This window comes from Nicotiana tabacum, chromosome 21, assembly GCF_000715075.1.
Source record: "Nicotiana tabacum cultivar K326 chromosome 21, ASM71507v2, whole genome shotgun sequence".
NCBI classification, from domain to species: Eukaryota; Viridiplantae; Streptophyta; class Magnoliopsida; order Solanales; family Solanaceae; genus Nicotiana; species Nicotiana tabacum.
In genome coordinates, this window is record NC_134100.1 from 49203527 (window position 1) to 49275615 (window position 72089).

At 38.8% G+C, this 72089-nt stretch overlaps 1 protein-coding gene across 1 annotated transcript; it reads left to right on the forward strand.

The window, feature by feature from the left end:
- The first annotated feature begins 21221 nt into the window (after nucleotides 1–21221).
- LOC107782721 (acyl-coenzyme A thioesterase 2, chloroplastic) lies at nucleotides 21222–34195 on the forward strand. Its single transcript, XM_016603652.2, has 5 exons — nucleotides 21222–21993; nucleotides 22255–22432; nucleotides 25990–26459; nucleotides 31893–32021; nucleotides 33744–34195. The coding sequence occupies exons 1-5, from the start codon at nucleotides 21502–21504 to the stop codon at nucleotides 33879–33881; spliced, it is 1407 nt and encodes a 468-aa protein (XP_016459138.1). The 5' UTR covers nucleotides 21222–21501; the 3' UTR covers nucleotides 33882–34195.
- Nucleotides 34196–72089: the final 37894 nt, after the last annotated feature.

Sequence of the window (72089 nt, forward strand, 5' to 3'; positions counted from 1 at the left end):
CCTCTCATATAGGATCAACTATTGTGAAGGGTTAAGCTGTCAGAATGATAATAATCTCACAAGTGTTCAACTTCTTTTTCATCCTCATGGGCTTGTGGCATAGATTCCTTGTGCTAGTTACTGTTAAGAGCGTAATACAACTACATGTATTTTGAAACCCATATCACATTCAGGGTGCTAGAATATTCTCATTTCGAGTTAAATTGATTTTTCCTACATTCCAAGAGGCGACTGGTGTTACGTACTTGGCTATTTCTCTTTGAGGCCTATTATTTCTGAACAAGGCACATATGGAATGAAACAATTGTTGCTGTCCTTTTCATGACTCATAGTCTTCCAAGAATAACTGACGCTAATGTCTTTATCCTCCCGACCATGCCTCCCATATGTCACATGTCTAAAAAAACCCATTTCTTTTAAATCTCAAAATCATGAACATGGTCCCTACATTATCAATGCCTACTAGGCAACTCTATGCCTCATTTGTCGAATTAATGATGTCATCAAAATGATTAACCATGTCAGCACTATTCTACCTTCATGTCTCTTAGGATATAACATCCGAAAATGCCCTGCTCAGCACATTGATGGAATCTTAAATAATTCCAGCCCAATCTCGGACCTCGTTGTTCCTATTTATAGTAACCTATGGGGGTTAAAGGTTCAAACATGTCAAAGAAGAAGCATCATACCGTGATCAAATATATTGGATAGGAAGTTATATGGTAATATTCAAGCTAGCACATCTTAGAGTAATTGTTGGAGGTCACCAAAGGTTTAGTTTGGGTGTTCGGTGTAAGGATTTAGAGTTAAAGAAATTGAACGGGTTATTCTCAAGATTTTCTCTATGAATATGTTATGTGAATTGCTAATAAAGGTAAAGTATGTGTGGTCACATTAGACCTTATGAAATCTTGAAGGAAATAGGCCAAACTATGAGTATGATATTTCCCCATCGTTGTCCTCCATGTATCTGGTGTTTCATGTGTCTATGTTTAAGAAGGTAGTTGGAAATCCTTTGTTTATCATTCCGGTGGAAGCTAGAGAAGGTGAAGTTAATAAATAATCGGCTTATGAGGGGTATCTATTTGTCATCCTTATTAGATAAGTTTGGGAGTTGAGATTGCCTCCGTTAATGTGCTATGGCGAATTCTGTGAGTCGAGAAGGTCAACTTGAAGGCCGAAAGTGTTGTGGAAAGAAAATATTTTCGCTTGATTGTATAGCAAATGGTTGTGATTTGAAAGGTACTTTCTATGTGTTATGATTTAAATATGTGCAACTCATGTCCAGATATCTCTTTTGATAATATAATGCCTGTAATATTAAGATTAGTGTCGTTGATATACATTTTGATGCTTTGTCGAGTTGTGGATGCATTGATCGGGTGGTTTTGGTGATTCTCTGGCAGGTGGTTAGGCCCAATTGCAGAGGAGACTATACCGAAATTTCTAAAAAATTTGGGAGTTAGTCAAATTTGGGAGCTTAAGATGTGAGGAAGAAGAAACAGGTTATGTTAAGTGTTTGGGGGCGGACTCTACTCCTCATTCGAGGACGAATGATCCTAAGCGGGGGAGAATGTAAGGCCCCGTTAAAATATTTTAATGATTTAAGATTTTAAAGTGCGCCAGCGGTATTTGAGGATAATGTATTCGAGTATTAAAGGAGACCTATGGGAGAGGACCACATCATTTTGAAATGAAAATATATGTTTAAGGTGTATTGGAACATACTAAGGAGTTTTGTGAATGGCAAGAGTTTGTGTGGAACAAGTTGGATACATTAAATGGAAAGGATATCTCAATTCGCACAACATCCTACTTCAAACGCACGCAAATACCAAACTATAAAGACTTAAGAGGTGATCTACATATCAAATTAAATCCCTTTGAGTCTAGTTTCCAACGCATTAAACCGTTTGTCATTTGGATATTTCTACAGAACGTTATGACCATTTTTCCGGACCTATGCCATATGCGTGCCCAGATGCGCGGCCGCACATATTAGAGGGTATTCTGCCTCAGGTGCACGACCAAATGCGCGGTCACTTGCCCAAGTGCGAGATCGCACACGTAGGAGCACATTAAATACCCCCAAGGCCGGGTAGAGAGAGGGTCTAAGTCATTTCTTCAAGACTAGGGCTTTCTCTCCAACACCCATCCGGCCAAGGCTTCCAATACACACATAAGGTGAGTTTTTATGTGTGTTTTTATGATGATTTCACTTCTCAATCACTAGTTACAACAAGGTTTTGATTGGATTCCATAGAATTTCTTCAAAATCTCAAGAACATCCCAAAAGTTATCTTTCAAGATTTGGTCTACAAGAGGTATGTCTACCATCTCTAACTAATCTATGGTGATTATTTATGTATGAAATATATGTTATTACTTATGGGATGGTGGTTGGAAGCTACAATGCCTAACCTAGGTTGTGTTGGTATTGTAGAGATTGTAAAATGAATTAATTGATAAGATTTATGGGTTGGGAGTGAATTGTTAGGCATGCATGTGCTAATAGAAGTTGTGGATGGCCTAGAGACGATTGTGAGGTGAATCATTGGTGTGGAAGGTGGTTGTTAGGTGAAGAAATTCCATTGGAGGAGGTTGTAGAAAGATATGCACACTAGATGTTTGATAAAAAGCCTAAATGACTTAGTATATAAATCTTGCTAATATTGGTGCAATTGTGTTGCATTGTTGTAGATTGAAGTTACTAAGAATTCAGGAATATTTTAGAGTTTAAATAAGCTCAATTGAGGTATGTTGGCTAAACTACTCTTTTAGAAATGAATTACATGATCTTCCCGTAAGTTTCAAGTATTGTTGGCTCAAGTTCCTAATTCCCATGCTCCGAGTTATTCCTAATAAATTCGATTATCCCGAGTAAGAAAAGTGTCGAAAGATGTATGTATTCAAAATGTGTTCCGAATGTTCCTATCACATTATGTTATCCTTTGGGAATGTGTTCAAGAATGATATGTGTATTATAATGTTATGGCTTTGAATCGTGTTTCAAATAAAAGCTAGTATGCCAACTTGTGTGAGAAAAACACGATGTGCTTAAGACTCTTAATTGCTCATATGTGTACCTAAAGTCTTAATTGGAAATGCCTTATTATTGATAATCTATAAAGATGCTCAAAAGTGAAAGAAGTGATTTGAAGATGTAAAGGGTGGCCACTGTGCCAGGAATGAAAGCTATACTTGTGGCTAGAGATGCCAATGAAATGAGATGCTATGAGAAAGATTATAAAATGAGCCTTGATTCAACTATTCCAAAATTACTTCAAAAGTAGATTTTCCTAAAAGCTTATGTCCTCAAGTCATGCCCCAATGTGGCTGTTTTTACTAATACTATGCTTTATGAGTATTTTCAATGTGTTTTGCATTCATACATATTCGTGAGTGGAAATTATGTATTGTCCTTTCTGGGGAAAAGTATTTTAAAAATAAATGGTGTATTACTTGTTTATGATTTTCACTTGTGTTTTAATTGCCAATCATTTTACTCCATTTGTTTTGGAAAGAAATCAATTGTGTTTAAAGTCTTCATTACTAATGAACCTAAAGTTGTGATTTCCGGAATATTCTATTTGTTGATATTTATGATGATGATACATGAAAGGAAAGAAAGGAAAGTGTGAAATATGAAATACGACCATTGTGTCATGAATGAAGAATCATATGTATGGCCAAGAGAGCCTGTGAAATAATGATATTGTAAGTGGCTGAAAGTGCCAACGAGGCTATATACGGTATGAAAGGTTATGAGGTAAAAGTCAATTTGTACTTTTGTTTCTTTTTTATGCAAATCAAAAATGTATTTGGGAGTATCGATAGTCACCGAGGAAGGGTAGGTTGAAATAACCTAACCCCGAAACTATACGTGCCGGTGTTGGAGTGGATTGTGATATTTCCTCTTATTTGGGATGAGATTGAGGTGATAAAATTATTCCCCTTATTTGGGATGAGATTTATGTGATAACATTATTCTCCTTAATTGGAATGAGATGATTGATAGAAAAGGATGATGTCGATCCACACGACATTGTGATGAGATGGCCTAGCCGATCGGACCGTGGTCGGATGCCATGCCGCACACATGGTGGTGATTATGCTGGAAATTATAATTGAAATTATGATTATGGTTTATGTCTTGAATGAGACGGCCTACGATCGAGTCATGATCGGACTCCGTGCTAAACGTACAGTGGTATTGGTATTGTGAACCGTGGTATATCGGTGCTAAAGATCTCCCAACCAAAAAAATATATTATCTTCGTACTTTGGAAATTATTATGTTTTAACTTGCCATTTGGATATCATTGATTGTGACTTGTTGTTTCTATGGTTTTCACTCTCTTATATTGGCATTCTATTTTGAAAGTGGATAGTTAACTTTACATACTAGTACTATTCCATATGTACTAACGTCCCTTTTGTCGGGGGCGTTGCATCTTCAATAGATGCAGGTGGTTCATCAACGGGCAGCTTTGGTCCTCGTTAGCAGTCACTCTCTATTCAGCAGGTTTTGGTGAGCCCTACTCTATTTCGGGGCCTGATATCATTTGAGTTGTACATTGTGTTTTAAGGTATAGCCGGGGCCTTGTTGTCGGCACTTCCATACTACTCTTCTATTGTACTTAGAGGCTCCGTACACAAGTTGTGGGTGGTGTTTGATATGGGGAAATGAACTAGAAATGTTGGTATTTGGCAAACATGATTTTCATTATGTCTATAAACTTATAATATTTTGGAAATTTTGAATGAAGCTGCTAATGGAAATGAAATGGGAGTTGTTAATGAAATCTTTTCAGTGTTTTATTAATGGAGTGCATCTCCTCTTTATTCATGGATGAGTTTAGGTAGAAGAAAATCTAACAGGCTAGCTCGGCCAGGTTCACTCGGTTGAGCGCCGGTCGCGCTCCCCAAGGTTGGGGCGTGACAGACATGGTGCAGCACGGTGATGCCAAGGAGGTTTCTATTGGAGATGATGGGGTCTTGAGGATGCAGGGCCGAATTTGTGTGCCCAATGTGGATTGGTTGCATGATTTGAGTCTTGAGGAGACCCACAATTTGCGGTATTCCATTCGTCCAGGTGCCACAAATATGTACCAGGATTTGAGGCACCACTACTGGTGGAAAAGAATGAAGAAAGATATAGTGGAGTATGTGGCTCGGTGTTTGAACGGTTAGCAGGTGAAGTACGAGCATCAGAGACCGGGTGGTTTGCTTCAGGGACTTGACATTCCAGAGTGGAAGTGGGAGCGTATCACCATGGATTTTGTAGTTTGACTTCCACGGACCTTGAGGATATTTGACGTTGTGTGGGTTATTGTGGACAGACTGACTAAGTCTACATACTTCATTCCGGTTGTTAGTACCTACTCTTTAGAGCAGTTGGCTCAGATCTATATTCGTGAGATTGTTCGTCTTCGTGGTGTGCATGTGTCTATTATCTTTGATTGAGGCACGCAGTTGACATTGCATTTCTGGAGAGCTGTGCAGTGTGAGTTAGGCACACAGGTCGAGCTGAGCATATCATTTCATCCCAGACGAACGGGTAGTCCAAGCGCACCATTCAAATCTTGGAGGACGGGCTACGTGTCTGTGTTATAAATTTTAGGGGTTCATGGGATCAGTTCCTACCGCTAGCAGAATGAACCTATAACAACAACTACTAATCGAGTATTCAGATGGCTCCTTATGAGTCCTTATATGGGACACGGTGACGTTTTCTAGTTGGTTGGTTTGAGATGGGGGAGGCTAGGTTGTTGGGCACTGATTTGGTTCGGGATGCCTTGGAGAAAGTCAATTTGATTAAGGATTGGCTTCATATAACATAGTACAGGTAGAAGAGTTATGCTGATTGGAGGGCTCGTGATGTAGCATTTATGGTGGAAGAGAGGGTTTTGCTTAGAGTTTCATCCATGAAGGGTGTGATCAGGTTCGGGAAGAAGGGCAAGTTGATCCCTAGGTATATTGGTCCTTTTGATATCCTTGAGAGAGTGCGTGAGGTAGACTAAAGACTTGCACTACCACCCATCTTATCGGGAGCTCACCTAGTGTTCCATGTTTCTATGCTCCGAAAGTATTTTGGTGATCTGTCTCATGTAATAGATTTCAACTCAGTCTAATTGGACAAGGATTTGACTTATGTTGAGGAGTCGGTGGCCATCTTGGACAGGCAGGTTCGAAAGTTGAGGTCAAAGAATATTGCTTCAGTGAAGGTTCAATGGAGAGGTCAACAGATCGAGGAGACGACTTAGGAGACCGAGCATGATATGCATAGTCGTTATCCTCACATTTTAGGCACTTCAGGTATGTCTCTATACTCATTCGAGGGCGAACATTTGTTTAAGAAGGGGAGAATGTAACAACCCGGCTGATCATTTTGTATATTGTAGCCTTGTTCCCCTATTTATTGCCTCTTCTATGTTTATTTATGGTTATGTGACTTGCTAGGGTGGTTGGATTGGTTTCGGAAAAGTTTCAGAGTGAATTAGGACACTTAGTCCCAAGGTTGAAAATTTAAGTTGAAAGAGTTGACCGGAGTTTGACTTGTGTGTAGACGACCTCGCAATGGAGTTTTGATGGTTCCAATAGTTTTGTATGGTGATTTTGAGAGGTTTGACCGAGAGTTGACTTTATTGATATCGGGCTCGGATTGTGATTTCGAGAGTTGGTATATGTCAGTTGTGTCATTTGAGACTTTCATGCAAAATTTGAGGTCATTCGGAGTTGTTTAGGCTTGTTCGGCTCAAGTTTTGAATTTGAAAATGTCCATTAGTTCATTAGGCTTGAATTGAGGTGTGATTCATAGTTTTGATATTTTTTGTGTGATTTAAGGCCTCGAATAGGTTTGTGTTATGATTTGGGATTGGTTAGTGTGTTTGGACGGGGTCCTAGAGGCCTCGGGTGTGTTTCGGATGGGCTACGGACCATTCCACCTTGTTTTTGGACTACTGATGTTCTCAGGTCTGATTTCCTTCTTCGCGTTCACGATCAAGCTCCGCGTGCGTGAAGCAGCCAAGTGCTGGAAGGAGCTTAGCCTATGCATTCACGAGGTCTAGGCCGCGTCCGCAAAGGCTTGGATGTTTGCTTCATCGCATTGGCGATATGGGAACGTGAACACGAAGGCCTTTCTCTGGGCAGATTATTTTTGATCTTCGCGAATGCAATGAGGGTCCCGCGTTCGCGATGTATAACACATGTGCAGACTATATAGTACTTTATTTTAAGGGTTTGAGTTATTATATCATATTTTGAGTTAGAGAGCTCAAATTTGGGCGATTTTGGAGGGGATTTTCACGAATTAGATCGGGGTAAGTGTTTTTGACTCGGATTTGTGCATTTTCAATGATTCCATCTTTGTTTTTATCATTTAAATGGTGATTTGAATTGGAGAGTTTTGTAAAAACTTTTCTAAAACATAAATTGAGAATTTGAAGGTTGATTTGATATCGGAATTGGATGGTTTTGATATGATTGGACTCGTATCAAAATGGGTGTTCGGAATTTGTGATTTTGGTTGGGTTCTGAGGTGCGAGGTCGGGGTTGACTTTTTAAGTTGACTTTTTAATTTTCATTAAAGATTGAATCTTTATTATCCGAAATTGCTTCCTATGGCTTTTATTTATGATATTAAGTTACTTTGGCTAGATTCGAGCCGTTCAGAGTTGGATTTGCGCGGGAAAGGCTTGTTAGTGGACAGATTTAGCTTGTTTGAGATAAGTGTCTTGTCTAACTTTGTGCGGGGGAACTACCCCTTAGGATTGTATTGATTATACTATTTGAATTATGTGGAAGACGCATACATGAGGTGGCGTGTGTACACGAGCTTATATATAAAAATTGACCAGTTTGAACTACCCCTTAAGATTCTTGCACACATTGTGGTTGAATCATGGACTATATGTTGTGGTGACATTGGTATTGTTTATTTTTGGCAATGTTGTGGCATATGGGCACGTGTGGTACGAGTTAATTAGTCTGTTGTGATATTGATGCGCATGTGGCGGCATAAGGGTGGTGTATTGATGCGCATGAGGCGAGATAAGGTGAGATTTATACGCGTATTTGTAGTAAGTGAATTACTTGAAGCCACGTAGTGAAATAAGGGGGCTAATGTGCGTGAAGCCATTTCGGAAAAAATGTTTTTAAAAAAATATGCAAGGCTCACGCGGCGATATAAGGAAGATTGTGATTGTGATTTGTGAAATGTGAATATGAGGTGTGGTACCTCGGTGTGATTCTTGTTGTACATTCTACATTGGAAAGGCTTGTTGATTTGAACGGTTATTGTTTTGTTTCCTTACCTCATTCCATTCGTATTTTTGATTGTAATTGGTTACTTGTTATCTTTATCATATGTACCCTCTTTGTTGTCACTTGTTGCTTTTATTTTCGTTGTTAGCCAGGTATTGATAAATTGCTTTATTGTCATCTAATTGCATTTATTTCCCCATTGTTAGATTATATTAACATTTTGCATAGGTTTCTAAGTCTAGTAGGTGTCTTGACCTGACCTCGTCACTACATTACCGAGGTTAGGCTTGATACTTGTTACATCTGGCATTTTCATACGTTAAAGTTTCGTCGTAAGTTAATTGACATAAGTTCGTGAAGGAAATTATTTTGAAATTACAAGTATTATGCTATTTCAAACAAGGGATAAGTAAATTCGTGAAGGTGAGAGGGTAAGCGAATCGAAAAAAATAAGTTTCGTCAAAGTTTGGCAATTTGGGATAAAATACGGACCGAGCTATAATACCCCGTATTTATGGACTAGTGCCATACAAGGTACCCTATGACCACGATAGTAGGATACGTAAAATGTGTTAAAAGTAAGTAGTATTTTAAGTAATTTGAGATAATTCTTAATTATGTGGGTAATTAGTTAATTATTGGGTATACCTAAATTAACTAATGAATTATAGGATAAAGATTAAACCCCCCACCCCCATGTGGCAGCAAGCCACTACCTAAACATATGACTCTTAGACATTATGGGTTATGTGGCAAACTAATGTATTAGATACAAAACACTACATGTGTTATACGTGTAAAGACATAGAAGATTAGCATTTTGACTTCATTTGGATGTGTTAAATACAAAACACTGCAAAACACTTCATTTCTAATATGTTAAATACAAAACAGACGTTAAGAATTTATATAAAGAAGAATTCATAACACCTTCAACCAATTCCTACAAGGATTCCAACGTTAGCAACTTCAATCCAACGAGATTTCTTAGCACCTTAGCAACGTGAGATTTTGTGATTCTAAGGGAGTACGGTGCGATTTTGTGATTCTAAGGGAGTACGGTGCAATCTTTCTCAAGAATATCATACAGATTTTCCCTACTCCAGGTATGTTAAGGCTAAGCCTTTTCTTCGTTTTGGCACGATCTCGTAATTACATATGTTTGACAACGAGGCATAAAGAGAAGTTCATACTCCCGAATTTATATATATTATCCTAGTCTCATAAATTACAGTATTCTTCTTATCGGAACTTCATATTTAATTGAGTATTGTCTTCATCCATTCAAGAGAGCAGAGAGACTATATATACAGTATTACAGTATTTTCATTACCATCGAGCTATAATTTTTGGGGACGCCCCTATTGGGAAACCTCTGATCAGATAGTAAGTTATATACTGATCCTTTTGTGGCCGAGCACCTATGAGCGAGCCCAGTTGGCCAAGATACAGAGCCTAGTATGGCCAAGCACCTATGAGTGAGCCTACTACGGTAGAGAAGATATATACATATTCCGAGCCTTATAGGGTCGGACAGCTATTTTACTTACTATATTGAGAGAGTTGAGTCAGTATCAGCAGGTAAGAATATCTTCAGATTATCTTGACTCCCAGATACTTCAGTTATTATATTATTAGTTCAGTTTCAGTATTTTATTGCCTTGCATACTCGGTACATCATTTCGTACTGACGTCCCTTTTTCTGGGGACTCTGCATTTCATGCGTGAATGTTTAGATAGACAGACGGGTAGACCTCCTCAGTAGATGTTGCCCGAGTTCAGCTTTATCGGTAAGCTCCATGTCCTTCGGAGTTGCCGGGTCTAGAAGTTTTGTGTACATCTTGTGTATATATATATATATATATATATAGGTTATGGGTAGTTCGGGGCCCTGTTCCGATCACAGTATATCCATCAGTAGAGGCTTGTAGACATATCCTATCAGTTAGTGCAGTATGTTGGGCTTGTAGGCCTTGTATGTATATTTTATTGGTTTGTCAGCTGTAGTAGTTATGACGGCCCTGCCGGTCCAACTTTATATGGATGTTTAGTCAGCGTTGGGTTCCATTCAGTTTTATATTTTGCTTTGCAAATTCTCTTGCAATGTGGCCCATGGCCAAAGTATGACATTATTTATTCAGATTCCCCTAGTCGCAAGTTAGTATGCAAGGATAGGTGAGGCACCGGGTGCCGGTCTCGCCTCCTAGGTTTGGGGCGTGATACTTACTGGGTACCGTTGTGGCATACTCATGCTATGCTTTTACACATTTTGTGTAGATCCAGGTACTTTCTCTCGTGTCGGACGCCAGTGAGTTGACTTAGACGCTTTGGAGACTTCAAGGTATACCTGCTTGACGCTCGCAAGCCTCAGAGTGACCTTCTAGTGATCTTATGCTACTGTTTCTTATATTTCTGAACAGTATTGTATTAGAGATTCTTAGAATATATCAGTAGAGCTTATGACTCAGTTCCACCGGTTTTGGGGATTACTTGACTGTTGTTCCGTTTTGGCTTATTATGACATTTTATTAGTTTAATTTAATATCTTAGATGTAATTTCTGCTAAGTTTTCAATGTGTGTTAGGATTACCAAGTCTTAAAGACTAGGTGCCCTCACGATATTCTTAGGTGGGAATTTGGGTTCGTGAAAACCCCATAGGAGTTGACCTAATTTTATTATTTGAATTATGTGAAAGACACGTACATGAGGTGACGAATGTGTACACGGACTTATATATAAATATTGACCGGTTTAGACTCTTAGGTTACTTATAAGCATTTAATTAAAGTTGTTATTATTTGTTCTATCTTTCGTTGACAAGTTTATTCTTACGTGCTTTAATTGAAGTTGTTATTACATGTTCTAGTTTTCATTGTTCAGGTTACTCTTATGTGCATTTATTTGTAGTTGTTATTACATGCTATTCTTTCCATTGTTGAGTTATTCTCATGCATTTACTCGTAGTTGTTATTTCATGCTATATCTTTCATTATTAAGATTATGTTATGCATTAGAATTTGAAGTTGCCATTTCATGGAAATACCTTCATTGTTAAGTTATTGAAGTTGCAGTTGATGAGAGCTATTAACACGTTTGTGGTTGAAATTGTTGGTTATTGGAATACCTTTCCTTGTTGAGTTATTTTTCGTTCATTTTATTGTTAATGAGATTCTTGTACACATTGTGGTTGAGCCATGGACTATGTGTTGTGGTGACATTGGTATTGTTTATTTTTGGCAATGTTGTGGCATATGGGCACGTGTGGTACGAGTTAATTAGTCTGTTGTGATATTGATGCGCATGTGGTGGCATAAGGGTGGTGTATTGATGTTCATGAGGCGAGATAAGGTGAGATTTATACGCGTGTTTCTAGTAAGGGAATTACTTGAAGCCACGCGGTGAAATAAGGGAGCTAATGTGCGTGAAGCCATTTCGGGAAAAATATTTTTAAAAATATATGCAAGGCTCACGCGACGATATAAGGAAGATTGTGATTGTGATTTGTAAAATGTGAATATGAGGTGTGGTACCTCGCTGTGATTCTTGTTGTATATTCTACATTGGAAAGGCTTGTTGATTTGAACGGTTATTGTTTTGTTTCCTTACCTCATTCCATGCGTATTTTTGATTGTAATTGGTTACTTGTTGTCTTTATCATATGTACCCTCTTTGTTGTCACTTGTTGCTTTTGTTTCCGTTGTTAGCCAGGTATTGATAAATTGCTTTATTGTCATCTAATTGTATTTATTTCACCATTGTTAGATTATATTAACATTTTGCACAGGTTTCTATGTCTAGTAGGTGTCTTGACCTGACCTCATGACTACTCTACTGAGGTTAGGTTTGATACTTATTAGGTACCGTTGTGGCGTACTTATGCTATGCTTTTACACATTTTTGTGTAGATCCAGGTACTTCTTCTCGTGTCGGATGCCAGTGAGTTGACTCAGACGCTTTGAAGACTTCAAGGTATACCTGCTTGACGCTCGCAGGCCTCGGAGTGACCTTCTAGTGATCTTATGCTACTGTTTCTTATATTTCTGAACAGTATTGTATTAGAGATTCTTAGAATATATCAGTAGAGCTTATGACTCAGTTCCACCGGTTTTGGGGATTACTTGACTGTTGTTCCGTTTTCGCTTATTATGACATTTTATCAGTTTAATTTAATATCTTAGATGTTATTTCTTCTATGTTTTTAATGTGTGTTAGGCCTTACCTAGTCTTAAAGACTAGGTGCCATCACGATATTCTTAGGTGGGAATTTGGGTTTGTGACAACCCCGTAAGAGTTGACCTAATTGTATTATTTAAATTATGTGGAAGACACGTACATGAGGTGACGAGTGTGTACACAGACGTATATATAAAAATTGACCGGTTAAACTCTTAGGTTACTTATAAGCATTTAATTAAAGTTGCTATTATTTGTTCTATCCTTCGTTGTCAAGTTTATTCTTACGTGCTTTAATTGAAGTTGTTATTACATGTTCTAGTTTTCATTATTGAGGTTACTCTTATGTGCATTTATTTGTAGTTGTTATTACATGCTATTCTTTCCATTGTTGAGTTATTCTCATGCATTTACTCGTAGTTGTTATTTCATGCTATATCTTTCATTATTAAGATTATGTTATGCATTAGAATTTGAAGTTGCCATTTCATGGAAATACCTTCATTGTTGAGTTATTGAAGTTGTAGTTGATGAGAGCTATTAACACGTTTGTGGTTGAAATTGTTAGTTATTGGAATACCTTTATTTGTTGAGTTATTTCTCATTCATTTTGTTGTTAATGAGATTCTTGTACACATTGTGGTTGAGCCATGGACTATGTATTGTGGTGACATTGGTATTGTTTATTTTTGGCAGTGTTGTGGCATATGGGCATGCGTGGTACGAGTTAATTAGTATGTTGTGATATTGATGCGCATGTGGCGGCATAAGGGTGGTGTATTGATGCGCATGAGGCGAGAAAAGGTGAGATTTATACGCGTGTTTCTTGTAAGGGAATTACTTGAAGCCACGCGGTGAAATAAGGGGGCTAATGTGCGTGAAGCCATTTCGGAAAAAATGTTTTTAAAAATATATGCAAGGCTCACGCGGCGATATAAGGAAGATTGTGATTGTGATTTGTGAAATGTGAATATGAGGTGTGGTACCTTGGTGTGATTCTTGTTGTACATTCTACATTGGAAAGGCTTGTTAATTTGAACGGTTATTGTTTTGTTTCCTTACCTCATTTCATTCGTATTTTTGATTGTAATTGGTTACTTGTTTTCTTTATCATATGTACCCTCTTTGTTGTCACTTGTTGCTTTTATTTCCGTTGTTAGCGAGGTATTGATAAATTTCTTTATTGTCATCTAATTGCCTTTATTTCCCCATTGTTAGATTATATTAACATTTTGCACAGTTTCTATTCTAGTAGGTGTCTTGACCTGACCTCGTCACTACTCTACCGAGGTTAGGCTTGATACTTACTGGGTACCGTTGTGGCATACTCATGCTATGCTTTTACACATTTTGTGTAGATCCAGGTACTTTCTCTCGTGTCGGACGCCAGTGAGTTGACTTAGACGCTTTGGAGACTTCAAGGTATACCTGCTTGACGCTCGCAAGCCTCAGAGTGACCTTCTACTGATCTTATGCTACTGTTTCTTATATTTCTGAACAATATTGTATTAGAGCTTCTTAGAATATATCAGTAGAGCTTATGACTCAGTTCCACCGGTTTTGGGGATTACTTGACTGTTGTTCTGTTTTGGCTTATTATGACATTTTATCAGTTTAATTTAATATCTTAGATGTTATTTCTGCTAAGTTTTCAATGTGTGTTAGGCTTACCTAGTCTTAAAGACTAGGTGCCATCACGATATTTTTAGGTGGGAATTTGGGTTCGTGACAACCCCGTAGGAGTTGACCTAATTGTATTATTTGAATTATGTAAAAGAGGTGTACATGAGGTGACGAGTGTGTACACGAACTTATATGTGGTAATTGACTCGTTTATGCTCTTAGGCTATTAACATGCTTTTAATTGAAGTTTTAGTTCTATTGAATATCTTTCATTGTTGAGTTATTTTCCGTTTCATTTTTGTAGTTATTGATGGCTATTAACATGTTTTTAATTGAAGTTCTAGTTATATGGAATATCTTTCATTGTTGAGTTATTTCGTGTTTTGTTTTTGTAGTTATTGATGGCTATTAACATGTTTTTAATTTAAGACGTTGTTATATGGAATATCTTTTATTGTTGAGTTATTTTTCCGTTCCATTGTGTTGTTGTTGAGATTCTTGTACACATGGTTATAGAGCCGTGAGGTATGTATTATTGTGATATTGGTATTATTGTTTTGGCAATGTTGTGGAATTGGTATTGTTGTTTGAGAAATATTATGGCACATGGGCACGTGGTGTGCGATTGATTGTATGGTGTGATTGGGGTGCGCATGCAGCGGCATAAGGGTGGTGTGTATATTGATGTGCATGCGGTGAGATAAGGGGGTACTTATGCGCGTGTTGTTAGTAAGGGGAATTACTTCATTTTGAAGCACACGCGGCGAGATAAGGATGCTAAAGCGCGTGAAGCTATTTCGGGAAAAAATATTTTAAATGTGAAGCTCACGTGGAATCATACAGATAATATGTGATTATGATATGTGGGACATCAAGGTGACTCTTGTTGTTATTTTTGTATTGGAATGGTTTGTGACTTTTTGTGTGTGTCATGCATTTTACGTGATTTGTTGCGTTATTTTAATGTGCTAATTTGTATCTCCGTGCTACTTGATGATTTAGTTATCAAGATGGATTTACTTACGTGGAGTTATTATCTCATATTCTACTAAGTTGTTGGTAACATAACTGATTAAAATAAAGAAATCTTTATCATGCTTTACTTTATTTAATTCTTAAATTAAACTCATTATCGCATTTGATATTTTACTTTATTTGAATTTTCATCATACTTTACTTCATTTAATTCTTAAATTAAACTCATTATCTCATTTGGCGCTTTACTTTATTTAGATTGTTATCATGCTTTACTTTATTTAATTCATAATTAAACTCATTATCTCATTCGATGCTTTACTTTATTTAAATTGATATCATGCTTTACTTTATTTAAATAAACTTTTTTGAACACTTTATTTGTAATTGACATGGATACGATATACGTGATGGTACGTGGTCTTGCTATGCAAAGGTGATTGACAATGTGGGCACGAAGTGCCATGTGTGTGAGAGTTGTGATTTGAGACTTGTGATTTGTTGTTATGAGGTGTGGTACCTCAAAATGGTTCTTGTTGTAAATTCGGTGTTGGAACGACTTGATTATTTTAACTGTTATTGCTTTCCTTAATTTATTTTACTTGTATTTAACTGTATTTTGATTATTTTGCTATTCTATCTCGTGTTTACTGTTGTTTCCATTTATTTATTTTGTTTTCTGTTGTTAGTTTTATACTTATATTATGCACATGTTTCTATGTCTAGTGAGTGTCTTAACTTAAACCTCGTCACTACTCCACCGAGGTTACTCTTGATACTTACTGGGTGCCGTTGTGGTGTACTCACACTATGCTTCTGCATATTTTTGTGTAGATCTAGGTATTTCAGATCGTGTTGGTTTGGGAGTGGTGCATGTGTGGTTGGAGACTTCAAAGTATACTTGTTGTTCCGTTCACAGGCCTTACAGTCACCCTCTTACTTCATTATAATCCAAGACAATATTGTATTTTGGAAAATCTTGTGTACTCTCCGTAGAACTTATGACTCTGTATTACAGGATTTTGGGATTGTGAAAGTTGTATTATGATATTGGCTATGTTTTGGGCCATTGTTCTTAGTTTTAAATATTGAATTGTTATATCCTGTCTGAGGTTGTTGTGTGATAGTCTTACCTAGTCGCAGAGATTAGGTGCCATCACGATTCTTAAGGTGAGATTTTGGGGTCGTGACACAAGTCCACATTAACCATCTCTGTAATCTATAAAATAAATAATGGAAAAGGGTTAAACTTTTTCCTAATCAGAAACTAGGAGAAAGCAATAAGGGCATATACATGAGTTCGACAAATTATAAAAAATGAATTTAATAATAAAAATATTAGTGAAGTCCCACACATTGAAAAAGATAGTTGAGTCTAGACCTTTGTAATGATTCGGCCGGTCATTTTGTATATTATAGCTATGTTTCCCTATTTATTGCTTCTTCTATGCTCGTTTGTGGTTATGTGACTTGCGGGGGTGGTTGGTTTGATTTCGGAGAAGTTTCACAGTGAATTGGGACACTTAGTCCCAATGTTGGAAGTTTAAGTTGAAAGAGTTAATCGAAGTTTGACTTTTGTATAGACGACTCTGGAATGAAGTTTTGATAATTTCAATAGCTTTGTATGGTAATTTTGGACTTAGGCGTATGTCTGGATATTGATTTGGAGGCCTGTAGGTTGGTTTGATGCTTTTTGGCGAAACTCGGAAAGTTGAACGTTTGGAAGGTTAAAAGGTTTAACCGAAAGTTGAATTTGTTGATACAGGGTTTGAATTTTTATTCCGGAAGTTAGAATAGGTCCGTTGTATCATTTGGGGCTAGTGTGAAAAATTTGGGGTCATTCAGAGTTGATTTGATATGGTTCGACATCGGTTTTAGAAGTGGGAAATTCTTTAGTTCATTAGACTTGAATTGATGTGTGATTCATGATTTTGATGTGATTTGAGGCTTCGAGTAAGTTCTTATCATATTTTAGGACCTGTTGGTATGTTCGAATGGGATTCCCGGGGCCTCAGGTATGATTTGGATCAAGTTCGGCTTCATTTTGGACTTGGTAGGACTGTTGAACCTATGTATCTTGTTTCCTTATTCGCGTTCGCGTGGAGAGGATCGCGAATGCGTAGAGTTATTTGGTGGCTGGTGGAAATTGTTCATCATGTTCGCGAGTTCAGGGACATGTTTGCGAAGGTTGAGGCAGGTTGTTCAACACGGACGCGAGCAAGGTCACGCATTCGCGTAGAAGGGAGGTAAGGCCCAGGGCCGGTAGGTGTTTGCTCTTTGCGGTCGCCAGACCAGGACCGCGATCGCGTAGCTGTAGGGTGTTGAACATCGCGTTCGCGACTAAACTATCGCATTTGCGTAAAAGGTTTTAGCAGCTGGTGTGATTTGTGCTTCGCGAACGCGAGACATCTTTCGCGTTCGCGAATAGGAATGACTGGGTAGACTCTTTTAAATCCCATTTCGAGGGTTAGAGTTATTATATCACATTTTGAGGTAGAGAGCTCGATTTTGGGCGATTTTGAAGGAGATTTTTAAGATTTGGATCAGGATAAGTATTTTTGACTCGCATTTGTTATTATTTCATGATTCCATATTTGTTTTTAGCATGTAATTAGTGAATTAAAGTGAAGAAACGAGGGACTTTTGTAAATCCTTTCTAAAGTAAAAATTGAGGATCTGAAGACCGAATTGAGGTCGAAATTAGATAAAATTGGTATGGTTGAACTCATTATTGAATGGGTGTTTAGAATTTATGAGTTTGACCGGGTTCCGGGGTGCGGGCTTGGGGTTGACTTTTTCGATTGACTTTTTAATTTTGATAAAGATTGAAACTTTATTGTTTGACGTTGTTTTCTACGATATTATTTGTTGATATTATGTTGTTTGTGACTAAATTCGAGTTGTTTGGGGGCCGATACGCGTGGGAAGGGCATGTTGGAGTATTGATTTGTGCGTTTTGAGGTAAGTAACACATCTAAACTTGGATTTGAGGGTATTTAACTCTGAGAATTGCGTTATATGAAAGATAGTGGAGTGACGTACGCGCTAGGTGACGGGCGTGTGTGCGTGCACCGACGTGTTCATGGTTTGGGGGACCTTTAGGCTATTACCGGGCTTGTTTTGCTATCATATCTTCGTATCTCCACGTTTACTTACTTGTTTAATCATTTGAACTATGATTCATGTTAAACATCATGTCTAGGCTAAGTGTTATTTGTTTGAGACTTGATAAGGCTATTCTTGTTGTCTCAGAGCTATATGCTTTATTTGTACACATGTTCTGAGTCATGATGCTATATCCGTGTATGATATCTCTGTCTCTACACTTCTTATTTGATTCCTCATATGTTGTTGATCCCTCTTATGTGTAACACTGTTAAACTAAGCATTTGAGATGTGTTTATCTGAGACATGAACGGTAAATGACTGAGTTTGGGCCATAGAGCCGGTTTGGTATTGATTTTGAGGTGACGCGTACACTAGGCCCATATTGGGCTAAGTTTTATTATTTTGGGGCGACGCGTGCACCAAGCCTCACTATTGGGCTAAATAGTTATAATTAGCGTTCGGGCAGGATCCGCCTCTCCGGAGTCTGATATGCCAGCAGTGGGCGCATGCACAGTATTTTATATACATGTTTTGATGATGTGCAGCTATGCCAGGCACCCGTACAATACTAAGTGTGAGTATTGATAGATTCACCGCAATAGTGTTGATTTACATGTTTACTTAACATGTAGGCATAGAGGTGTACCTTCCACATGCTAGCTATTAAATGAAATGCTTTATCTGTGTTAGGCTTTAACTATCGTACTTGAAAGCATGTCTAAGTTTCTGAAATGTAAACAAGCTGAACATGATATTGAGTACATGAGGTCGGTTGTACTCATACTACACTCTACACTTCATGTGCAGATCCAGGTACATCTGGTCGAGGTGATTTTCAGACTTAAGTTGTTGCCAACTTTTGGGAGACTATGGGATAGCTGCTTTATCGGCTGTGGTCCTTGAATTTCTCTTTAGTTATTTTTATCTTTACTGTTCTATTATTTAGACAGTTATATTAGAGAATTTTACTTGTATCTTGTTATTCGGTAGTGCTCGTGTACTCGTTGACACCAGATTTTGGGGTTGATTGTAGTAGTATTATGGTTATGTTCTCAGATATTTTATGATATTGTTCCGCTGTTGAGTTATCAAACCTTGTTATCCGATTTCGTGGTTTTTATGTGACTGTTGGCTTACCTAGCGGGTTGGGTTAAGTGCCATCACGACTAATGAATTTTGGGTCGTGAAAACCTTACTAAACAAAGGATATGATAGACCATATAATAAAGAGACAAATTAAATGTACAAGAATCAATAAAGGGACAACCCAACAATGTCCCACATGTGCACCATATCGTAGGCACATACAAGAGAAATTTGGGACCATGTACGATCAATTGTGCTTGAAACAAAAACCCCCCACATCCCCAAAAGAGATACGACAAAACAAAGATATTCAGTTTTAAAACTCGTGAAACCCTAAACTAGAAATAACAATACAAAAAATAAACCCTAACCAAACCAACCTTGTAATGTAATAAACAACAGAGACCCACTATATTTGAAAAAATGCACATGCAAACACTAAACTATAAAGGTGCAAACAGAAACTCTAAGAGTAATGACAAAAAAACTAGACATCATTTTCACTTCCAATACAATACATATATCAGATAATAGTATAAGTAAAGAATTAAAGTTTAAACTAATACTATCAAATAGAGAAAATAACCCTCTTTCTAATTTAAATGGGGTTCTATGGTATTTAGTTGACGGACCAAATAGGTTACGGGTCACTGGTTATTTTAAAGGAGTTTTGGGTCAGTTATTTTCACGTGGCGTTTTAATTGCTGGGGTAGACAAGCATTAAAAATAGGGACAATTGTAGCCACTTTATTAATTGTAAGGCTTTAAATGGGTTGATAGTATAACGAACAAAAATATATTATTTACCAAAGTAGGCCCTTAGAAGATGAAAGTAAATGAAAGTAACAGAAATAAGGATGCTTAGATGGATGTGTGAGCATACTAAGAGAGACAAGATTAGGAATGAAAATATATGTGGCAAGATAGGAGTGGCCTTCGTGGTGGATAAAATATAGAAAGTGAGGCTGAGATAGTTCTGGTATGTGAAGAGGAGGAGCACAGATGCCCCACTTAGGAGGTGTGAGATATTGACAATGATAGGTCTAAAAAGAGGTAGATGTAGACCAAAGAAGAATTTGAGAGAAGTAATTAGATAGGACATGACATATCTTCAGCTTACCGAGGACTAAGATAGGAGGAGCACAGATGCCCCACTTAGGAGGTGTGAGATATTGACAATGATAGGTCTAAAAAGAGGTAGATGTAGACTAAAGAAGAATTTGGGAGAAGTAATTAGACAGGACATGACATATCTTCAGCTCACCGAGGACTAAGATATGAGAGCATGAAGGTCGAGGATTAGGGTAGAAGGTTAGTAGGTAATGAGCAAATAGGGTAGAAGGTTTATTAGGTAGTTGAGCGATTCCTCTCTTTTATGTGGGGAACATGATTCTAGTTTAGAGCACCTTAGCTACTCCGTATGGCTACTAATATTTCTTTTACTTTGGTTAACTTTACTATTTGTTGTCATTACTTTTCTATTCTACAATATTTACATCATTATTTTTTTACTTTTATATTTTTTAAACCTGTTTAAAAAAATACTTTTTTTTGAGTCGAGGGTTTATTGGGAATAACTTTTTTACTCTACAAAAATAGGGGAAAGGTGTAAGGTGTGCTACACCTCACTCTCTCCGGACGCTACTTGTAGGGTCACACCTGATATATTGTTGTTTTTGAAGTATTGAACGGCAGAATTGCCTTGATGAATGGAGAGAAGGTACAAGATCAGGCCTATTAAACCATGAGGAAAAATTCTTTTACAGTTTTAGTGGTGCTACCGTTAGTGAGTGACAGAAACCGGTGGGGTTTATCAAAAGTGCACCACTTTTGCTAAGAAAGAGGACTATTAGTGCCAATATAAAAGAATAAGGACTATTTGGAATCTAAAGATAAAGATAAGGGATCATTTTGCTCCTATATTTAACAAGATGATCCAAACAAGAAAATTCGGTATCATAAATTTGAAGGGATGAGTTTGGAGGATAATCATCGTGTCCAACATTAAATGGGTAGATAATTAAGGATTAGCAATATTGATGCCGAAGGAAATTCAACAGAGTACAACTCATTTGGTGTTCAAAGAATCTTTATTTAACAATATCACGGCCTCTATTCTTTCCAGTTGAGAGCTACAACTTTCTCAAATGAAACCTACAAGAACACTACTTTCTTGCCACTTCTTCTACCCATCGTATCTATCAGGAAAAACCCAAAATCTTGCCTCAAAGTTTATTCTATTGGTGTAATTTCATCTCCATAAAAAAATGGGGAGGCCATCATCAAGATTGCATTTTTTTACCAAAAGGTGTCCCAAATTCTCAAATTTCTTGCTTGGCTTAGCCAATTATGAAAAACCCTTTTTTGCATTTTGTGATGAAATGGTGTCTCAGACTAGGATATTTTCAGTTGGACAAAATAGTGATCCAGTCCCAGATGTGGCAACCATTGATGCAGGTTGTTCAATTAGAAAGCCAATCAGTTTGTGGCCAGGTATGTACCATTCACCTGTGACAAATGCATTGTGGGAAGCAAGATCAAGTATCTTTGAGAGACTTTCAAGTGCCCCAGTTGATCCTTCTCCACCAACTGCAACTGATTTGATTGCTAAGACCCCATCTAAGAGTAGGACTAGTGTTCTTTACAAATTCTCTTCTGATTATGTGCTGAGAGAGCAATATAGGAACCCCTGGAATGAGATTAGGATGGGAAAGTTGCTTGAAGACCTTGATGCTTTGGCTGGAACTATATCCTTCAAGGTACTCTGGCTTTGACCATCTGCTTATTGCATATCTGTTAGAGCTGAGCTCCCATTATCTTTATAGTTAAAACGTCTCGACTTGAATGCTATCAGGGTACTTAAGACTTGACCATGTTTGTGTTTGGTTTGTCAGTTATGATCACACAAGATTGTTCTTATTATTAGAATTTTGCTGTGCTAGTCATGTACTTCTGAACCAAAGAATTTCCTCTCTTATGAAGTATTGTACTCATATTCTCTTTCTCTCTTTTCAATCCAGCACTGTTCCAGTAATGATGGTACTACTAGGCCCTTGATACTAGTTACAGCTTCTGTGGACAAGATGCTTCTGAAAAAACCTATTCTTATTGATACTAATCTTACAATAGAGGGCGCTGTTACATGGGTTGGTCGGTCATCTATGGAGATTCAATTGGAAGTGATGCAATCTTCACCAGGTATATTCCCAAAGTCATAGTTCTCTTAGTTCAGAAATTGTGATTTTCGTGGAAAATTGTTCCTGCTTTCATGCAGAGTCATAAGGAAATGACATATCTACTTTCATGTTAATTATTAATAATGATTTAGTGCTATACTATCTCTTTCCTAAGTGGTTATAGGTTAATGCTTTGCTAATGCAAGGGTAATACCACCAATTAGAGTTGAGATTTTCAAACTGCAAATATATGAATATTTGTCATATCGACATAGAGCTTAGCAACGCATCAGCTTGCTTCCAGCAATTGGGTACTAGATTTTCTATATACACCTTGTATGCGGGTTTTATCATTAAATCATTATTAAATTCATAAGTATAAACTAGTAAATAAATTTGAAATATTTAAAATTTTATCTTTGCATCTGAATCAGAAATTTAAGATGATTTTGACCTTGATTGACATGTCTTCTACCTCATAAGTTTCCCTAATTGTAATATTTTCAATTTATCTATTCGTACAATTGTTTCTTCCATTATTGTTTTTTCTTCTTATGCATCTCTCTTCACTAAATCAATTGCTTTAATTGTGTTTCCTCTTAAAGCCCCACATAACTTGATACTTTTCGACACTGCAAGTGCAAACATCGGGTGAAGTCAATTTAGATACATTAGGCTGGGTTGAATCATTTTCAGGATTTTCATATTAGCCACAGTAAAGGGAGTTCCCCATGTATCAGTTTCTTTGTAAACTACTTGATGCCCTTCAGTTCTCTTTCTTCAACTTATGTTAACACTATCCTAGTGCTTATTTAAGGCTGATCCATTAAGGATGTCATATCGTAAAACTTTAGCGAAGACCTCCTTTGGAAACATTAACGCTATGTGAAAAGGGTGCTGAGACACATTTGCAAAACCACTTGTAATATTATGGTGACAAAGATGGTTTCGCTCTTCTCGTTATCAGCTTTTTTGTAAAGAAAACTCATGAATCAGAAATAAATTCTTAAAGGGACAATGGAAGATGAACTGGTACTAGTTGGTTGATTTTGTTGAGCTACATGGCCAGTTCAGGAAGGGTTGTAATTAACAAACTCCAGAAACAAGGCCAAGCCTGAATGCAAGTGATATAGATTCACTAGAGAACACAGAGGAGATACTTATTGTTCTTGAATATGAGATTGAATTCTGCTCCTTCTTTTCTTTTATATGTTGCATTGGGTTCATATGCTTGCCATATCACTTGTGTCCTGGATGTTTGGGTGCATTTAAGAATACTGCATTTTAAAAGTGAAGCATAAGTGTCAGGGTCTCAGGTCGTGAACAGTTATCTTAAATTTTTGAGCTGTTTTTAATCAACTGTAATTTTAGTGTCAATTTCGTAAACCAATTCATACATGACTGGCCGTCCCTGTGGAATTTTTCCTGTGGAAGAAAATGCTTTTTACTTGTAACTTGTAAGTACTCCCTCCGTTTCAATTTATGTGACACACTTTCTTTATTAGTCCATTCCAATAAGAATAACACAATTATATATTTGAAAATAATTTAACTTTAAACTTTTCATTTTGCTAATTTTACCCTTAATGAGAAGCTTTTGAAGCCGCACAAATTGAAAGCCTCACAAAAACTTTTACCCTTTAAGCTTTTGAAACCACAAGTTTCAAAGTCTTCCTCTTTTTGCCGAGTCAAACTACGTCACATAAATTGTGTTAGATAGTTATGTGTAAATAGTCGTAGTCCTATATGTAGTAGGAGTAGAATATGTCCTACTCCCATATGTAGTAAGAGTAGAATATGTATTATATATATGGCTCATTGTATCGTTGTTAAAAAAAATAGATTTTTCTCCCGTGCATTCTCACATGGTATCAGAGCTTCAGTCATCAGATCTGAAACCCTTGTGCGACCAAACCCCAGAAATTCCAGTCCCATCTGAACAGAAAAGTCAGTCACCGTGCGTCTTACCGGTTGATGACTCAAGATTGATTTGCGTTATCTCCTCATCGGTAAGTGTTGTGCAAAAACCAACACTACCATCTTGTTCGGAAAAGTCAGGTGACAAAACCCCAGTCAATTGCTCCGGCAGAAAGTCACACGCCTCCACGCACCGCCAGAACTAGGGTTCCAGCGAGCTACAGTAACTTTTCCGGCGCGTGAGCCATTCCGGCCACTTTTTGAAAAAACTTCTTAGGACAACTTACTCGTCTAGTGATTCTGAGCCTACCCATATAAATTACATCAAATTCTGACAACTTTTATTTTTTCCGGCATGAACAGTGATTTCCCGGTGTGAATAGTAATTTCCAGAAAAGTTTATGTTTTCTGGTGGTGTTGTAGAACCTATTTTGTAGTGTGGAATTCGGCTTAGTCTCACTATTTTCTAATTTTTCCGGCGACCTTTTGGCCAACTTTTGTTTATCAGCAACCACTTGGTTTTGTTGCTCAGGGGGAGTCTAGTGGCCTTGTATGTCGAGTGATCAGCTTGCAGATATTTTTACCAAGTCCCTCACTGGTCCTCGTATTAGTTACATATGTAACAAGCTCGGTACATATGATTTGTGTGCACCGGCTTGAGAGGGAGTGTTAGATAGTTATGTGTAAATAGTCCTAGTCCTATATGTAGTAGGAGTAGAATATGTCATAGTCCCATATGTAGTAGGAGTAGAATATCTATTATATATAGGGCTCATTGTAGCGTTGTTAAAAAAAATAGATTTTTCTCCCATACATTCTCACAAATTGAAACGGAGGGAGTACTAACTTTTGTGTCATTGTTTATCGTTTTAATTGATATCACATTACTATTAAAAGCCATTTGCTTCTTTCTTCATTTTTCATCTAGAGCAATCACCCTCTCTTCTTCTCCTAGTAAGCTAGTAATCTTCTTCCTCTTTTTCTGTTTTCAGGCTTTTTTCGCCCTCTTCTCAAATCTACTCTCTTAGTAGAGTTATTAAAGAATTAAATAAAAAACTGATGATGCCAACAATTATTTTTTGAATTGATTGGAAGAAAATTGAAAGCTAATATTGAGATTGACGTTATCTTGCAGTGGCGTTGTCGAAATTACAATTTACTGATGTTGGATTACTATTTTCATTATTGTATTCTAGAAGCTGAAATTTAGCAAGTATTGTAGCAGTTTTATGCTATAAGTACTTAAGTCATATATTTTTTTTCTTTTTATATTTTCCATAAATTGTACCCTTCACTTCGGAAAGTGTGCAACTCGCTTTTCGCTTAAAACACCACGAGGCTTATCCTTGTTTGTATCTTTCACTTTTAAAAGCTCTGTGGTATTCATAAATAAGAAGGAATTTGTTTCAGTATTCCATTTCTGCTGGAAAATGCAGTAGTGAATTACAGTATTGCAGGCTTACATGCCTTATGATTTTTGAAAATTAAACAAAAAAATTATTTGATAGTGATAGAAGATATTTCTTGGAAAGGCTAGGTTTCTCAGAGTATTTTCTGGGTAAACTTCTGGTTTTGCAAAGGACCGAGTTTTGATAGCTTTCTATGTATTGCCTCTATATTTGGTGGTTATCGTCTCCTATGACATGGAGCATTTTCTTGCAGAAGCATCCAGTACCTCACAGTCATTAGCTCTAACTGCAAACTTCACTTTTGTGGCCCGAGACTCTAAGACTGGAAAATCAGCTCCAATTAATCAGATTTCGCCTGAAACTGAAAAAGAAAAGCTTCTCTGGGAAGAAGCAGAAGAAAGAAACAAAATGAGAAAGATTAAAAAAGGGGAACAAAAGAAGGAAATTCAGGGTGAGGAAGTGAAAGGGCTAAACGAGTTGCTGGCTGAGGGCCGAATCTTTTGTGATATGCCTGCTTTGGCATATAGAGACAGCATTTTAATAATGGATACGTGTCTTCAGAACTCTTTGATTTGCCAGCCACAGCAACGAAACATCCATGGCCGAATTTTTGGAGGATTCTTGATGCGGAGAGCTTTTGAGCTGGCTTATGCAACAGCTTATGCATTTGCAGGCAGTGCACCTTGCTTTGTGGAAGTTGATCATGTTGATTTCTTGAAACCTGTAAGTTTAGCTATTACCTTTTAGCATATAGTCACCCTATTATTCAATCTCAAAAAAATATCGTCACACTATATGTTACCATCTCAAAAAAATTATCGTCACACTATTCCTTACATTTAATTTTTCTTGGATCTAAATTAAAAGGTTGAGCGTAGGATAGATTAAAACAATGATTTTGATTCTAAATACTTCAAACAGTACATTCCCAACAAAGTTCTAGTGATTCAATTTCTGTTTCATTCTAATGGTACCAAAAGTTTGTAGACTGTTCATTCTTTCTCCTCTGAAGGTCCACCTTTTCCTTATGTATGATTTCTAAGTCAATCAAATTGAATACTACCTCCGTTCCATTTTTATGTGGCATTATTACTATTTGGAGAGTTAAACAGGGTCTTCTTTGACCACAATATTGTAATTATTTTGAACTATTCAAAATTTTATGGTTATTATTTTAAATGACTAATTATCATGACTTATAATACTTTTGATGTAATCTCCAAATATGCAAATTTTATTTCAAAAAACTTGAAAATCTTTTTTCCAAATTCTTACACCGGAAATTAATTAGTTTGACCTTCGTATCCAAATCCCTCTACAAGAGTGAGTAGTATATAATGTTTATTAAAGTAATCTTGTACCGAAAACTGTCATTTTCAACCCAATACATAAAGCCACGAAAGAATAGTTTACATCTACATTATCCGAATTAGTTTCGGTCGGCTATATGGTCGTCTAAACTATGAGTGTTTTATGTTTCTGTAGAAATTGTCAAATCTTTCATCCCCAATACAACATCTACCTAGTCGGCTTGACTATAGTCATATTTTGTTATAGGCATAGTATGTGAGTTCTACACCTTTCTTAGTCATTCTTCTTTGCAGAACTACAAAAGTTAAATATAGTCTCACACCTCCATCTTATACCTGCAAAAGCCAATAAGTTTCACCATTAATTTACTTCCATTACATCTAGTAATGCCGAACTAATTCTACACAACTACTTACAATATTTTTGACTAAACATTTTACCTTGCAATAGTTTAATCTTTTTTTTTTTTGTGTGTGTGGGTGTGGGGGGGGGGGGAGGGGGAGGGGGTTATGTTCCTTGTACTGATAGTATGTCGAGAATGTAGTTAATTTTTCATGAGAAGATATTTATAAAAAGATGCTACATGAAACGATGAAGGCATTGTGAAGTTCCTATAATCAGGATTCAGGATCTGATATTTGGCTTGTATGTGGAAGTTAGATGCTTTATGATCCCACATACTGGGTCTCGTAAGGTATTTAAGGGATTACAAATAGGATACAACGTGATCCCCACTAAGCAAGTGAATATCCGGCAATATTCTCTTGAAATTTGGAAACAGAGTTCAATCATTGATGCATATTGTGTGTGAAAGTAAATTTGAATCACAAATAATATAGGAATTTTTACACTCTGGATCATCTGGTCCAATCTTATAACCAAAACATGCCCATATTTGTAATCCTTACTCGGTTTGCACCCTTTTGTATATATTTTGAAAAACCCTCATTAGCAGCCCCCATTTCCCTTCTCCTTTTAAAACCGTTGACTACCTCCTCTCTCGTCATTTTGTAGTGTTTTCTTTTTCTTGCATCTTGGCAGTACTTCTTAAGAAGTGAACATAGATTATTCTTTTGCACAAATTTCATTCTTTTCCTCCAAGTTTTACACCCAAAAACTTTTAAGTGCATGTATCTATTTTTTTTCAAGATCTTGGCATTAGTAGTTTTTTATTTTAAAAAGGAAAAGTCAGTATGCACTCTCACACTTTGTCACGACTCGAAATCCCAACCGTGGGGCCATGATGGCGCCTAACACCGAATGCCAGGCAAGCCAACATAAACGGATAATATAAAAACAAAAGCAGTAGCTATCTAATAACTGATCAAAGACATAACATAAACCATCCCAAGATTTTGGTGTCACAAGTACATGAGCGTCTAGATCCAAGCTAAATACAAGGTTTGAAAGAAATACATTACTATCCGAAATAAAAGGAAACAATGCAAGAAATAGGAAAATGACTCCAGGGTCTGCGAACGGAATGCAGCTCTACCTCGAATCACTAACTGGTAGCTGCTAAGTACCTCTCGGGACTCCGCTGGTACCAACATCAAAATCTCTTTCCACAACAAAATCACAATTAATCATGGCTTTTCCTTTCGAACAAGCCTCCAAACCAACCGAATCTAGCCTATTATCAATCAAACAATTCAAAACAAGCTTTAGAAACCACCTACGAATGAAAAAGGTTTAATTTTGATCATTTTAAAAAAAGTCAACCCCGGGCCCGGTTGGTCGAAATTCGAGATTCAGACCAAAACCCGATTACCCATTCACCCCCGAGCTTGGTTATGTGATTTGTTTCGAAATCCGACCTCAATTTGAGGGCTAAATCTCAATTTTATAAAATTCCTAAATTCTATCCAAAATCCCTAATTTATACTATGAAATTCGTTTTGATGTTAAAAATTCATGAAAAGTAATTGAAATTGATTAAAAACTAGTTAGAGATGCTTACCAATGAATTTGGAGAGAAAAAGTTCTTCAAAAATCGCCTCTAGAGTGTTTAGGGTTGAGAAATGGTGTAAAATGAGCTAAGTCCCGATTTTTCCCTCTTTTACCCAGCTGCAGACGCCGCAATTGCGAACTCTTTTTCGCAATTGCGATACCCGCAAATGCGAGACACTGATCGCAAAAGCGGTCTGTGCATCCGATGCACAAAAGTCACAAATGCGGCAAAACTTTCGCATTTGCGAAGCTGCCCCCAAGGTTGTCAGAGTCGCAAATGCGAGACTCCAGCTGCATTTGCGATTTCCCAGCCTTCGCAAATGCGGTTCCTTCGCAAATGTGAAGTTCCCCGATCCCAGTGCCTTTCGCAAATGTGATCATTTGGCCGCAAAAGCGATGCTCGCAAATGCGAGCCTGACCTCGCAAATGCGAGCCTGACCTCGCAAATGCGAGATCTGCAGGCTTGCACCAGCAACTGCTGAACACCGGCAGTCCCAAAATCGTCTGTAACACCTCCAAAACTCACCCTAGCCCCTCGGGCTCCAAACCGAACATGCACACAGTTGTAATAATATCCTGCAAACTTGCTCGCTACCTGAAATCATCAAAATAACATCAAAAAACAAGAATCGATCATCAAAACTCAAGATTTCAACTTGAAAACTCAATTTTCACAATTTTTCACATAATGCGCGGAAATGCGCTCGGGACACCCCGGAGCCAACCAAACGTTCGTACAAGTAAAAAAACGTGAACCTACCGGAATCGTCAAAATACCGATCCGAGGTCGTTAACCAAAAATATTGACCGTGGTCAACTCTAGCCTCATTTTAAATCAAAAATCTCATTTTCTTCAAAATTTTACGTAAAAGTTTTTCGGAAAACGACACGGACCCCGCACGCAAATCAATAAAAACATCAAATGAAGCTATGGGAGGTCTCGGAGCACTGAAATTAAGGCTAGTACTCAAAACAATCTATCGGGTCGTCACACGCCTATTAGTACAAAGTAAGGTTATGTTAGGTATCTTATCTTTTATGTAACAGAACTTTAAGGTACAGTGGGGTTGAATTTTCTTTCACAAATTGGCTGAGGTTTCCCATCAAGATGTAATAACCTTCTTTTTCCTTGCTTCTTCAACCCCTTAATGGAAGTAGGGTGCAAAATGAGAGAGGGAAGCACATCTATTTACTTCTAGTGGTGAGCACCCTCCACTTCCAACCAAGAGGTTGTGAGTTCGAGTCACCCCAAGAGCAAGGTGGGGAGTTCTTGGAGGAAGGGAGCCGATGGTCTATCGGAAACAGCCTCTCTACCCCAGGGTAGGGGTAAGGTCTGCGTACACACTACCCTCCCTAAACCCCACTAGTGGGATTATACTGGGTTGTTGTTGTTGTTGTTGTTGTTTGTTCCTTGGGTTTAAATACAAGTGAACTGGAAATAGTCCATTGATTTTCTTCTAACCTCATTTCTTACCCTTTTAATGAGTATCTTTTGAGAAAACAAGGTAAAATGTTCGGTTTTTTATGGCTGATGAATAACGATAGACGACAATTTAATTGACTTTTTTTTTTAGAAAAACCATTTGATTATAAAGATAATGTTAGTGGTCAAACCTATCCATTCATTCAATGAGAAAGTTTTTTTTAAGGATAATTAAGTAGTTTGATTCAAGGTGATCACTGTTATAAGATAATGTAAGTGGTCAAACCGTAGGGTAACCATGAGAGAAAGAAAAAGAATTTTGCAATTGCATCATTCATTCCTTTTCTTGACAGTAATAGAATCATGGTTGGCAAAGAGGAACTAGAAATTGCAGTACTACAAAATATTTAGTTTTAGTCTATATAATATTTGAAGTCATTTAGTGAATTATTTTTTATTTTTATGTTCTTGACAGAACTCCAACTTTTTCTTCAAACAATATGTAGCAATTTGTATCAACACTGTATAATAATGTATAACAGTGTATAAACACCTCTAATACGCTATTATACATGTTTATACAAGGTTATATATTGTTTTAAAATAAGTATATAATATTGTATAATAATATATAAAGATGTATAAACACTGTTGCAAAATAATGTTGGCTATGCCGGTGAAAATTGAAAAAGGTGGCTATGTGGGTGCAATACCCTGTGTTGTACTGTAAATTTTAAAGAACTCCCAATGGTATACCACGTGATCCTATTAACCGAGTGAACACCTAGCATCATCCTCTGGGAATTGGTAATTCGAGTTGATGCATATGTCGAGCTGTGAAGTAGCGGCACCCTCTGATTTTTTGGAGACACAAAAGGTTTAATGCTTTATGGGATTGAGCATCTATCAATTCAGTTAACTCTGCACTGCTACTGAGATGTAATGTCTGAAGAGATTAAATAAAATTGTAAAAATTTTGATGTACCTAGAATACATGATATTCCTTGTGATATCAAACTGTAGCTTTTATATTTAAATAAGTGAATCTCCAACATTGAGGATTTCTTTTTTTCTTGGTTAGATGCTTGAGAAAGTACTATATTTAGATGTGCTAACGTTTCTGCTACAACTAATAGACCATTTTAGAAGTAGTTTAATTGTGTTAACAGCCACTTTGAAGTGGAAGTAAAGAAGGCATTCAGTAGGGTTCTGACCAATCTTTTACAATCTCTAGTGTGTATGTGGCTGTTTGCTTGCAGCCTAGCTGTGATCGCCTCACCTTTATTGGTAATATTCAGACTTGAATAACTACCCAAAGATCCATCAAAATTAAGGAAAAGCAATGGGATGGTGTGTTTTTTATTACAGACCATTCATTATAGCAAACCCTCAATGGAATATGTTTCATGCTAAGTTTCTGCACTTGAGTATAATTATGTTGATGAGATTTAACTCTTAATCTGCTGATGCAGGTCGATGTGGGAAATTTTCTCCGCCTCAAATCATGTGTTTTGTACACAGAACTAGAGAATTTGGGTAGGCCTCTGATTAATGTAGAAGTGATAGCTCATGTTATGCGGCCGGAGTTGCGTTCTAGTGAGGTGAGCATTGGCACTCTATAGAATAACATATCGCTGTATTGATATTATTGATAATAGTGCCTTATGTGGATCATCTAAAGTTTATTAATCTTTATTTTGTAGTTTATTTGAACTATCAACTTTTTTCATGCATGTAACTAGTTCTTACGTGAGAAAATGCTTGTTCTCATCATTGAGTATTCCTTCAAAATAGTCATCATTGCGTACGACATTTCGTGTTTATCCATCAATTCTTGTTGTTAGCAAATCTAGTCTTATTTTTTGATGAGTAAATCTGGTCTTATTAACTCTTCTACTTTCTGACAAGACGGATCTGGTATTTATTCCATCAAAAACCAAATGAAACCTCCCTTTTGACTCACTTGTGAGGAAATTTTGGTCTATTGTTTTTCAGTCTATCAACTTAAAGGTTTAGGCGTTTAGCTAATCTTGTCTGCTAATGCCTTAAGTTTGTTTTTTGGTTATATGATTAGAAGAAGTGTTTAACCGATGTATTAAATATGTTTGGGAGAAACATGTATTTTCTTTGTTAGAGTGTCCCACATTGGTTGAGGAAATGCGTTGGTCTTCTTATATGGTATTGGACAATCCTCACCTCAAAAGCTAGCATTTGAGGTTGATATGAGCCCAAGGTCCATTTTCTTAATATGATATTAGAGCTAGTCTGATTCTTGTTGCTGTGTTTCCCGGTGTTGGACACCCATGTTATGTTATGTATACTCCAATTGGAATTAGGAGATGTTGGAGTATCTCACATGTTAAGGGAATGGACTTTGTCTCATATAGTTTTGGACAATTCTCACCTCATGAACTAGCTTTTGGGTACAGTTAGACTCGAGGTCTATTTTCTTAACATCTTAATTATTGATTAAATGGTAACAACCAAATCAACACTAAACTGTGGGCCTTCATGGCTTTAGCTTAGTGGTAAGAGCCTAGAGCTTAATGTGTGGGTTAGGTGCATGTCATGAGTTCAAACTTCGCCACAAACAAAAGCCCGGTATTTGAGTGGAGAAGGATAAAGGGGAGAGCTTGGTATCCAATGATTTTCAAAACGTGACCCAATTGGTCCTTGAGGATTTCTCGGTTATCAAAAAGAATTAACACTAAAGTGTGTTTGGTATGGCAAAAGTTATTTTCCATGAAAAATACTTTCTTAGAAAATATTCCGGTGTTTGGTTAGTGGATAGAAATATTTCTCGAAAACAATATATATAAAAGGTTAGTAATAATATTTGCAGATTGGAGAGAGTTTTTTTATGAAGTAGCAAATCAGAGAGTGTTTTGATGAAAATTCTGAAACTTAAAGATTAATAGTAATGTTTAGGTGTTAGTTGGAGCAAATAATATGATTTTATAAGTCAATTTAGTTATAAGAAAAATGACGTCCGCCCTTAAGCGAGGGAAGTCAGTTTTCCCCTTTTAATGGAAAATAATTTCTTTGGAAAGCATTTTCTTTTGACCTAGTATGAGAAAATGACTTCTTTATGGAAAACATTTTCTTGGTAATGACTTCCGGCATGCCAAATACACTTGCTAAAGACAGATAGGATGCTAGAAAAGGGCGCATTTCAAGGTCAAGTGAGTGGTTCTGTGTTGATTTGTCGTCTTATTCTCCATGTTTCCATTCTTTATAAACTAAGAAAAGTGCATATCTACTGCAGAAACTTCCATTCAGTATATTGCTCAAACACTTGGAGTAGTGATGCTTTTCTTTTTCAGGTTTCAAACAATTTCTATTTCACTTTCACTGTCCAACAAGATTCACTGAAAAATGGTAAGCGGATTAGGAATGTCGTCCCTGGTACAGAGGAAGAAGCACGGCGTGTGATTGAACGTATGGATGCTGAAAAGTCATGAAGTTTTAGTTCTTGAATAGCATCATTTGGCAGATAGATTCTGAGGAAAAGCAAGACAATGTCTGAGGACACTACTTGATTTTGAGTTCCAAACTAGAAGCACAGCAAAGATGCCTCCAGTTATTTAAAGCAACCACAAAAGCTATTTATTTTTTAAAATGCTTTGTCAATAACCAGTTAGATTGCAGGTACAGAGAGCTTAGAAAGCCATCCTTTTGCTTTCGTATTAACAAGGCTCTTAGAAATGTACTAGATGAAGATTGCCCGTGCTATTGCACAGGCCCAACATATTAAGCATTCTGCTTGTTTTTTTTCTTCTAAGCGTTCCATCTATAGATAAGAAATTGGACTAGTAGGCTTTTCGATACAGCATGCAAAATGGTAGGATGGTACAACATATGCAAAAGAGGACATAAAAAGAATTTACAGTCAACCATAAGTAGCGATTACAATCAGGTATATTGATGCAATACCCATAGAATATAGAAAATGTGCATCTTCAAGCAAAGCAACCCGTCAAGAGTAAGCATACAAAAACTTTTGTATGGTTCTAACTTACCATGAAAAACTCAGGGGAGGAAGGATAGAGGCATCATATTGAGAAGATCTCTCTGAGAAGTATACTTATTTTTGGGAGAAGAACCTGGATTCATTTTTCATGCAGCAGAACTTACCTCACGTCTACACGTCCTCCGGAGGAGTAAAATCATCATTGTATTTTCAAGTAATCCCTTTTGTCAAAGTAAAGTGAAGGTTTACACTCTATGGCATGACATCTGTAAAACTACAGTCTATCACATTTAGAATTCTGGGCATTAATCTGGAATACTTGAATAAATTATACGTCTCAACGATAAGATTACACAATTCGGGTATGACAAATGATATGTTTTGAAATATCATCTAATCACTGGCTAAACTTTAATAACTCAAGCCTTCTGATATAGTATCCAACATGTACATAATTCAAACACCTGCTCTTGCACTAATCATTCAATATGGCCATAAAAATTCAGCAAACAACATGTCACGACCCCAAAATTCCACCTTAGGTAGTCATGACGGCACCGAGTCTCTAAGACTAGGTAAGCCTAACACGCATCGAGAACTTAACAGAATTAACGAATAAGATATAAAATTAAACTGATAATTATCACAATAAACCAATACGGATCAACAGGTACATAATTCCAAAAACCGGTGGAACTGAGTCATAAGCTCTAAAGAAATACTCTAGAAATCTCTAAGTATAACACTGTTTGGTATGAAGATAAACAGTAGTAAAGGCAATAACAGAAGCTGACTCCGAGGCCTGCGAGCATCAAACAAGTATACCTTGAAGTCTCCGAAATATCCGGGTCAACTCACTAGCATCCGGCACGAGCAGAAGTACTTGGATCTATACAAAAATGTGCAGAAGCGTAGCATAAGTACACCACAACGGTACCCGGTAAGTATCAAGCCTAACCTTGGAAGAGTAGTGACGAGATCTGGTCAAGATACCTACTCGACATAAAAACATGTGCAAAATATTAATATAATCCAACAACAGGGAAATAAAGGCAATAAGTGACAATAAAGCAATTTATCAACACAAGGCTAACAACGAAAATAAAAGCAATAAATGACAACAAAGAGTGTACATGTGATAAAGACAACAAGTAACCAACTACAATCAAAATGAGAATGGAATGAGGTAAGGAAAGCAAAACAATAACAGTTCAAACCAACAAGCCTTTCCAACATAGAATGTACAAAAATATCATACCGAGGTACCACACCTCATATTCATATTTCACAAGTCATAATCAAAATCTTCCTTATATCGCCGCGTACGCCTTGCATTTATTTTAAAACTATTTTTTTTGAAATAGCTACACATGTTTTAGCTCCCTTATCTCATCGCGTGGCTTCAAGTAATTCCCTTACTAGCAACACGCATATAAATTCTAACTTATCTCGTCACATGCACATCAATACCCACCCTTTTACCACCGTATGCGCATCAATATCACAACGCAATAGTCAACTCACACCACATGTACCCATATGCTACAACATTGCCAAAATCAACAATATCAATGTCACCACAACACATAGCCCACGGCTCAACCACAATATGTACAAGAATCTCAATAATAATAAAATGAATGAAAAATAACTCAGCAAGGAAAGGTATTTAATAACCAACAATTTCAACCACAAATGTATTAATAGCTCTCAACAACTATCACTTCAATAACTCAACAATGAGGGTATTTCCATGAAATAGCAACTTCAAATTCTAATGCATAACATAAGCTTAACATTGAAAGAAGTAGCATGAAATAACAATAACGACTAAATGCATGAGAATAACTCAACAATGAAAAGAATAGCATGTAACAACTACTACTAATAAATGCGTATAAGAGTAACCTTGACAATGAAAACTAGAACACGTACTAACAATTTTATTTAAAACATGTAAGGATAAACTTGACAACGAAAGATAGAACAAATAATAATAACTTCAATTATATGCTTATAAGTAACCTAAGAGTTAAAATCGGTCAATTTTCACATATAAGCTCGTGCACTCACTCATCACCTCATGTACACGTCTTTCACATATTTCAAATAGTACAATCAACCTAATACTAAGGGGTAGTTCCCCCCCCTTCCTCCCCCCCACAAAGTTAGGCAAGATACTTATCTCAACTAGGCAAAATCAACACTCAAAAATGGCTTTTCCCTTAAATTTTGCCTCCGCACGGCTCAAATCTAACCAAAAATGACTTAATATCATCAAACAATGCAAGAGAAATTAATTATAATTAATAAAGCTATGATATTTACACAATTCCTCAAAAGTCTAACCCCCGGGCCCGCCCGGTGAAAACCCGATTCCAAGGATAGATGTCGGCTACCCATAACCCCATAAGTCCATATATGCGTTTGTTTTCAAATCCGAGTCCAATTCGACTCTCAAATCCCAAATTTTTATTTTTCAAAATATAAAAAATTTTCCCAAAATTTTTCTTATATTCTCCAGAATTTAATGTTAAATTTCTTATATAATTATGTAATATAATTGAAAATCACTTACCCAATAGTTGTAGGTGAAAATGCCTCCTCACATTCGCCTCCTACCGAGTCTAGGGTTCTACAATATGAAAAATGAGACTAAATCCCATCTTCCCAACCCTTTTGTTTAGGCGCAGAAGTCGCAATTGCGAATCCTCGCAAATGCGAAAAAGGACTCGCAAATGCGTAGCCTGACAACTTAGAGGAATGTCGCAAATGCAACACTGACTTCACATTTGCGAAGTCTGACCCCCTCGCAAATGCGACCAATTGGTCGCAAATGCGAACCTACCCAGCCCAGGCCTTGCTTCGCAATTGCGCGTAAGGCATCACAAATGTGATACCTGCCCCCCTATTGTCTACTTCGCAATTGCGATGCTGGTGCTCGCAATTGCGATAACTGTAGCACCAGCACACCAACAACCAAAAATGAGTTCAATCCAATCCGAAATACGTCCGAAACTCACCCGAGCCCTCGGGCCTTCACACCAAACATCCACACAAGTCTAAAAATATCATACAAACTCGCTCGCACGGTCAAAATACCAAAATAACATCCGATACCACAAATCGCACACCAAAACGCATGAAATTCAAAAGAAAACTCAAGCATCAGTAGAATTGCAATCAAGCGTCCGAATGCTATCAAACCAACTCTGAATTACACCAAATTTTACAGACAAGTTCCAAATAGAAAAAAAGACCCATTCAAGTCCCAAACCAAAATCCAGACCCGATAGCCACAAAGTCAACCTATGGTCAAACTTAAGGATACTTCTAAACCTCAAATTACCAGCTTTCGGCAAAAAAAGTCAAATCAACCTAGGAACCTTTGAATTTAATTCCGGGCATACGTCCATGTCCAAAATCACGATATAAACCTATCAAATCCATCAAAACACTGTTTCGTGGTCGTTTCCACAAAAGATAAACTTCGGTCAACATTTCCAACTTCAGCTTCTAAATCAAGAACCTGGGTCCAAATCATTCTAAAACTTCCCCGAAATAAAACTAACCATCCCCACAAATCATAAAACCACAAATACACATTCAAGAAGCTTCAAAAGGGGAAATGGAGCTCAAATACACAAAATGACCGGTTGGGTCATCATATTCTCCCCTTCTTAAAACAAACATTTGTCCTCGAACGTGCATAGAGACATACCTGAAGTGCTAAAAAGGTGAGGATAACAACTCTGCATGTCGTGATCGGTCTCCAAGGTCTCCTCCTCGATCGGTTGACCTCTTCATTGAACCTTCACTGAATCATTGTTCTTTGACCTCAACTTCCGATCCTGTGTGTCCAAAATAGCCACTAGCTCCTCAACGTAAGTCAAATCCTTGCCGAATTAGACAGAGCTGAAATCTAACACATGTGACGGATCTCCATAATACTTCCAGAGCATGGAAACATGGAACACCGGGTGAACTCCCGATAAGATGGGTGGCAATGCAAGTCTGTCGGCCACCTCACCAACTCTCTCAAGGATCTCAAAAGGACCAATATACCTAGGGCTCAACTTGACCTTCTTCCCGAACCTCATCACACCCTTCATGGGTGAAACTCTTATCAAAACCCCCTCTCCCACCATAAATTCTACATCACGAGCCCTCCGATCAGCATAACTCTTCTGCCTGGACTATGCTGTACGAAGCCGATCCTAAATCAACTTGACTTTTTCTAGGACATCCAGTACCAAATTAGTGCCCAACAACCTAGCCTCCCCCAGATCAAACCAACCAGCTGGAGAACGACACCGCCTACCATATAAGGCCTTATAAGGAGCCATCTGAATACTCAATTGGTAGCTATTATTGTAGGCGAACTCTGCGAGCGGTAGGAGCTGATCCCATGAACCCCCGAAATCTGTAACACATGCACGTAGCATATCCTCCAAGATCTGAATGGTACCCTCGTACTGCCGTCCATCTAGGGATGAAATTACGTGCTTAGCTCGACCTGTGTGCCTAACTCATACTGCACAACTCTCTAGAAATGCGATGCGAACTACGTGCTTCGATTAGAGATAATAGATACTGGCATACGATGAAGACGAATAATTTCACGAACTTAGATCTGGGCGAGATGCTCTGAAGAGTAGGTAGTGACAACCGGAATGAAGTGTGCAGAATTGGTCAGCCTATCCACAATAATCCACAATGCATCAAATTTCTTCATGGTCCATGGAAGTCCAACAACAAAATCCATGGTGATACGCTCCCACTTCCACTCCAGAATATCAAGTCTCTGAAGCAAACCGCCCAGTCTCTAATGCTCGTACTTCACCTATTGACAGTTCAAATACTGAGCCACATACTTCACTATATCTTTCTTACTTCTTCTCCACCAGTAGTGATGCTTCAAATTCTGGTACATCTTCGTTGTTCCAGGATATATGGAATACCACAAACGTTTGGCCTCCTCAAGAATCAACTCACGCAACCCATCCACATTAAGCACACAAATCCGGCCATGCATCCTTAACAACCCATCATCTTCAATAGAAACCTCATTGGCATCACCTTGCCCTTAAGGACAAAAAATGAGGTTTATCATACTGACGCACCTGGATGAACTCATACAAAGAAGACCGAGAAACCACACAAGAAAGAACTCGATTAGGCTCCGAAACATCCAACCTCACGAACGGATTGGCCAAAGCATGAACATCCAATGCTAACGGTCGCTCTCAAACCGGAATATAAGCAAGAATCCCCATGCTCTCAACCTTCCTACTCAAGGCATCATCCACCACATTGGCCTTCCCCGGATGACAAAGAATGGTGATAGCATAGTCCTTTAATAGCTCTAACCACCTCTGTTGCCTCAAGTTCAGATCCTTCTGCTTAAACAAGTGTTGTGGACTCCGATGGTCTGTGAATACCTTATAAGACATGCCGTAGAGATAATGCCTCAAATCATGAACGGTGTAGTTCTTCTCCTGGGGTTTCAACTGATGCGAAGCACAAGCAATCACTCTACCCTCCTGCATCAATACACATCCAATGCCAATCCGCGAAGCATCATAATAAACTGTATATGAACCCGATGCCGAAGGCAAAATTAGTATTGGAGTTGTGGTCAAGGCAGTCTTGAGCTTCTGAAAGCTCTCCTCACACTCGTCGGACCACCTGAATGGAGCACCCTTCTGAGTCAATCTAGTCAAATGAGCTGCGATGGATGAAACTCCCCATGCAAAATGGCTATAATAACCAGCCAAGCCTAGAAAACTCCGGATCTCAGTAGCAGAAGATGATTTAGGCCATATCTGAACTGCCTCCACCTTCTTTAGATCCACCAAAATCCCATTACTAGACACCACATGACCCAAAAATGCCACCGAATCAAGCCAAAAGTCACACTTGGATAATTTAGCATATAGCTTCTTCTCCCTCAAGGTCTGGAGCATGATCCTCAAGTGCTGGTCATAATCCTCCCGGATGCGAGAATATACCAATATTTCGTCAATGAACACGATGACGAAAGAATCAAGATATGGCTGGAATACATTGTTCATCAAGTGCATAAAGCTTTCCAGGTCGTTGGTTAGCCCAAATGACATCACCAAAAATTCATAGTGACCAAGTGAGTCCTGATGGAATGTCTAAATCTCGAATCTTCAGCTAATGATACCCTAACCTCAAGTCAATCTTCGAGAATACCCGGGAACTCTGAAGCTGGTCGAACAGATCATAAATATGCGGTAGTGGGTACTTGTTCTAGACATTAACTTTGTTTATCTACTTGTAATCAATAAACATCCTCATAGAGTCGTCTTTCTTCTTCACAAATAGAATTGGAGCACCCAAGGCGAGACACTAGGTCGGATGAAACCCTTATTAAGCAACTCCTGAAGTTGTTCCTTTAATTCTTTCAACTCCAATAGTGCCATATGATATGGTGGAATAGAAATGGGCTGAGTGCCTGGCACCAGGTCAACACCAAAATCGACATCCCTATCCAGCGGCAAGCTCGGTAGGTCTGTTGGAAACACATCCGGGAAATCTTTCACTACCGAAGCTGACTCAACGGTAGGAGTATCAGCACTAACATCTCTCACAAAGGCTAGATATGCTTCACACCCCTTCTCAACCAATCATTGTGCCTTTAGAAAGGACACCACTCGGCTAGGGATGTAATCCAATGTACCTCTCCACTCCAACCGCGGTAACCCTAGCATAGCCAATGTCACGCTCTTGGTGTGATAGTCCAGCATAGTGTGATAGGGAGACGACCAATCCATGCCTAATATCACGTCAAAGTCCACCATAATGAGTAGTAGAAGGCCAACTATGGTCTCATAACCCCCGATGGTGACTAAACACGACCGATAAACACGATCTACAATAACAAAATCTCCCACAGACGTGGACATATATACACGAGCACTCAAAGAAGCACGAGATATATCCAAATATGGAGCAAAGTAAGATGACACATACAAATAAGTGGAACTCGGATCAAATAAAGCTGATGCATCCCTATGACATATCAGAACAATACCTGTGATGACATCATCTGATGCGAACGCCTTCGTCCTACCAGGAAAAGCATAGAAACAGACCTGACCTCCCCCTCTAGGGCAACCTCAACCCGCCTGACCTCCACCCTTAGTTGGCGGTGCAGGTAGAGCGGCAACTGGAACAACAACTACAGCCTATGAACCCTGTGGACCCTGTAGAATTTGTGGAGCCTGTAGAGCCTATGGAGGTTCACCCCTCCTAAGCTTGGGACAGTCCCTCACCATATGCCTGGTATCTCCACACTCGAAGCAACCTCTTGGCGGGCGTGGCTGCTGAAATTGAACCTAACCTGGTCGGCTAGATTGACCGCTGAAGGCACCCCGTGTAGGAGGTGCACTAGAAAGTGGCTGTTCATAATGGGCAATCTGAGACCTCGGAATGGCTGGAACACTGCTAGTAGCTAGAAGTGCTGAATGAACTAGTCGACTCATATAACCTCTGCCACGACGAACTGAAACTGCAGTGCGAGTACCACTAAATCCTCTAGAATATTGAGGCCTTTTGGCCTCCCTATCCTCCCTCTCCTGGCCTGCATACGCTCAATCCTCCAAGCGATCTCTACAACCTGCTGAAACAAAGTATCCATCTCCAACTCCCGAACCATGATGAATCTAAGACCATAATTGAGCCCCTCGATGAATCTGCAGACTGATTCTCTGACTGTAGAAACCAAGGCAGGTGCATGTCGGGACAACTCACTAAATCTGATGGCATACTCTGACACTGTCATAGTTCCCTGACGCAGCTGCTCGAACTCTGTGCGCCATGCATCCCGGAGGGTTTGGGGAACAAACTCCCTCAAAAACATATCTGAAACCTAAGCCCAAGTGAGTGGCACTGCATTAACTGGCCTACCCTCCTCATAAGCCTTCCACTACACATATGCTGCTCCTGACAGCTGAAATGTATTAAAGGCGACTCCGTTCACCTCCACAATGCCCATGGTGCAGAGAATATGGTGGCACTTGTCTAGAAAACCCTGTGCATCCTCAATAACTATGCCACTGAAAGTAGGAGGGTCATACTTCTTGAACCTCTCAAGTCTCCTCTACTCCTCTTCCGATGGCTCTGGCCTGACCTCAGGCTGAACTAGAATAACGGGCTACGCTAGCGTAACTCCCAGAACCTGATCAACATGGACCCGCCGCTCTTTAGTATGAGCAGTAGGAGTCTAAGCTCCTCCCCCAGCCTGAGATGTAGTTGGTGCAACGGGGATCAATCCCGCATGAGCTAAAGTACCGAATATGCTCAAGAAGTGTGCTAGGGTCTCCTGGAGTCCAGGGGTAGCAGCAGGTATCTCAGGTGCTTGTCCCTTAATCGGAGCTACTGGTGGATCCTCAGTCGTTGCTCGGGCAGGTGCTCTAGCTGCAGCACGTGCCCCTTCTCAGCCTCTACCTTGGCCCCGGTCACTCACGGCTCTAGGAGGGGATGCGAGTGTCTGATCATCTGATCCAGCAGTGCGTGTCCTCACCATCTATGAGATAATAGAAAGACAAAGGCTCATATTTTGAAATCAACAAATCTGCACGATAAGGAATCAAGAAGTGGAATTTTCCTAATATTTCCGTAGCCTCTCGAAGATAAGTACATATGTATATGTACCGATCCACAAGACTCTACTAAACTTGCTTATGACTTGTAGAACCTATGAACCTAGAGCCAAGATACCAACTTATCACGACCCAAAAATCCCACTTTAGGTAGTCGTGATGGCACCTTGTCTCTAAGACTAAATAATCCTAACACGCATAAGATATAAAATTAAATTGATAATTATCCCAATAAACCAATACGGATCAACATGTACATAATCTTTAAAATCGGTGGAACTGAGTCATAAGCTCAAAAGAAATACTCTAGAAATGTCTAAGTACAACACTGTTTACTATGAAGACAAACAGTAGTAAAGGCAATAACAGAAGCTGACTCCGAGGCCTGCGAGCGTCAGGAAGGTATACCTTGAAGTCTTCGAAATATCTGGGTCAATTCACTGGCATCTGGAAAGAGTAGAAGTACCTGGGTCTGCACAAAAATGTGCAGAAGCATAGCATGAGTACACTACAATGGTACCCAATATGTATCAAGCCTAACCTCGGAAGGATAGTGACGAGGTCAGGTCAAGACACCTAATAAAAATAGAAACCTGTGCAAAATATTAATATCGGGGAAATAAAGTCAATAGGTGACAATAAAGCAACTTATCAATACAAGGCTCACAATGAAAATAAAAGAAACAAATGACGACAAAGAGTGTACATGTGATAAAGACAACAAGTAACCAACTACAATCAAAATGAGAATGGAATGAGGTAAGGAAAGCAAAACAATAACAGTTTAAACCAACCAGCCTTTCCAACATAGAATGCACAAAAGAATCATACCGAGGTACCACACCTCATATTCATAATTCACAAGGCATAATCACAATCTTCCTTATATCGCCGTGTGCGCCTTGCATTTATTTTTAAACTATTTTTTTGAAATAGCTACACGTGTTTTAGCCCCCTTATATCATCGCGTGGCTTCAAGTAATTCCCTTACTAGCAACACGCATATAAATCCTACCTTATCTCGCCACATGCGCATCAATACCCACCCTTATATCGCCGCTACGCATCAATATCATAACACAACCCCATATGCCACAATATTGCCAAAATCGACAATACTAATGTCACCACAACACATAGCCCACGGCTCAATCTCAATATGTACAAGACTCTCAATAACAACAAACTGAATGGGAAATAACTCAACAAGGAAAGTTATTTAATAACCAACAATTTCAACCACAAACGTGTTAATAGCTCTCAACAACTACCACTTCAATAACTCAACAATGAAGGTATTTTCATGAAATAGCAACTTCAAATTCTAATGCATAACATAAGCTTAACATTGAAATAAATAGCATACAATAGCAACTACGACTAAATGCATGAGGATAACTCAACAATGGAAGGAATAGCATGTAACAACAACTACTAATAAATGTATATAAGAGTAACCTTGACAATGGAAACTAGAACGTGTACTAACAATTTTAATTAAATCATGTAAGTAAAAACTTGACAACGAAAAATAGAACAAATAATAATAAATTCAATTATATGCTTATAAGTATCCTAAGAGTATAAACTGGTCAATTGTCACATATAAGCCCGTGTACACACGCGTCACCTCATGCACACGTCTTTTACATAATTTAAATAGTACAATCAACCCAATCATAAGGGGTAGTTTTCCCACACAAAGTTAGGCAAAATACTTACTTTAACTAGGCCAAATCAACACTCAAAAATAGCTTTTCCCTTAAAGGTTACCTCCGCGTGGCTGAAATCTAACAAAAAATGACTTAATATCATCAAACAATGCAAGAGAAATCAATTACAATTAATAAAGCTATGATATTTATATAATTTCCCAAAAGTCAACAAAAGTTAACCTCGGGCCCGTCCGATCAAAACCCGAGGCCAAGGGTAGATCTCGACTACCCATAACACCACGAGTCCATATATGTATTTTATTTTTAAATTCGAGTCCAATTCGACTCTCAAATTCTAAATTTTTATTTTTCAAAACATAGACAAAATTTCTCTTAAATTCTCATGAATTTGATGTTAAATCTCATATATTGTCACGGCCAATTCCCACTAGGCCGTGATGGCGTCCAACGTCGTTGTTAGGCAAGCCAACGGTGAACTATCAACTTAACTATTTATTTTATTACTTTTGAGATCATTAGTTTTATTAAATAAAGGAAATTAATGTGGAGTAAACCATGGCGATACAAAACATTAATAAAACATGAAAAGGAAATGGTGACAATATTAAACAAAACTATAACATTTACAAGAAACTCCCAACACCCGGTGTCACAAATGCAGGAGCATCTACTAGAAAGTATAATACTAATAAAATATCTGTGTGGAATGTTAGATAGACAGGACAATATAAATGAATATGATGAAGACTCCGTGTGCTTCGGATCGTAACATGAATGCAGCTTACCATAAAGTCCCCTCAACAACTATGCTCATGCGCCCAAATGACCATCAAAAATACATGCACCATCAATGCAGAAGTGTAGCATGAATACATAAATCAATGCATACCCGGTAAGTATCTAGCCTAACCCCGGAGAAGTAGTGACGAGGGGTCAACATCGACACTTACTAATGGTCCAATAAATCAGTACAATAAATTATAAATAGATATGAAATACAACAAAATTAATGAGGTAAGAACTGTAACTAACATAATCCTCCAACATAATGATAATATGAATTTCTCAAATATCATATCCTATCTCAAACAGATAAGAAATATCAAGTGTTATCTCAGACAGGTAAGGAATATCATGTAAATGCCAAGTCTCAATCAAAAGGGAAAGCTCATGAATGTTCGGGCAGCTTGCTATATTACACACGAGTTATGCCGAGGTCGTAAGACCCGATCCATGGATGCATCTCAAATATATTGCTATTTCATAGCACTACCAAGGAGTACAGCCCGAAATAGAGAGAGAGGCTTCGAACTACGGGTCAACAATTACAACACAAGGATGGGCACATAAAGAAAGCATAATTTTTACCAACAATCAAGTATTTCTCCAAAACTCAAGGTAATGAATCTTGGCCTAACATAATCCCTAATCGAATTTCAATTATAAATTTAAGTAATTAAGCTAACAAGTTGAGTTCAAATAGTCCATATATTGCATGCTAAATTCCAAAATCTACCAGGACATAAATATGCTTTTAGCTACGTACGAACTCTCGTCACTTCGTACGTACATAACACCCGCAACTAGTGCAAATAATAATTTAACACCTACGTGATAGTTTTTCCCTCACAAGGTTAGACAAGAGACTTACCTCGCTCCGAAATCCGATAACCGGCTCCAATTCCTCTCTAATACCTCAAACCGATACCAACTGATCCGAAACTAATCAAACAATGTGCAAATCAATAAAAATATACTCCAATACTCATAAGTTAACAATTTCTAACAATTCCCAACTCTACTTGAAGAGTCAACAAAGTCAATCCTCGGGCTCACGTGCCCGGATTCCAATAATTCTCGAAGATAAATACTACCCATAACACCACGAACTCAAATATATAATTTATTCCTAATTCCATGTCAAATATCATGGTCAAAATCCAAAAATACCAATTCTAGGTTTTCTTCCAAAATCCCACAATTTCTAAAACATTCCATGTTTAAATCCACATATAATCCATGTATTTAACTTGCAACAAGTGGGAATAACTTACCTCATGATAGATGAAGAAAATGGCTCCTCCAAATCGCCCAAAAATCACCCAAGCAAGAGAGAAATGAGTTGAAATGAGAAAATCCTGATTTGGCTAACATATAATGTGTCTAGATGTCCTTCTTCGCGAATGTGGCATGTGCCTTGCATTCACGAAGAACAAAGTCACCACCAGCTCCAAACCTTTTACGCGTTTGCGAGAGTAGGCCCGTGAATGCGATGCCTTACGGTAACGACCCGGCTGGCCATTTTGAGTATTGTAGCCATATTCTCCTATTTATTGCTTATTATATACTCATTTATTGTTATGTGACTTGTCGGGGTAGTTGGTTTGGTTTCGGGGTTATTTCGAAATAAATTGGGACACTTAGTCCCAAGGTTAGAAGCTTAAGTTGGAAGAGTTGACTGGATGTTGACTTATGTGTAAATAACTATAGAATGGAGTTTTAATGGTACCGATAGTTCCGTATGATTATTTTGGACTTAGGAGTGTGTCCGAATATTGATTTGGAGGTCCGTAGGTGAATTTGGATTTAATTGGCGAAAGTTGAAAAAGTTGAAGCTTGGAGAGTTGAGAAGTTTGACCGAGAGTTGACTTTGTTGTTACAGGGCTCGGATTTTGATTTCGGAAGTTGGAATAGGTCAGTTGTGTCATTTATGACTTGTGTGCTAAATTTGATGTTAATCGGAGTTGGTTTGGTATGTTTCGACATTAGTTTTAGAAGTTAGAAGTTCATAAGTTCATTAGGCTTGAATCGATGTTCGATTTGTCATTTTACTATTGTTTGATGTGATTTGAGGCTTCGAGTGAGTTCGTATCATATTTTAGAAATTGTTGGTATGTTCAGACGGGGTCCTGGGGGTCCCGGGTATGTTTCGGATTGAGTTCAGACCATATGTTCTTGAAATGGGATTGCTGATTTCTTTGTTCTGGTTTCCTTCATCGTGATCGCGAGGGAAAGGGTTCTTGAGGACTGCTGAGATTTTACTCTGCGCGTTCGCAAAGTGAGGGATGCGATCGTAAAGTTTGAGGTGCTTGTGCATCGCGAACGTGTGGATGTGACCGCGTTTGCGTATAAAGAAATGAGGCTGGGACTGAGGCACACATTTGTTCTTTGCGATCGCATGAGGAAGTCCGCGGTCGCGTAGCTTCTAGTTTTTGTGCATCGCGTTCACGGCTGGATTTACGCATTCGCGAAGGTCATCTGTGAGGGTAGAATTCTTTTGTTCTTCGCGATCACGAGGGAGTTTCCGCGATTGCGAAGAGGAATCACTGGGCAACAATGTTAAATATCAAAATCGAGGGTTTGAACCCATTTCTCATATTTTGAGCTAGAGACCTCGGATTTGGGCGATTCTTGATGGGATTTTCAAGGAGTTAATTGGGGTAAGTGATTCTAACTCGGATTTGATTGTTATACATGAATCAATCATTGTTTTTACCATTGAATTAGTATTTTGGGTTTGAAAAATTGGGTAAAATTTGTGAAACATCATAGACCATAATTTGAGGATTTGAAGGTCGAGTTGAGACCGGAATTGAGTAATTTTAGTATGGTTGAACTCGTTATTGAATGTATGTTCGAATTTTGTTAATTTTGTCACATTTCGATATATGGGCCCGGGGTTGACTTTTTGGGTTGTCTTTTTGACTTTTGTTAAAGAACCTAGCTTTATCATATGGAATTAATTCTTATAGCTTGTGTTGATTGTATTAAGTTGTTTGTGGCTAGATTCGAGTCATCCAGAGGCTGATTCGCAAGGCAAGGGCTTGTTGGAGTAGAGATTTGCGCGGTATAAGGTAAGTAACATTTCTAAACTTGGTTTTGAGGGTATGAAACCCTGAACTACGTGTTATGTGGTTGGTGTTGAGGTGACACACATGCTAGGTGACGAGCGTGTGAGCATGCAACTTAGTAATTGTGACTCGGTTGATTCCTTGAAACTGTGTAGTTATCTAATCTTGTTATTATTCATGTATTCTCCATGTGTTAGAGAAATTGGGCTGTGATTCATGTTAGAAATCATGTTTAGGTTATATGCTGGTACTGTTGTGACCCACAGAGTTCGTTTTGTTGTTGAGTTATTTGCTTAAATTGCAGTTATGTACTCAGTCGCATTCATCATTTGCATATCATATCTCTCTCTCTCTGTTATCATTTATTGTTACACCATGTATCATTGTTTTGGGCTGATTGATGTGAATGTTGTGAGCCCGAGAGACTGGAGAGATTGATTACTGAGTGAGGCCGATTGCCTGATTGTGAGTGATATTTATGGGATCGGACTGCCCGCCGCATTAGGCTTTATTGATTCATGATGGGATCGGGCTGTATGCCGCAGCATGCCATGATTGGCTTATATTAGTGCTTGGGCAGGATCCACCCCTCCAGAGTCCGACATACCAGTGGTGAGCTCAGGTACCGATGAGTGCTGAGTGCGAGTGCCAAGTGATTGAGAGTGCTGAGTGACTGAGAGTGCTGAGTGATTGGGAGTGCCGAGTGATTGAGCGTGCTGAGTGAGGTTGAATACTCCAAGAGCATGGTTATATGGCTTTATCACTGTGTTGCATTACAGTTGACATACATAATTGACATGTAGATATCGAGATGTAACATACCTCATATTAGTCATACTTGGCATATTTTATCCGTGTTGAGCTCAAGCCTTTAAAAACATGAAAGCATGTCTACATTTCTGTACTGTCTACAAACCGATTATGAGATTTGCTCTGAGTTATTACTGTCATTTTCCTATCACATCTGCGTTGTTATTATCTGGATTTGGATTGTACCCCTTTCCGAGCTCGTCACTATTTTCAGCCCAAGGATAGTCTTGTTACTTATTTAGTACATTGGGTCGGTTGTACTCATACTACACTTTACACTTCGTGTACAGATCTAGGTGTATCCGGACACGGCGGTTGCTAGATTTGGAGCTTCATCTGCTTGGAGACTTTTGAGGTAGTTGCTTTAACGCTCGCAGGCCTCGACTCTCCCTTTTTTCAGTTAATTTAGCACTGTTCTATCTTTCTAGATAGTTTTATTAGCAGTTATACTGTGTTAACATTTTAGTAGCTCATGTACCCAGTGACACCCAGATTTTGGGGATTTTGTATTGAGTCGCGGTATTTTCTTGTCGGTTATTTATGAGAATTTGTCATTGTTAAACTTATTCATCATGTTTTCAATTTAAAATGCGTAGTTATTTGTGATTGTTGGCTTGCCTAGTTCTGTGATAGGCCTGACCATCGCGAACGCAGTCTCTCCTTCGCGAACGGGAAGGCCAGTCCTCAAACCAAGCCTTACCTACGCGAACACGACGCCCTTGTCGCGAACACAATGAACCTCTGCCACAAACTTTCGCGAACGGGAGACATCCCTCTCGAACGCGTAGCACAAATTCCCCGCAACCACAATTCTTTATTCGCGAATGCGGGCCCCTTCGCGTTTGCGAAGAAGAACACCAGAAACCAGTACCAGCAGTAGCAAATCATCCAAACTTGATTCGAAATTATCCCGAAACACACTGGATGCCCTTGGGACCCCGTCCGATCACACCAACGAGTCCCAATACCCTATCCAAACTTATCCAAAGGCTCGAAACACCACGAATAACATCAAAATCACAAATAGACGATCGAAAATCTTATTTTAACTTTCAAATATTCAAACTTCACCGAATGCGTCTCTATCACACTTAAACATTCTGGAATGACGCTAAATTTTACGTACAAGTCAGAAATAATAATACGAACCCATTCCAAGGCTCAGAATCCCAAATGGGCATCAATAAAACCAAAGTCCATTTCAAATCAAACATAAGAAATTCTAAAACCTTCAAAATGCTAACTTTCCACATTAAGCGCTGAAACGCTCTCGGTCCACCCGTAACTCGATCCGAACATATGCCCAAGTCCAAAATCATCATACGATCCTATTGGAACCTTCAAATCTCGATTCCAAGGTCATTTTCTCAAAAGTCGAACATTGATAAACTCTTCCAACTTGAAGCTTCCGAATTGAGAATTATTCTTCCAAATCAACTCCGAAACCTTGAAAATTGAAACTAACCACACGTGCAAGCCATAATACATAAAGTGAAGCTACTCAAGGCCTCAAATCGCCGAACGATGCGCTAGAGCGAAAAATAACTGGTCAGGTTATTACATATATAATCATGTAATATAATTAAAAATTGATCAAAATCACTTACCCAATAGTTGTAGGTGAAAATCCCTCCTCAAAATTGCCTCCTACCGAGTCTAGGGTTGTACAATATAAAAAATGTGACTAAATTCCGTCTTCCCAGTCCTTTTGTTCAGATACAGAAGTCACAGTTGCGACCCTGGGTTCGCAATTACGAACTCTCGCAAATGCGAAAAAGGACTCGCAAATGCGGTGCTTGACAACCTAGAGGAATATCGCAAATGCGACACTGACTTCGCATTTGCGAATTATGACCCCCTCGCATTCGCAAATGCGACCAATTGGTCACAAATGCAAACCTACCCAGCCCAGGCCTTGCTTCGCAATTGCGAGTAAGGCATCGCAATGCGATACCTGCCCCCTACTACCTACTTCGCAATTACGATAACTGGAGCACCAGCACACCATCAACAAAAAGTGAGTTCTATTCAATCCGAAAAACATGCGAAACTCACCGGAGCCCTCGGGGCTCCACACCAAATATCCATACATATATAAAAATATCATACGAACTCGCTCGTGTGATCAAAATACCAAAATAGTATCTGGAACCATGAATCGGACACCAAAATGCATGTAATTCAAAAGAAAACTCAAGAATCACTAGAATTGCAACCAAGCATCCGAATCCTATCAAACCAACTCCGAATTATACCAAATTTTACTGACAAGTTTTAAATAGCAAAACGAACCTATTCCAAATTTCAAAACTAAAATTCGACCCCGATAGCCATAAAGTCAACCTACGGTCAAACTTAAGGAAACTTCTAAACATCAAATTGCCAACTTTCGGCAAAACAAGTCAAATCAGCCTAGGGACCTCCGAATTCAATTTCGGACATACGCCCAAGTTCAAAATTGCGATACAAACCTATCGGAGCCCTACCGTTCTAGGGTCATTTTTACAAAAGTCAAACTTCGGTCAATATTTCCAACTTAAGTTTCTAAACCAAGAACCAAAGGGTCCAAATCATTCTAAAACTTCCCCAAAATGAAACTAACCATCCCCGCAAGACATAAATCCACAGATACACATACGAAAGCTTTAAAAGAAAAAACGGAGCTGAAATACACAAAACAACCATTCGGGTCGTCACACAACCTAAGTAGAACCACCCCAAAAAATGAAGCTCCTTTTATTATTTGACAAGAACGCATGATAGTCAACCGACCTCGATCAAAAAACAAACTGAATAAAAAGTGTAGTCAAACACAAACGAATTATCAAAAGTTTAACAGTAGAAAGGACGATAAGGGAATCGGAAGAAAAGCAAAAAAGTTCCGTAATAATTGCCAAAAAGAAATCTCAATGTACAGAAATTTAAGGTAATTAATAACCCAGTAGCATGAGTTACATTAAAACACTACAGTTAAACTTTCCTTTGCCAAATTTATAGACAGCAAAGAGAATCACCAGTCGAAAGCTCTAATCAAACTTTAATTTATTTGAGAGAAAGCTCTTCTTCGAATTATGATTAATCACTGTGATAGTTCATTCAATCCTCACTAATTTACACCGTAAAGCAAGTTGTTACGATGTGATACATCTCCAAGACTCCAACTGAGAAACAACAATGAGGGCTCTCAATATACAATTCTTTACGGTAAATGGTAACCCAATACTCAAGAAAATAGTACTTGCTATTACTTTGTAGTACATAGAGAATAAAATACCACCTTGTTTATATATGTACGTGATCGCCATCTAACTGTGAGCCATTGAGGGCGACCTAAGAGCTGTAAGGAAAGAATCAAAGCACTTGAAGTACAAGGACAGTAAAATGATATATAGAAGCATTCAAATTCAGTATCTTGTATAGACCACATTTAGCAATTGGCTATACGCTATGCAAAAAATATGCTCATTTAATAGTATGTCTGTGAGAACTCTACCTGCAAATTAAAAGATAGTACAAAATGAAAGAATGGAATAAGAAGAAAAGTCCATTACTCCTTCCGAGGGGCAGGACCAAATTGATGCACATTTTGGAATCTGTCAAAACATATGTGTGAATTTCTTATAGCAATATCATTTATTTGAATGAAACAAAATGCCCTATGCATGTAATAAAATCAATAAGTATGACAGAACAGAAGTCTCACCAGATAAGCTTTCTGAAACAACTCCGAATAGCTATGTGACTGAATAAAATGTCCTAATGTTTGATAGGATTGTTATCAAGTTCCTCAAGGTAACTTCAATGGAGTGGGAAGCATAAACTACATTAAAGACAGCTCTTTTTTGACACAAATACAAAACATGTGCAAATCACAATGATTTAGTCCTTTTCAACCAAAGAATACTCTATGCTCTAACAATGAAACATCACCATCAAAAGGATTTATTAACCGATAATAAAGCTAAAGGATGTAAAAGTACCTTATGACATCCTGCTTAAACCTAATGATTTCTCTAATCATTTGCCAAAAGTATGGATTCAAGACATTCTATTTCTGTGCAAACAAACCAGAGAATCGATTTCGGCTACCCCATTCACAACCATGGCATTTGTCAAAGCTCACTGAAAATGGCATGTCAGAGATCTCCATATCAACTCCAAGGAACTCAAAACATTCCATCATGTTTGGATAAGTTACCTGTCAAATATACCATTTTCACATACATTAGGGTTCAAACCAAATGGAGTTAAAACAACTCTAGCTACAAACAGTTCCAGCTGAATGCAAAAATAAAAATTTCTTGTAACACTTTAACTATATGACAAGGGTATCACTATTTCTATTTGGATTTACAAAGCAGCAGGTATTTGACAGCAAAATTATATAACATAGTATTATCTCTTTAAATATGAAGTTTTGAACAATAGAGCTTAGAACTTTGTTTGGAAAATTACAGCTAGTACCAATATGAGTTATTAACAAAGAATTTTAATTCACCCGATCGGTTGTCTCTATTTGCATTAACTATCAGCAGCAGTCTTTGTTGTCTCGCTGGAAACAAGTTGTCACGACCCAAAATTCAACTAGTCGTGATGGTACCTAACCCCACCTATTAGGTAAGCCAATTAACAATAAACCACAGTATAATGATAATGATAAGAGTAAAAAATAAAACAACTGAATTTTATACAATTCCCCAAGGACTGGTAGTACAAATCATAAGCTTCAAACACTTAGAATTTACAAATTTGGTATGAAATAAATACATCATCTGTTCGAAACGTACATAAACAGATTTATAAATCTAAAGCTACCAAGAACAAAAGGCAGCTATAACAAGAACACAAGTACATCTTCAATGCCAGCTCCCGCCATACACAGTAATATCAGCTCCAAAATCTGCACGCAAGGTGCAGACGTGTAGTATGAGTACAACCGACCCCATGTACTCAATAAGTAACAAACCTAACCTTAGGTTGAAAGAAGTGACGAGCTTGGATAACAGTCAGAGTCCAACACCAATAGCCAAGAACAACTCGTAGTAATATGATAAAAGCAGTACAAGCAATAACTCAAAGATACGATGCTCAGCTCGTTCGCAGTTACAAAAAATAGATATGCTTTTCAGGTATAACAATAAAACCCAAATCTTTCACTGAAATATAAATAAATTAGAAAACTGTGATTTTTTTCAAAAACTTTCAACAACAGGTAAGATATTTCATTTTCAGATAGCATGAGGAAAGTACGTCTCTATGCCTACATGTCAATGTGCATGAGAAGTCATGGACGTCACAAAATCGTGTAGCAAGAGGAAATATATTTCTATGCCTACATGCCAAATATGCATGTCAAATGTAATGCATCACAGTGATGTGCTCATATACTCATACTCTCACAGTACTCAATCTCACTGTCTCACACTCATTCACTCGGCACTCGGTACATGCGCTCACTGCTGGTATGTCAGACTCCGGAGGGGGGATCCTGCCCAAGCGCTAATATAAGCCAACATGGTTTGTTGCGGCGTACAGCCCGATCCAATCATGAATCAATAAAATCTGATGCGGTGTGCAGCCCAATCCAATCATGAATCAATAAAACTTGGTACAACGTGCATGTCACGCCCTAACCTCGGGGAGCGCAACCGGCGCTCAACCGAGTGGACCCGATCGAGCAAGACTAGTAAACCTTTTCTACCTGACTCATTCATGATCCAAAAAGGGAATATGTCACCATTTGTAAAACAGGGGAGAGATCAGTTATATAAGTGTATAAACGTTGCTAGTTCATTTTTCATTATATGCATTATGCCATAGTTAAGTTTCCAAAATACAACTCGATCCAACGACTGCCCCAACATACATACATGACCCACAAAAACGTCTATGAAGCCTTTAAGGGTACAAAAGAGCAACATGACAATGCCGGCAACAAGGCCCCGACTATACCTCAAAATATAAAAAAAACTTATACAGAAGAAGGACTACATGACCCCAGGAAGAAATGGGACTCACCAAGACTGCTGTGATGAGTGAGAGGGAGAGCACCACTACTTGCGATCAGCGCTATCTGCGATGGAATCACCTACATTCATTCAAAGATGTAGCGCCCCCGGCAAAAGGGGCGTTAGTACTGTCGAATAGTACTAGTATGTAAGGCAAACGCTAATCTTAGTAAAATGAACAATGAAACAAAGAGAAGGCAGTCATAACAATCAATAAGTACTTCACAGCAATAGAAAGAATCACCAAATAAGGATCACATAATTCCCAATTCAATCTTTCCATCTTTTTAGGTTAATAATATTTAGTGCCAAAGCCACAACTCACAATGCCACCATATTTTTACATGGAGTCCGGTCTCGGCCCGACCGGCTAAGCCATCCCAAGTGAGACATATCCATATCCACAATGTAATTCAATAATTCCAAATACAAATGCCACCATGTGTACAGCATGGCATCCGATCTCAGCCCGATCGGCTAAGCCATCTCACTTGAGACATAACCTCTTTCAACTGTCCACTCAATTCACATTTCTTTCCCATCTTCATTACATGGCACAAACAACCTCATTTATTAAGTAATTCTTGGCACTTGGGCACATTTTACAATTCAAGTCTTTCCCTTTTTATTCAATCAAATAACGTCATCATTCGTGTCGATAAGTACCATCATATAAGGCATTTCACATATAAGGGAAGGAGCTGGGAAAATCATAGTCACGTTCTCAAGTAGCATGATGATATGGTAAATATCTAAAACAATTAGGGAACATGAATCTTCCAACCCAACACACTAAGCCAAACAATTCTAGTATGATCAAGTCGGAACTTACACCAAATATTCAGACACCAGGAGTTCGATTCTAGGAAGAAGAGAGTTAGCCATACATACCTCAATTGCGCTTTTTTTTTTTGGACTCTACAATTTTTCGGAACCTTTAGCAACCTCAATCTATTTAAGCAATATACAAATTGAACCCAAAATTAGGAAAACATTCATGGTTCTAGTTCACTTCTTAGTTTTCCCACACTCTTTATCACATGCATGCAAGATAAACAACCTCCACACCCATGGACCATCTTATTAATATCCCATTATAGCTATGTTTGAAATTAAGAGCTGGGGTGATGAAGTCTTATCTTTTTGGATGAAGAAATTGAGTGCTCTACTTGAGTATTTCCAAGCTTTGAGTGATGGATGAAGATTGATTGATGAAAATTAGTTCCTCCCTCTAGAACCCTCTCTCTCTCACACTAGAAATATCAGAAATGAGCTCAAAATAGACTGAATGGGGTGTTTTAACGGAATGGGGGTCGAGTTTTAAATTAAGAAAAATGGTGCCCCGACACAGGTCTGCGGTCGCATATGCGACCACATAATGGTTATGCAGTCCGCAAAGTGACCGCATAAATGGCCCTCAGGGGCCTGAACTTATGGCCTAGGTATGCGACCAGTATGCGGTCCGCATACTCGTTCTGCGGTCGCATAATGCACCGCAGAACTCCCTCTGCAAAAACTCAAGAGGGATTATGCGATCGATATGCGGTCGCACAATCGATCGCAAAAATGACCTCAAGTTGGCCAAACTTACTGCTTCACTCTGCGGCCATTATGCGGTCCATAGAGTGATTATGTGACCGCATAATGGGCCGCAGAAGTGCGTTCTTCTACGAAATATTTTCCTCTCAGTCCATAGGGTACTGTTCAATCCAAAAAGTCCGAACCGCGACGAGCAAGCTCGCCGCAAAGAATTTTCTACTATAGTAACGCAGGAATCTAACTTGGCACTACGAAACCCCAAGTTTTTGGTTTAAATTTTTACGGGTCCTTACATCCTCCCCCACTTAAGATCATTCGTCCTCGAATGAGGATCAAGGTTTGCTTAACACAGCTTCAGTTGCACCACATAACATCAGCCCCAGAAACACACCTTAGCAACATATATAGAATTAAATAACATACTAGAATGCAAAATAACCTCAACGGAAGCCTCATATGGGACATATAACTAGAAAGGAGTGTCTTTATATTAGCCGAACAAGTGATACAAAACTTAAGGGGAACAACTTTATAGAGCTATTACATGGCTATTCAAATAAATGAGGGTACTTCTTTTTCATTTCATTCTCGGCTTACAAAGTAGCTTCTTCGACTTGCTGGTTTCGCCATAATACCTTTACGGATGCAATTTCTTTGTTCCTCAACTTTCGGACCTGTCTATCAAGGATAGCAACCGAAATCTCTTCATATGACAATTCTTCACTGATCTCGATGGTCTCAACCGGCACAATAGCGGACGGATCTCCAACTACCTTCTTTAACATGGACACATGGAATACCGGGTGCACTAATGACAGCTCAGGTGGTAGCTCAAGCTTGTACGCCACCTGACCTATCCTTTGAATGATTCTATACGGCCCGACATACCTCAGACTTAATTTTCCTTTCTTTCCAAACCGAATGATCCCCTTCATGGGAGATACCTTCAAGAACACCGAATCATCTTCCTTGAATTCTAAGTCTCTGCGACGAACATCCGAATAGGATTTTTGATGACTCTGAGCAGTTTTCAACTGCTCTTTTATGATCTTAACCTTTTCCATAGCCTAATACCTAAGGTCTGGTCACTATTAGTTCAGTTTCTCCAACCTCGAACCACCCAACCGACGATCTACATCTTCTACCATACAAGGCCTCAAACGGTGCCATTTGAATACTGGCATGGAAGATGTTGTTATAAGCAAATACTATGAGCGGCAAATAATCATCCCAGCTACCCTTGAAGTCAAGCACACACGCACACAACATGTCCTCAAGCGTCTGAATAGTCCGCTCTGCTTGCCCGTCAGTTTGTGGATGGAAAGCCAGGCTAAGATTTGCCTGCGTACCCAAACCTTGCTGAAATTTCTTCCAAATATTAGCTGTGAACTGGGCCCCTCGATCGGAAATGATGGAAACTGGAGTGCCATGAAGCCTGACTATTTCTTTGATATATAATTGAGCATATAGTTCCGCAATGTCGGTGGATTTAACTAGCAAAAAGTGAGCTGATTTTGTGAGTCGATTCACGATCACCCAAATTGAGTCAAACCTACGTGGCGTGCGTGGTAACCCTACCAAAAAATTCATGTTGATCATTTCCCATTTCCACATTGGAATTTCTATACTCTGAGCTAACCCACCGGGCCTTTGATGTTCGGCCTTCACTTGTTGACAGTTTGAACATTTTTCCACAAAGTCCACCACACCCCTCTTCATGTCATTCCACCAGTAAACTTCCTTGAGATCATGATACATTTTTGTAGAACCTGGGTGCACGGAATATCTGGAAGTATGAGCTTCTGCCATGATTCTTTCCCGAAGACCATCTACGTTTGGAACACATAGTCGTCCTTGGTACCATAATGTACCGTCATCCACGCCAAGAGAAAAGGCCGTAGTCTTGTGTTTATGAATCCCCTCTTTCAGCTGCACCAACACTGGATCATTGTATTACTTCTCCTTGACCTCCGTCACAAGCGATGATTCCGCCCTATTCTACACAATCACTCCCCCTTCATTAGAGTCCGCAAGACGAACTCCCAAACTGGCCAACTGGTGAACCTCCCGGGCCAAGGGCCTTTGACATGCCTCCAAGTAAGCCAGACTACCCATAGACTTCCGACTAAGAGCATCCGCCACCACATTAGCTTTCCTCGGATGATACAAAATGTTGATGTCATAATCTTTGAGCAATTCAAGCCATCTTCTCTGCCTTAAGTTCAATTCCTTCTGTTTGAAGATGTATTGAAGACTCTTGTGGCCCGTGAATACATCTATATGGACTCCATACAAATAATGACGCCAAATTTTTAATGCAAAAACCACCGCCGCAAGCTCTAAGTCATGAGTTGGATAATTCTTTTCATGATTCTTAAGTTGCCTTGAAGCATATGCTATAACCTTACCATGTTGCATTAATACACACCCAAGATCGATCCTTGAAGCATCGCAATACACCACAAACCCTTCGGTACCCTCTGGCAGGGTCAATACCGGTGCCGAAGTCAATCTTGATTTTAATTCCTTGAAGCTCCTTTCACAAGCATCGGACCACTGGAACTTAACCGTCTTCTGCGTCAATTTAGTCAATGGGGAGGCAAGAGTGGAGAAACCCTCTACGAACCTCCTATAATACCTGGCCAAACCCAAGAAACTACAAATCTCTGTTGGAGTAGTAGGTCTAGGCCAATCTTTCACCGCTGCAATCATTTGAGGGTCAACCTTAATTCCTTCTCCGGAGATGACATGACCCAGGAATGTAACAGATTCAAGCCAAATTTCACATTTCGAGAACTTTGCATACAGTTGGTGTTGATGAAGAGTTTGCCGAACTGCCCTGAGGTGATCGGCGTGATCCTCTCGACTTAGTGAATACACAAGGATGTCGTCAATGAATACTATCACAAATGTGTCGAGGAACGACTTGAAGACTCGATTCATAAGATCCATGAAAGCTGCCGGGGCATTTGTTAGCCCGAAAGACATTACCAAAAATTCAAAGTGCCCATACCGAGTTCTGAAAACTATTTTTGAAATATCCTACTCCCTTACCTTCAATTGATGGTACCCGGACCGCAAATCAATTTTGGAGAAAAACTTAGCACCTTGTAATTGATCAAACAAATCATCTATTCTAGGCAATGGGTATTTGTTTTTGATTGTGACTTTGTTGAGTTGTCGGTAATCAATACACATCCGCAGCGATCCATCTTTCTTCCTGACAAAGAGAACCGGTGCGCCCCAAGGCGACACACTCGGTCGGATGAAATCTTTCTCTAGCAAATCCTTAGTTGTTCCTTTAGCTCTTTTAATTCTACCGACGCCATTCTATATGGTGGAATGGATATACGTTGCGTGCCTGACATCACATCAATCCCAAAATCAATCTCCCTGTCTGGAGGAATCCCAGAGAGCTCATCCGAAAATACATCGGGGAATTCATTCACAATTTGTACAGATTCAAGGGTAGGCACCTCAGCAGTGGTGTCCATAACTCGAACCAAATGGTAAATATACCCCTTCCTGATCATCTTTGTGGACTTAAGGTAAGAAATAAACCTACCTTTTGGCATAACATTATTCCCCTCCCATTCAACAGCTGGCTCATTAGGAAACTCAAGCCTCATGATTCTGGCTCGGCAATCGAGTTTGGCAAAATATGAATAAAGCCAATCCATTCCCATTATTACATCAAAATCAATAATCCCTATTTCAATAAGATTGGCCATGGTATCCCGACCACGCACCATGACAACACAATCCCTATAAACTCGTGCGGCCATAATAGACTCGCCAACCGGAGTAGATACAGAGAATGGCTCATGAAGCTATTTCGGTTCTATCCCAAAGCTCATAGCAACATAAGGAGTAACATAGGACAAAGAAGATCCAGGATCAATAAGGGCATACACATCATGAGATTGAACAGTCAATATACCTGTGACGACATCTGGGGAAGCCTCCACACTCTGTCGACCACTCATAGCATAGAATCGGCTTGGTCCTCCCGAATTCTGTGCACCACCCCTAGCTGTACCATGATCTGCGGGTGCTGAAGAGCCTCGAGCTGGAGGGTGTGCTGAAGATGTGGCAGCTGTAGGACTAGATGACTGAGCTGTGCCCCTGCCTGCACCCTGACGGGATGCACGATACTCTCTCTGAATATAACCTCTCATTCCGCATCCATAATATACTGGCATGTCTAGGTAGCAGACTCCCAAATGTATCCTCCCAAACTTAGGGCATAGGGCCCTCTGCTGCTGCTGGAATCTCCCTCCTGATCGACCCTGATCGTGTGACCCCCTGCTGCCCTGACCGGGCCTAAAGCGACTCCCCTGCTGCTGACCGTGCCCTGATGGCGGGGCACTAGCTGAAGACTGAGCATAAGACTGGTATGGCCCTGATGATCCTCCCCGAGAAGCTAATCTCCCACCTCCAAATGAGTCCCCAAGGTTGCCCGCTGATCGGGTCCTACTACTACTTTCCCGTTACATCCTGAGCTTTAACTTTAGAGCCTCCGTAGCTTGGGCAAATGCCACCATCCTTCCTTAGTTCATGTCATAATTTAGAGCAGCTGTGGCAGCCTCATTAATAACCAAAGGACTAAGGCCCTGCATAAATCGACGCACCCTTGCCTCCGTAGTCGGTATCTTATGAACAACATACTTCGACAAGCGCACGAACTCCATGTGATACTCCCACATACTCCTAATACCCTGTTTAAGGGTCTCAAACTCCACAGCACGGTCTGCCTTAGTCTAGGCAGGAAAGAAATGGTCTATGAAGGCATCCGCGAACTCACTCCATCTCGCCGGAGGGCTCCCCTCCTCCCGGGAATCTTCCCACATTTCAAACCAGGAATATGCCACCCCTTTCAGACGATAAGAGGCCAACTCTACTCCCTCTACTTCAGTAGCACGCATAACTCGTAGAGTCTTATGCATCTCATCAACGAAATCCTGAGGGTCTGCCCTGGGACCAGTACCTGTGAACACTGGAGGGTCTAACTGAAGGAACTTGTTTACCCTGAAACTAGAAGAATCCTCTTGCGAGCTAAATAGGGTGGGTGCAACATTTGACCTCTAGGCCTGAGAAGCTACTAACTGAGTCAGCATCTGAAACTAAGTCCCTCGGGCTCACAAATCTCATGCCAATCAATTCAAATAATGAATCATGATGTAACAATAAATGATAACAGAGACTGGGATATGATATGGAAATGAATGAATATAATAGAGTATGTAATTGCAATTTAAGCAAATAACTCAACAATAAAAATGACCTCAGTGGGTCCCAATAGAATACGCATATAGCCTAAACATGATTTTTAACATGGATCACAACTCAATTACTTTAGTACGTAAAAATTTCATGGATAGAAATAAGATTTGGTAATTACACAGTACCACAGAATCAACCGAGTCATAATTCACACGGTGCACACCCACACGCCCGTCACCTAGCATGTGAGTCACCTCAAGACCAAACACATAACACGTATGTTCAGGGATTCATACCTTCAGCATCAAGTTTAGAAGTGTTACTTACCTCGAACACACCGAATCCAATACCGAGCAAGCTAAACAATACTCTAGAAATGCCATCCCGCGTGTACCGACCTCCGAACGGCTCGAAACTAGCCAAAAGCAACCCAAAAATATCAAATAATGACAAAGGAAACAAACCCAATCAATAAAGGTTGAATCTTTAATCAAAAGCCCAAAGTCAACCAAAGAGTCAACAAAAATCAACACCGGGCCCGCCTTTGATTCCGAATCCAAGCTTACCCGAGTAAAGCCCAAACTAACCCAAGCTCACACGAATAAAAACCGACTCAATCGGAGTCCAATAGCTCAACCAATTCACCAAAATATCGCTCTTGGGTGTTCATAACCCAAGAGTCCAACCCACAATAGTTGGGTCCCATATCTCCCGAAATATTCCTCCAAAACTTGCTAAATTCGAGTATATTGTTCTCCTAACATAGGAGAACAAAACCCCAAAAGGAATCAAGAAATAAAAGCCTCTAACTCATTTTTAATTTTTAAAATTTAGGACATAACCCTTAGTCTTGATTTAAAGAATTAAATGAGTTTTCAATTAAAATCATGGATTAAAGCTTAAACCATGTGAATGAATCAAAAGCAAATACTTAGGTTATGATTTAAACCTTACCCCGCGGAAGAAACTTGAAGAACATCCTTGAATTCTTCCAATCCCAAACTTTCAAGATGAATAAAACTCCAACAACATTAATAGCCAAAAATGTCCAGTTGTTCTGCCTCATTTCTTGTGCCAAATGATTCTGAAACTTACTTTTGATACCTCCAATGGATTCCTCGTGAAACTTTAGTCACGTTAGACTTTTGAATCTTTTCATTTGACCTTATAATGAAGGAGATATGTTGGTTTCAATATTTGAAAATAATGCAGATTTTTAAATACAAATTCAGTGGTAATTTCATAATTAATCTGAAAAATCTTGCAACCCAATTCTTAGTATGATGACCATAAATTCCTCATACAATGTCGAAACTTGATGATTTCAGTAGCTATGGTTCCAAAATTACGATACAAATATAATGCTTTAGTCGAAACACGAATCAAATGCCGTTTGCTCAATATGGTAACCTTTATGCTCAAATCAATGTCGAAACTGAAAACAATCACCATACAACTCAAACTTATCCAAAACTCATCGGAGTTTAACCAAACTTTGTGGACATGCCCAAAATCATCATACAAACTTATTGGAATAATTAAAATTCTATTCCGAGTCTGTTTACCCAAAAGTCAAACCTTGGTCAACTCTTCCAACTTAACGCTTCTAAAACGAGAATCATTCTTTTAAATCAATCCCGAACTGCTCGCAAATCGAAACCAACCATACACGCAAGTCATAATACATAATATGAATCTACTCAAAGTCTCAAACTACCGAATGGAACGCTAAAGCTCAAAATGACCAGTCAGGTCGTTGCACAAGTTAAACTTATATTAGAAAGGTTTTAAGTCAAGTAATCCTGTCTCAAATGTAATTACCCTCTTTACTGGTATTTCATGCTCAAAATTTTGTCTTTTGAAGTCTTGCGATTCCTTTGCCGCAGTAATATCTACATCTTTTTTGGTTATGATGTCCTGAAAGATAAGTAAAACTGAGGGAAGCATATAACAAATTCGCAAAATATTTTTCAATAAATGGCAAAAAGTCCATTGATACTAACATTATCAGTTCACAGTATGCACAGTCGAATCCAAAAATAAAAACACAAGTGTTATTGCTAATAAATATTAAACCCTCGTCCTTTGTCCGGGCTTGGGACCGGCTGTGTAGTAGTATAACTTGAACACATGCAGAGTTAAAAACATATTTTTTTCTCTTGAGGCATGGATCAGGTAAGTCAACTTAATAGAGTTGAACTAAAATCACACAAATTTTTAACAGGCCTTTCTATAATGAGATTTGTTGACGCTAATGCTTTCACTGATTGCTTGTCCGAAAAATTTCACAATGTCAATAGTTTTATCCATATATTGCGCATCAGAAAACTATACCAGAAGGATAAAAGCTTAGCCAAGATTTGCAAGTAAACAAGCTAACTCTTCTGCATAGCAAATTGGAAAACGTTATTTCGAGCCCAACAGAACATTAGATGTTGTTTCCCTTTTTTTTTTCAAGACCTAGTAAATGAGAAGCATCATTCACTAAGACAAATATCTAGTCATGCAAGGAACATAAACAACAAAGTCACAATGTTATTAAAGAGCTTTTTGAATGATTTTATCATACACTATGTTATATGTAGATCGATCATCATCGTTATTTGCGGTAGGTGGTCTGATTAATATTTTTATACAATTTGAACTCTTCGCTCTCGATAGAGCAACATATAGCCGTCCATGCAAATAAATTCTAACATAATCTAATGTTTGTCCTAGTGTTTTATTTATCGTCATAGCAAAACACAGACGTACATGAAATTGTGTTATTTTAAAAGGGATAGGTAACTTTTCATCATTTGAAGACAATAATGGTATTCTAGGAATAAATAAATGTGTATTCTTAAAATCACCATTAGCAATTCGAGCTCTTATAACATGGCTCTTAAAATCACAGCATATCAATCGTCTACCATTGCATAAACCTGGACAAGGATTTAAATTTCACAATAACATGACGAGACAATTTTCTTTCAATATTAGTTTGTAAGGAGATAAACCAGCATGGTTCAAATAATGTAAAAAATCCTCAAACTGACTTGATCATTCGGTTCAACAGTTTTGTCACGACCCCAAATTCCCTGTCGTGATGACACCTAGTCTCTAAGACTAGGTAAGCCTAACATATATTGAAAGATAGCAGAAATAATAACTTAAACATCAGATTATACTATCAAAACTATCATAATGAACCCCAGTAGATACTACAAACAAATAACTCCCAAAATCCGGTGGAACTAAGTCATAAGCTCTACAACGAATGCACTAAAATTCTCGAAATACAATACTGTTTTGAACAGGAAATAAACAGTAGAACATCTAAAAATAGAAGGTGACTCCGAGGAATGCAAACGTCGAGTAGGTGTACCTTGAAATCTCCAAAAATAGGTAATCAATCACTGGCATCCAGCGCTGATAAGATGTATCTGGATCTGCACAAACAGGTGCAGAAATATAGTATGAGTATACCACAATGGTACCCAGTAAGTACCAAGCCTAACCTCGGTAGAGTAGTGACGAGGTCAGGTTAGGACCCTACTGGATATAATAAAACAAGGGAGAAGGTATAATGTCTAATAATGGAAGCGAGGAGGTAAATGACAGAGAATCAGTTCTATAATGTAAGCTAACAATAGAAATTTAAGCGGTAAAGGCAACAAGTAGTGAACACATGTTGAAACAACAAGTAGTCAAACACAGACAATTACAAGTAAGACAATGCAGAAAACAACAAGAACTGTTGAACCAACAAGCCTCTTTTAGTATGGAATGTACAACAAGAATCACAACCGAGGTACCACACCTCATATTCATATTTCACAATTTCAGTCACAATTTTTTCTTATATCACCGCGTGAGCCTTGCGTTTCTTTTTGAAAACCTTTTTCTGAAATAGCTACACACGTTTATAGCCCCGTTATCTTACCACGTGGCTTTAAATAATTCCTTTACTAGCAACACGCGTATAAATCCCACCTTATCTCACCGCATGCATATCAACCCCTATCCTTATACCACCACATGCATATCAATATCACAATACAATAATCAACTCGCACCACATGTTCCCATATGCCATAACAATTGCCAAAATCAACAATACCAATGTTACCACAACGTATAGCCCATGGTCAATCACAGTGTGTACAAGAATTTCAATAACAACAAAAAATGAAAGAGGAAATACTCAACAAGGAAAGATGTCTCAACAATTAACAACTTCAACCTCAATGTGATAAAGGGCTTCCAAAACTTCAATATCAGTAACCCAACAAGAAGATATTCCATGAAATAACCGTATCAAGTTAGTGTACTTTAACAATAAAAGAGTAAGAAGACAATAAGAGAGGTAGTAACTTCAACTAAAGCATATGAGAGAAATTACAACAACAAAAGGTAGGACAATCACTAACAACGTCAATTAGAGCATGTGAGAGAAAATTTAACAATGAAAGATGTAACATGTTATAACAAATTCAATTAAATGCCTGGAAGAAGTCTAAAAGTCTAAACCGGTCAATATATGACATATAGCCCATATACAGACTTGTCACCTTGCGTACACGTCTTTCACATAGTACAATTAGCACAAACAACCCAAATCCTAAGGGGTAGTTCCCCCCTCCCCCTACAAAGTTTGGAGAGATACTTACCTCAACTAGGCCAAATCAACCCTCAAAAATAGCTTTTCCCCTAAATTCGCCTCCACACTATTCAAATCTAACAAAAAATGGCTTAATATCATCAAACAACGCATGAGAAACTAATTACGATAGATAAAGCTATGATCTTTACACATTTTCCTAAAAGTCAACCCCGAGCTTGTCCGGTCAAAACTCGGGTTCAAGGGTAGATTCCAACTACCCATAACCCCACGAGTCCATATATGTGATTTGTTTTCAAATCCGAGTCCAAATCGACTCTCAAAACTCAAATCTTCATTTTTCAAAACATTGACAAAAATCCCCAATTTTCCTCTTTGATTCTCATAGATTTGATGTTAAATATAAGATATATTCATGAAATATAGTTGAAAATTGATTAGAATCACTTATCCAATGTTTGTAGATGAAAATCCTCTCTCCAAATCGCCTCCTACTGAGTCTAGGGTTCTAAAATATGAGAAAATGATATGAAATCCTGACTTTTTAACTTTTTGTTTAGTTGTAGATGTTGCAATTGCGACACTAGGTTCGCAATTGCTACCCTCAAAATTGCGAAGAAAATTTTGCAAATGCGACTACTGTCAGCCTAAGGGAACTTCACAAATGCAACATTGGGTTCGCAATTTCGAACCATGTTCCCATCTCAAATGCGACAAATTATGTCGCAATTACGACCCTACCCAATTTTGCCTATGTTCGCAATTGCGAGTGAGGCATCGCAATTGGGATACTTGACCCTCACCTGTTCACTTTGCGATTGCAAGGCTGGTGCTTGCAATTGCGACATCAAAGCACCAACACACCAGAAATCCTGTTTCAGTTCAAAACCATTACGAAGCACGTCCGAAACTCATGCGAGCCTTCGAGGCTCCAAACCAAATATCCACACAAGACTAAAAACATCATGTGAACTCGCTCGTGTGATCAAAATAGAAAAATAACATCTAGAACTATGAATCGTACATCAAAATGCATGAATTTCAAAGAAAAGTTCAAGAACATCTAAAATTGCAAGCAAGCGTCCGAATCCAACGAAAACAACTCCAAATGACACAAAATTTTGATGACAAGTTCTAAATAGCATAATTGACCTATTCCAAGTCCCAAAACCAAATTCTGAACCCGATAGCCAAAAGTCAACCTACGGTCAAACTTGGAAAATCTTCTAAACCTCAAATTGCCAACTTTCGGCAAAACAACACAAATTAACCTACGGACCTCTAAATTCAATTCAGGGCATACGCCCAAGTCAAAAATTATGATAAAAACCTAACGGAGCTATCAAAACACCGTTCTGGTGTTGTTTTCACAAAAGTCAAACTTTGGTCAACATTTCTAACTTAGTCTTCTAAATGAAGAATCAAAGGGTCCAAATCAACCCAAAACCTTCCCAGAATGAAGCTAATCAACCCCGTAAGTCATAAAGCCAAACTTACACGTGTGAAGCATAAAAAGGAAAAACAGGGTGCAAATACACAAAATGACCAATCGGGTCGTTACATTCTTCCCCTCTTAAAACGAACGTTCATTATCAAACGTGCATAGAGACATACCTGAAGTGATGAAAAGATGAGAATAACGACTCCGCGTGTCGTGCTGAATCTCCCAGGTCGCCTCCTTGACCGTATGATCCCTCCATTGAACCTTCATTGAAGAAATATTCTTTGATCTCAACTTCCAGACTTGTTTATCGAAGATTGCCACCGGCTCCTCAACATAAGTCAAATCCTTGTTCACTTGGACTGCGCTGAAGTCTAATACATGGGATAGATCACCATAATACTTTCGAAGCATGGAAACATGGAACACCGGGTGGACCGCCGATAGGCTGGGTGGCAATGCAAGCTTGTAGGACACCTCACCAACTCTCTCAAAGATCTCAAAAGGACTGATATACCCAGGGCTCAACTTGCCCTTCTTCCCGAACCTTATCACACCCTTCATGGGTGTAACTCGCAATAAAACCCTCTCTCCCACCATAAATGCTACATCACGAGCCCTCCGATCAGCATAACTCTTCTGTCTAGACTGTGCTATACGAAGCCAATCTTGAATCCATTTGACTTTCTCCAAGGCATCCCGAACCAAATCGGTGCCCAACAAACTAGCCTCAGCCGTCTCAAACCAACCAACTGGTGAACGACACCATCTCCTATATAGGCCTCATAAGGAGCTATCTAAATGCTCAATTGTTAGCTATTGTTGTAGGCGAACTCCGCAAATAGTTCCATAACACATGCACGTAGCATATCCTCCGAGAGCTAAATGGTGCACTTAGACTGTCCATCCATTTGGGTGTGAAATGATGTACTCAACTCAACCCGTGAGCTGAAATCACGCTACACGGCTTCCAGAAATGCGATGTAATCTGCGTGCCTCGATCGGAGATAATGGACACCGGCACGCCATGGAGACGAACAACCTCACAGATATAGATCTGAGCTAGCTGCTCCAAAGAATAGGAAGTCACCATTGGGATGAAATATGCCAACTTTATCATCCTATCCACAATCACCCACACTATGTCAAATTTCTTCAAAGTCTGTGGGAGCCCAACAATGAAATCCATGTATTACACTCCCACTTCCACTCGGGAATCTCAAGTCTTTGAAGCAAACCGCCCGGCCTCCGATGCTCATACTTCACCTGTGAACAGTTCAAGCACCGAGCTACATACTCCACTATATCTTTCTTACCACAAAACACATACTCCACTATATTGTTTTTCATTCTTCTCCACTAATAATGATGCCTCAAATCCTGATACATCTTAGCGGTACCCGGATGAATAAAATACCGCGAACTGTGGGCCTCCTCAAGAATCAACTCATGCAGTCCATCTACACTGGGCACATATATCAGGGCCTCCTTGACATCGCCATGCTATATCATGTCCTTAAGGACAAGCAAATAGGGGTGGTCATATTGATGCTCTCTGATGCGCTCATACAAGGAAGACCGAGAAACCACACAAGCTAGAACCTGACTAGGCTCTGAAACACCCAATATCACGAACTGGTTGGCCAAGGCCTGAACATTCATGACTAGTGGCCTCTCCGCTATCGGTAGATATGCCAAACTACCCATACTATCCGCCTTTCTACTCAAGGCATCGGCCACCACATTGGTCTTCCCAGTATGATACAGAATAGTGATATTATAGTCTTTCAGCAACTCTAACCATCTCTGGTGCCTCAAATTAAGATCCTTCTGCTTGAACAGATGCCGGAGACTCCAGAGGTCAGTATAGACCTCACATGGAACACCGTACAAATAGTGCCTCCAAATCTTCAATGCATAAATAATAGCATCCAATTCTAAGTCATGCACCAGATAATTCTTCTCATGAACCTTCAGTTACCGAGACACGTAGGTAATTACCCTACTGTCCTGCATCAACACCATGCCAAGCCAAATACGCGATGTGTCACAATACATAGTGTAAGACCCCCGACCCATAGGCAACACCAACACTGGGTCTGTAGTCATAGTAGTCTTGAGCTTTTGAAAGCTTGCCTTATACTCCTTAGACCATCTGAAAGGAGCACCCTTCTGGATCAATCTAGTCAAAGATGCAAAAATGGATGAGAAACCATCTACAAAACAATGATAATATTCGGCCAAACCAAGGAAACTCTAAATCTCTATAGCTGAAGACGGTTTGGGCCAACCCTGAACTGCCTGAATCTATTTCGGATCTACCTTGATATCCTTACTAGACACCACATGACCAAAAATGCCACTGAATCAAGCCAGAATTCACATTTGAAGAATTTTGCATATAACTTCTTCACCATCATGGTTTGGAGCACAATCCTCAAATGCTGCTCATGATCCTCCCAGCTGTGAGAATATACCAAGATATTGTCAATAAACACAATGACGAATGAGTCAAGATATGGCTGGAATACACTGTTCATAAGGTGCATGAATGCTGCTGGGGCAATGGTCAGCCCAAATGACATCATGAGGAACTCGTAGTGGCCATACCGAGTCCTGAAGGTAGTATTCCGAATATTCAGATCCCGAATCTTCAGCTGATAATACCCTGACCTCAAATAAATCTTCGAGAACATTCTGGCACCCTAAAGCTGGTCAAATAAGTCATCAATGCGCGGTAATGAGTACATGTTCTTCACTTTAACCCTATTCAACTGCCTATAATCAGTACACATCTGCATTGAGCCATCATTCTTCTTTACAAATAGAACCGGAGCACCCCAAGGTGACACACTAGGCCAGATGAAATCCTTATCAAGCAATTGTTACAGTTGTTCCATTAACTTCTTCTACTCCACTGGTGCTAGACGATATGGTGGAATAGAAATGGGATGAGTGCCCGGAACCAGGTCAATACCAAAATTGATATTTCTCTCGAGCGGCATGCCCAGTAGGTCTACTGGGAACACATTTGGGAAATCTCTCACTACCAGAACTGACTCAACGATAGGAGTATCAGCACTGACACCCCTCAAAAAGGCTAGATATGTTTTACACCCCTTCTCAACCATCCGCTGTGCCTTCAAAAATGACACAACTCTGCTAGGAACTTCAACTGAAGCATATGAGAGCAATTACAACAACAAAAGGTAGGACAATCACTAACAACGTCAATTAGAGCATGTGAGAGAAAATTTAACAATGAAAGATGTAACATGTTATAACAAATTCAATTAAATACATGACAGAAGTCTAAAAGTCTAAACCGATCAAATACCACATATAGGCCGTGTACACACTTCTCATCTTGCGTACACGTCTTTCACATAGTACATTTAGCACAAACAAACCAAATCCTAAGGGGTAGTTCCCCCCTCCCACAAAGTTAGGCAAAATACTTACCTCAACTAGGCCAAATCAACCCTCGAAAATAGCTTTTCGCCTAACTTCGCCTCCACATAGCTCAAATCTAACAAAAAATGACTTAATATCACCAAACAATGCTGAGAAACCAATTACGATAGATAAAGCTATGATCTTTACACATTTTCTTAAAAGTCAACAAAAGTCAACCCCGTGCTCGCCCGATCCAAACCCGGGTCAAAGGGTAGATTTCAACTATCTATAACATCACGAGTCCATATATATGTTTTGTTTTCAAATCTGAGTCCAAATCGACTCTCAAAACTCAAATCTTTATTTTAAAACTTAGACAAAAATTCCCAATTTTCCTCTTTGATTCTCATAAATCTGATGTTAAATCTAAGATATAATCATAAAATATAGTTAGAAATTGATTAGAATCACTTATGCAATGTTTGTAGATGAAAATCCCCTCTCCAAATTGCCTCATACCGA

Bases quoted from the DNA above. Each gene is read 5' to 3' on its own strand.
- LOC107782721 (XM_016603652.2), top strand. From the start codon at position 21,502: ATGGGGAGGCCATCATCAAGATTGCATTTTTTTACCAAAAGGTGTCCC. The intron at 21,994-22,254 runs GTACTCTGGCTT...TTTTCAATCCAG, and splicing joins CTGGAACTATATCCTTCAAG to CACTGTTCCAGTAATGATGG. The intron at 32,022-33,743 runs GTGAGCATTGGC...TTTCTTTTTCAG, and splicing joins CGGAGTTGCGTTCTAGTGAG to GTTTCAAACAATTTCTATTT.